This window comes from Sycon ciliatum, chromosome 3 (assembly GCF_964019385.1).
Source record: "Sycon ciliatum chromosome 3, ocSycCili1.1, whole genome shotgun sequence".
Taxonomy (NCBI): domain Eukaryota; kingdom Metazoa; phylum Porifera; class Calcarea; order Leucosolenida; family Sycettidae; genus Sycon; species Sycon ciliatum.
Genome location: NC_088645.1, coordinates 38,639,350 through 38,693,762, shown reverse-complemented (window position 1 = coordinate 38,693,762; position 54,413 = coordinate 38,639,350). Strand labels below are relative to the sequence as shown.

The following is a 54,413-nucleotide window of genomic DNA, read 5'->3' as shown; positions in this document are numbered from 1 at the left end:
CACGTTGAAATCACCGGCGATTATGAGGTTGGCACCAAGTGCACGAGCAGAGGGAAGGATGTCGTCAAGATGGTTAATGAGCAAAAGGTCACTGGGCCGCGTCGAACCTGGCCTGTAAGCAGCGCCCACCACTATATTTTGTCCTTGGGACAATTGAATGGATAGCCAAATGAGTTCGTGCTGTGGAGAAAAAAACTCATCAATCACCATGGCTGGGAGTGTAGATCTGATCCATACGGCTACTCCGCCACCGCGTGCTGTTTGATCCAGCTGGAAGGTGGTGTAGCCAGGGAATGTGGAGTCAGATGGTGGAACAGTGTCAGGGGCAAACTTTGTTTCCGTCACTGCTGCTATGTCGGGATTATGCTGGCGCAGTGTGTGCTGGAACTCAGGTAGCTTGTTAACTAAGCTAAATGCATTGGTGCAAAGTAGTCTGAGTGAACATTTAACAGTATTGTGATGAATGGCAGAACTAGGCATGGGTGCAAAAATGAAAGGTAAAATAATGTGTATCAAAGCGGTAAGTTTCTGAAGTGACTTACTCGAGGACTTGTTGGCCACTCTCAGGAGATTTTCTTTTCCGTTTTTTCCGTTGCTTGGATCCAGTGGTGGTGGCACTCGGGTCCCGGTCAGGTGTGATGCTATAGTGTGAGCGCTTGGATCGGTTGACTTCCCACCCGCCAGAATCAGGATCATCGTCGCTGTGGCCTCCCAGCTGTGGGCCTAGGGCTGTACATGCATCGCTGTCTGCCTTCTTGGCCTCTCTGTTGGAGTCGCAGGACAAGTTAGACGGCTGCTGGTTCTCTGGCTTGGATAAGCTTTCATTGTCGACCAATGATTCAGTATCAGCAGGAAAAGGCGGCTCTTCAGACTCAGAGGAGCTGGAGTCGCTCTTGTCAGCTGCTGGGAAACCAGCATGCTTAGACATGAATGTTGGGCTTTGTGATTGGGCTATACTTTGCTGGGCTGTCTGGGCTGGGTTTGCGACCACATCAGATAGGAGTCGACGTGTGTGTTCAGTGTCTGTACATGTAGGTATCGTTGAGTGATGTGACTGCTGTGTACTACCCGTACTGGCAGTGGTACTGCGGGCCTCAGGGCAGTCCTTGGCCAGGTGCTCTGGCTTGCTGCAAATTCGACACGTGGGCTTTTGGCCACTATAGTATACGCGGAAAGTGCCTTTCCCGTCTCTGGATTTCACGAACGAACTCGAAGGTACGGCTTTATTCTACCCCAGTACGAAGATTGCAAAACGGACTCCGGTTGCAATGACAATGTTGTCCCGTACCGTTTACGGTGGCGAATGGCGCCCTGCACGGTACAGTATGGAGCAAGTGCGGTTGTAATGGCGCCATCCGACACCCACACAGGAACATCGTGAATGTGCAACTGAACATGAGTGTTTTCTGTCAAGGATTTTGGAAGAATATGTTGTATTTTTATATGAAATCCGTTCTTCACGACTAACTGGGCAAGCTGGATATCTGTGAACGTTAATCTGCATTGGCCTACCGAACTGATCTGGATAGATAGGATGAGCTCGGCTTCAATTGCGTGTTGCTCATGGCAGCTCACGTGCTCGGCGAGTTTCACATCCTTTGGAGCTGGAAATATCACAGTTCGGGCTATCAGGTCCCTGGCGCTTACTTTCCGGCATGGGTCGATTTCAGCTGCTTCCCGACATACATCAGTGGCCTCCATGATCCCGGAACGGGCATATGTGGGGCTAAAATGCCCAACCAACGAGATTTTTCAGAGCCAAAAAAGCTTTACCCCACGTCACCGAACAAAAAAGTTTTATTAATTAACTGGCTTGTATACATTTACCTGACCACATCGCTACAATCATAACGTTTTTATGTAGCGATAGTTATGTAGCGTTTGTGCTAAAAGTATTACGTGTCTACACAATCACAAAATCATGCGCCTGTTCAATGCATAGTGCTCAAATGCCCGGAATGGGTGTAGCGTAGTACGCAAGAGGGACACAAAAGGAGTAAAATAGGGCTGTTTCGTTGTTACTCAGAGTTTCATGGCAAAAACCAATCATCATCAGACAACATCTCATGATAATGCTCGTAGCCGATTGTTGCCAAAAACCTGGGAGCAGAATTTAGTTTTATTCGCTTTCCTTTCAGATAATCCGATAACTTCATAAAATCACCGTTCAATTTGTCCACGACTTCTTCAATAGGGCTTGAAAGTGCTACGTCACAGCATAGCAACAATTTCAAAAATTCAAAAACTGGATCCACTTGGATCCAGTTTTTGTATGGATCCAAGCACATTTCAAGCGGTCTTACCCACAGCATGGTGATGTAGCCAGTGAAACTGACTGATTTGGCTACTGGGGGCGGGGTTACAACTGGTGGCGAAATCAAAGTCACACCTGCATGCGACATGAGTGGGTTGCTATGCACCCACATACTTAGGCAATAGCAAAGTCACACCTTAGTGGATCCAAAAATAGAAATCTGATGTCAACTTACTACTCCCTGGCCATTTTGACGTCATCACTTTCAAGCCCTATAGTGTCACCAGGTGCATACATGTTAACGTCTTCAGCAAACTGAAGTACAGATGAGTTTGGTAACCGTTCGTGATGTAGGCCTTGACAGATTATGCTAATATTTTCGTGAAATTATGCTTTTCGCATTGCTTAAAAAATTGCAGAATTATGCCATTTTATGCTAAAAGTTATCATACTATGCCGCATTATGCTCACATATGCTGCTAATGTATAATGGTTCTGTGCAAAATAACAGGGGAATTTTTTTGTAGAGGGCGTTGTACTGTAGTAGCAAAAGTTCAGGGGTGTCAACGCACCGTCCGACCTAGCTACGACCGTCACTGATTGTAGTGCACTGGACATGATATCAAGGGAGTCGTAAACCTACGAATTCCTGGTGCATCTACTTGTACTTGTACTTGTAGAACATGTACAACTGTATGGAATTTGATGCGAACAGGCGGGTTATTCCAATTTTATGCGATTCGTATGCAATTTGCCTCGAATAATGCGGTTATTCGATGTTGTTAGGAATTATGCTAGCATAATCTGTCAAGGCCTATCGTGATGCGCCTTGGGTCGTGTGTCGGAACGCCCAGGAGTATTTGTGGTAAGTGTGTGGTTGGCATCCGATAAATATTGTGTAGTTTTGTGTTGCAGATTGACAAAGAATGCCATCCGGATCCTCCGCTGGCAATGGGGATTTAGCCATTGCCATTTGCTTCTTGTGTCTGACTGCCACTTGTTTTAATTTTCGTATTCTACAGACCACTGATTCTACTAAGAATGTCATTGCATTGATCTCAAGTGTAAGTGATTCCACTTGGGCACGTTGTCTCTTTGTGAGTGCGGGCAATTGAGCATCACCATTTTGAAAATTGATCCAATTTGATTTCAAATTTTTCTAAGCACTCGCAGACTCCATTTCAGCCACTCACACATTACAGGGTACCTCACTTCAAACTCTCCAACTACGGTCTCTTCGCTGCATAAGTTCACTTCACTTCCAAAAATAATAATAATAAATAATAATAATAATAATAATAATAATAATAATAAGAAAGGGTTTGCTTTCTTACAAATCATCGCCGAAGTCGCAACCACTACTTAATAATAATAATATTAGATATAAATGGAATGGACCAATTTTTGGGCATGGCCCATCTTCAGGGTGAAAAACCATTCAACTAAAGCCACAAACACCTTTTTATGAAGAACATTGGAGAAAGGCGAAAGCGTAAGCGCTGGAGACGCCATTGGGAGAACACTATGCAGAACACCACCCACAACAAGCAATCACATCTTATTATTATTATTACTTGCATGTACGCGTTGGAGTCAACCATGCAAGCATGATCCACAACTTCGCTTATGCTGAACATGATAAACAGGACTATGACAGGGGAAAAAATGAGCTAGAACGATGATAATAATAATTATGATACTTATATCATATATATTATATACAATGTAGCTCATGGGTATTGAAGATATGTCATTTATGAATATGTCCATAATATGAATATTGCAGCCTGAGTGATAATGATAGTCAAACTCAGGAAATAGCACTATCATTATCACTCAGGCTGCAATATTCATATTATGGACATATTCATAAATGACATATCTTCAATCACATCTACACCCATCAATTCCCGCCAAACAGCCGTCCCTTGTGAATCGTCGAATACATGAAGCAATGTTCATTCGTGATAGACGTCCAAGTGTTAACGGGGATTGTGGTTGGAAACTGCTGGACACAGTGTGAAATTATTGTGTTAGATCTTGGTGTTGTAAATTGTGGTAGACTGTGATGTTGCGAATATATAGCACGATAATATTTTGATGTTTATGTGTGCTAGCTGATTATTATAGTGCTTAGCAAATATTTGTCGTCATCTTTGTCTTGGCTCCAGCTACATTGCATACTTTGCATTCTAATCTCCATATCGCACTAACACATATTCACACTTGCAGACACAGCTTTCCACTTGTCTCCTTCGCTCCTTCCCTTTCTACCAACACACTTCACCATTGCTGCTGGTAACCGCACTTCTCGTGCTTTCCCTTCCTTTCGCCCGACAGCTTTCGCCATTGCTGCTACCCTCCACACATACAAACATTTCCAGCACTACCGCAACACACAGCACATCTACTCGTTCCAGTTTTTGTTGGCTTTAGTTGAATGGTTTTTCACCCTGAAGATGGGCCATGACCGAAAATTTGGTGCATTCCATTTATATCTAATATTGTCATGCAGGTTCTCACACGCAACGGGAAAACTTCGTGGTAGTAAAATAGATTTGGCAAACAACAAAAGACAACCCTTTCTCTCTTCCTTTCGAAGAACCGAACTTGCCGAGCCTCATCGAGAGCAAACTCTGAAAAAGTCCTACACTAGTACGTGATTCAGCGCAGAGCAAAAAATAATTATGAGTCATTATACAATGCATGCAGTGTAGCCGTGAAAACTGGTGAATAAAGAATGCAGTAGGTTGGCAGCACGTGACCCGTCGTAACGCAGTACGCGACGGCGTCGCGGCTTAGAAATGAAAGGAAACACTGCGAGAAAAGACAAAACGAAAATAGATGTCCCTTTGTCAAAACTTAGAAGAAACAAACAAAATGCGACCGAGAATCATTTTGAGAGTCAACGTCAATACTCTTGTGCCGTTGTGCAAATTCTTGTCTTGCATTGTGCAACGCAAGAAACAAACAACCTACGAAATAACTCGTGAACTAACTGTAGGCTAAATCACTACATGTACGCGAAATTGCGTTCCAAAATAATCTGAATTTCTGAGACATTTCATATTTCACATCCTGAGGAAATTATTGAATAAATAGTAAATACATCATAAAAAACACATGGCCACGACGGCCTTCCCAACAAATATTATTTATTGTTATTATTTTTGGAAGTGAAGTGAACTTATGCAGCGAAGAGACCGTAGTTGGAGAGTTTGAAGTGAGGTACCCTGTATTGATTTCTAATCGTTCGACAATGCACTCGAAGCTTACCAGGAAGTCTTGTACCTCATTCAGGGGCATGTGCCAGGCAATAAACCGGTCCGCATCGTGCTGCTCATGTTGCAGATTTCGCAATATGCATTGAAGTTGTATTTCTCGCCGGCCGAGCGCAGCGAGGTAGGCAAGAAATGATTTCTCGCGAAACATTTTCAGCTGCAAATATGGCATCTGGTGTGTTCTTTATTGTCCCTTCTTTTCCTGACTTCTTCAGCAGATTTGAGTCTCACCAGTGTCCCTGCCCTCCCACCCTTCATTTCTGTGCATATTATCATTGCTGGCTTTTTTATCACTTTTTGCCGTGATGTGCTTGCCATGCCTAAATTATGCCCAATCGCCATTGGGGATATACACCCGTTTTTTTTCCCTCACAACTGCGTCCGTCTGCGCGAGGTGTATTTTCCAAGCTGGCTTGGTCCAGGAAAACTAATCTGACGTTCCCAAGTGGTTCTGTATCATGGCCTACGATATAAAACTCGTCATCGATGCTAGCTCAACTCGCTCCATCCCCGCAGCAAAGTTCGTCTCTCTATTGGGCAAGCTCTCTTTTGCTGCGCAGGCGATTGTTCCGGGCGGCACGTTTATGCGCAGATTATGGGACACCGCTAAGTTCAGCAAGGTACCTCGGCATTACCGCATTACCTTGAGCAGCGACTGTCGTAAGGACCTTCTGTGGTGGCAGGAGTTCTTAGCTAGTTGGAATGGCAAGTCGTTCTTCCTGTACCAAGCCGAGACTTCCAGTACCAACTGAGGTCTATACACTGATGCTAGTGGCACCCTTGGTTGGGGTGCCTATTATGCCAACGAGGGCAGGTGGATGTACAGCCGCTGGGAGCAAGACACCATAGACCTGTCCATTGAGTACAAGGAACTGTTTCCTATTCTCGTCGCGTGTGCCACGTGGGGACATATGTGGTGCCGGTTTCGCATAGCATTCCACTGCGACAATCAGGCTGTGGTTGATTGCATGGCTTCGGGCACGTCAAAGTCCCCACCTGTGATGGCCCTCATCCGCAAACTGTTCTTTGTGTGTGTAAGGCACAACTTCTGTGTCGTAGCCCGTCATGTGCTTGGCAAGTCTAATGCAATTGCAGATGCCCTCTCTCGTTTAAAAATGCAGGAATTTCGGATGCTCGCCCCGCGGGCTCGACAGGGCCCGGACACGCCAGTTCCCCTTCCCTCCTGGGACTAAGCAGCGAAACAGCCCGATACGCGTCCCTTGCCATTGCGCCATCTACCAGGGCAGCATACCGTTATGGAGAACAACGCTACCAGCTGTTCTGCCAGTTATGCCGATGGGATCCGTTGCCGGCGACAGACAGTATGTTATCGAGCTTTGCGGCCTACTTGGCGAGATCTGTGAAGCCAGGTACAGTGGCCAATCACATCTTGGCCGTTCGTAATCTGCATCTCGAGTGTGGCATGGATGATCCTACGACAGGCGCTAACCTGCTACCGCGCGTGCTTAAGGGCATTAAGAGATTGAAGGGCACTGCTCCGTCCATGACTCATCTTCCACTGACAAGTGATCTGATCCAGTCAGTTGTGGACCGGTTGCGGAATGACCCGACTTCTACTCCAGACGATCGCGTAATGCTGCAAGCCGCAATCCTGTTGATGTTCCACAGCTTCCTGCGGTGCGCTGAGTTTACTGCAAGCGATCACGCAACTTTCGACCCAAGATTTGATGCTGCCGGTGATAGTGTGAAGATCGCGTACCATGTTGATAAGCCCGCGTTACAGTTTGTTGTGAAGCGGTCCAAGACGGACCCGTTTGCCAGAGGCATGATCTTAAACATGGGGCCAGCAACGCCACAATATTGTCCCGTTGCTGCCATGGTCGAGTACTTGTCACGCAGTAAGCCGCCATTGTTGCAGCCATTGTTCCGGTTTAAGTCAGGCGCACCGCTGACTCGCCGTCGCTTCACTGCTAAACTGAGAGCCCTCCTGCAGTTGTCCGGGGTGAGTAATGTGGCTGATTATGGTGGCCACTCTTTCAGGATTAGTGCGGCGACAACGGCTTCTACAAACGGCGTTCCTGTGTGGAAAATCCGTCCTATGGGTAGGTGGCAAAGTGACTGTGTTCTGAGGTACATTTGCACAGATCCGTCGGACTTGCTGTCTGTTTCTATGACTCATCACATTGGGCCTATTTAATTGCGTGATGTTCCCTGTATTCATGTGTGTGTTGCATGGACTCTTGGCGATGGCCTCATTGATTCTATATTTCGTGCTGAGTCAATGCACGAACCATTATTGCCTCTACCTTACTTCTCACCTTCCACTCTGGGCGACCTCTCGCTCCCCTGCTGTTTGCACAACTGCGCTCGTGGCTTCTTCGGTGCGGGAATTGCCGGCCATTATGGGCAACGCTCATTTCCGGCTATTCAGGGCCCTCGGTCGCCGTCCCTCGGACGCAGACACTTGTAGATACTTGGCTCCGCCAACATTCTGCTTCGGCAGTGTCTACCTTGCCGACCCTGAATCCTCTCTCGTAGATACTTGGCTCCGCCAACATTCTGTTTCGGCAGTGTCTACGTATTTCTTTCCGTAGCCTCTCACTCCGCTGGCCGGCACTCTACCGTACCGCAAGTTGCTGTGTGTTGTAGTTAATGTAGCATTATGGTGATAATGCAGACTAATGGGTGCACGCAGCTTTGTGCTACCGCTCAATCTATGCTGCTATGTTTGATAGTGCTGCTACTGTATGCTCATGTTTTGCTGCTGGCTATGGTCTCTGTGCGGCTTGGCACTCTGCATGATATTGAATGCATCTCTCTACGTGACATTGAACGTGTCTCTTTACGTGGCGTTCATGCGTGTCGCTCGCCTCCGATGCGCGGCGTTATGATGACGCTTGCTTGTAGCTCAACGTGGATGGGTGTGGCGGCGTTATGATGACGCTTGCTTGTAGCTCAACGTGGGTGGCATGTATCGTTGCATGTCTTGCTAGAGTTTGCTCTGCTATATATCTTCGATCCGTTCTGTGCGACGATCATTCTTGCTTGCTCGTAGTGTTTCACCCTCCCACCTCCCATTTCTCATCACTAATTTGCTTTGATAAAGTGAATAAACGGGGTGTTGGCCACGCTCATTTCCGGCTACTCAGGGCCCTCGGTCGCCGTCCCTCGGACGCAGACTCTTGTAGATACTTGGCTCCGCCAACATTCTGCTTCGGCAGTGTCTACCCGGCCGACCCTGAATCCTCTCTCGTAGATACTTGGCTCTGCCAACATTCTGCTCCGGCAGTGTCTACGTATTTCTTTCCGCAGGCTCTCACTCCGCTGGCCGGCACTCCCCCGTACCGCAAGTTGCTGTGTGTTGTAGTTAATGCCAGTATATGTGGAGCGAGAAGCGAGCAGCTCACGGAAATCAGTTGCACCGGTAGGGTGACCGTATCCATTTTCAACTTACCAGTATCACTATTGGCGTCGGACTCTGCATTGACTGACCCAGACGTCCCTCGTTCCGTCGAGGCAATGGGGTTTTGGCACCAAATTTTCATGTCAGGACTCGCAACATCATCGCATCTCCAACCAACAGACATGAACGACATTAGAGAGGTTCCGGAGTACGATTTTTCGTGTTAAAATTCGTAGAGGCGATACGGAATTTTTATAAGTCGTCTTCGAGCAGTAAAATGCACCGCAGTACGGAACTTATGTGTTTGCCTGCATTGCCTAGATTACAATACCAAACACGTCATATCCCCACTCTTTGCATTTTAATTTTAAAATTTGTACCGAAATCAAAACTTCCCGCGGAAAATCGATGTTTCTCGTGCCCCATTTGTACACAAAAATCTTTCGGCATTCGATGACGCAAAATCTTCATACGAAACATGGTACCATGGTTCGTATGAAAGCCAGTCCACATGGATTCTCCGTGCCGATCGTCTTAAGTACGCGTGGAAAATATCCGTAGCGTCCATACGGAGTTTGGCACGGAAAATCATACCCGGAACCTATCTATTAATTTGTTGTTGTTGTTTATTTTACTTCGCAGATTCTAACGGGCAAGTTGCCCAATAACAAGAAAGCGAATGCAAAGAAAGTAATAATACTAATAAAAGAAATAACCGGGGGCAGCAGAAAATGAATAATAGCTTTAAGAACTCAGACGGTGAGCCAAGGAACAAATTTACAAACATTCATTAATGATTAGGAAAGTTTCTTTCTGAATAAAGACCCAAATGGAACGGAAACAGGGCAGGTGCATCTACAGGCATCTGTGCACAAAGATCATGCATTAAAATGGCGACCACAACTTTCATTGACGTGGAATGGTGGAAAAAGGAACTAGTGAAGCCACAAAATAGAAACGCAGAAGAAGTAGCAGTAAGGAGAGCGAATCGCTAAAGTGCACTAGCCTACAGCTAGCCTAGTACTGGCTGTAGTTAGTGATCACGTAGTCACGGAGGCAAGTGATCACGTGCACATATACATCATACCAATACGTTATCAGGGTCATGCATAACAAAAAAAGAAAGAAAGGAAAGTCCCGCTCGAGCAAAACAAATCAAGAGCGCGTGACTTTACTCACGGCACGAAAACATAACGAAGAATTTGTTTGAGAACGAAATGCAAAGACTAGAGAAACGAAGACTACCTCCGAAGCTACTTTGAAGTGGAATGGAGTCAATCCTTAGAAATGAAGATAGGGAACCAGAATTCTGCTAACCCAAGCGTGGAATCAGGCACAATGTAAGAGAGAGAGTAAGAGAGCACAATCATTGTCATGGTATACACGAAAACACTAATGTTAATCATCGTCATGTAATGCAAAATAGAAATGAGTTAGTCCGAATTTATTTTTATGTATTTTATTGCTACGTTCGCTCGCGACAAAGGTTCGTGGGAGATTGAGGGCCTGCTAACAAATCCGAGAGCGGCTCAAGAATGCATGCACAATCCGGGATGAAGCGTCGGTAGAGATTTACTAAACCCAGAAAGCGAGGTAGAGAGCAGAGTGAGTGTCTGGAGCAGGGTAGTCCACCATGGCCTTGACCTTCTCTGCCAGTGTCTCAATGCCACCGCGGGCAGTGGCTTTGACATTGTGACCCAGGAATGTCACGGAGGGCTGCATGAAGACACACTTGCTTGCAATGACCACCAGACCATACTCTGCCAAGTGATGGAAGATGGTCTTCAGATGCTTGAGGTGTTCTGCTGTCGAGCGACTCACTACCAGTAGAATATAGACAGTTGACAGTCAAGCCAGGAACGAATAGAGGCCACCGCTGGGCAGGGCAGCTTCAAGATGACGCCTCACCATGTTTCAACACTGTACCAGGGACAAATAACAAGAGAGAGAGAGAAAGAGAGAGAGAGAGGGGGGGGGGGGGGGAAGGGAGCAGAGAGGGTAAGAGATTGACACGCAGACACACCAGCAGGCCGACAGATATGGTATTCTGCAATAAAAAGACAGGCAGAGACAGAGGGGGAGGGGGGATTTTAGAAGGGAAAACGGTTTCATCTCCAAATTAGGTTCCCGCCCTCTATTCGAAATCTATAATTTTGCCAGTTCAAGTAATCCTTGGAAGCAGAAGAGTTTTTCCCAGCCGTGGTGCGACTCACTGTGAATTGGAAACTTGTGGTCTGGCTTGAGAAAACATGGTTGTGGCAAATGGGATTTTGGCTTTGACCTCTGGTGGCTCTCATCTATCCTCCCCCCTGTTGAGGAGCTGCATCTGACCGCTGATCATGGGTGTTGGGGTCCCGCGGAAGCGCAGGGTTGTAGTGAAAGGGGGGAGGGGTAGGGGGACACAGCCCCCCCCCTCCCCGCCTACTCTGTTTGCTCACGCTTCAGTGAAAAAGTGCTGCCCGTCCTCATTATCCGATTTCTGTGTTTCTTCATGCCATTCAATGAAAATGCAGCCGATAGTCAGTACTACATTTGTACAGGGTTCATAAAGGCACATCTGTCTGGGGTGAAGTCAGGCGTTCGATTCTTACGTTACATTTCGCGTTGCAAGACAGTTATTTGGAAAATGGGAAAATCGGTTACGGGGTAACTGTTTTCCCTGCCCCCCCCCTCCCCCCTCCCCCTCCTCCTCTCTACTATTTTGACCTGGCTATAACAAAAAGGCGGTTCAATGCTGAGACGACAAGCTAAGGTGCAGGCAGGATCCCAGCACAGACCGTTCATCACTTTCTCAAACAAACTTGACCACCGGTGACAACCCCCCCCCCCCCCATCACCCTATCCCTTCTCCCTAGCCCCGACCCGGACCATGTCACCAAAATACCGTATAACAATGATATGAGTCATTCTTGGTTAACTCACTGGAATGTTTTCTCAATCCTTTTCTTCTTTTCGGGATTCAGGTCTAGCGCAATCTTCTTCAACTCGGCCAGGGTGATTTCACGCGTTGCAGCTTGGTCCACGGCCCACCTGATAACACCTTGCATATTATCCGGTATGTTAGTGGTGCCAAGGTCGTTTCTCACGATAAAGTCTTGCATGTCGTCTTTGAAATCGTTGCTGTATTCTGGGTCAATCAGTATTGCAACGGCTTGGGCAAAGTCCTCTGGACACACAGGAGAACAAGGAGGGAAGAGAAAGAAATACAGCATTTCTCAGAGACATGTCGGTAGCCTATTCACGTTCCCAATTCATGGCCTCACACCACAGCAAGTCTAAGGACAGGGACTACAAGTTACGTTATAATGTATATAGTCCGGTTCCAAGTCTTTATTTGCTACAGTAAAGAGGTGATAGGAACTTAGCAAGTAGCAAGTAGGAACAACTAAAATAACAACAAACAATGTAATGTATTTAGAGACACAGATATCTGGATGCGGATTATACTCCGGAAAATATGGTGCGTGTTTTGTCTTCGATTCTACATAGATAGGCAGCAACATACTTACCACGTTTAAGGCGGCTGATGCACCGTTCCATGCTTCGGCTGAACCTTCGAAAGTCAGAAATTTCTGACAAAACTTTCAGTCTGAAAGAGGACAACATGAAAAGACAACATGAAAAGGCGTCAGATGCCGCTTCTTTACGGATGGAGAGGAAAACTCAGATTCACCAATTACAGTTTATGGGCAAAGTTGAAAACCCATTTTCTGCATCAGTGTTGCCCTGTTTTCCACAACTCGTGTTCCCAACTCACTGTGGTGTACAGCACAGTTGAAGCAATCCTCTTCAAGTCTGGACTTCATCATGATACATATACCTGTCATTGCACAATCATGGTCAGAGAACTCACTCACTGGGCCGGCCTGACTCATTATGTTCGAAATGGTGCAGTACATTTCACTGAACTTTACCTAGGACTGATTCAACGGTTCTATACTTCATTGTAGAGCAATGCATGAGTAGAACTTACAGTGGTGAAGTGGATAGGAAAGTACAACAACTTCCATCAGCAGCGTGATGCTCATGGCCTGATACATTCAACAGGAAAGAACAGAAAACAGAATATAAAAACTATCCATGTCTCTGTGCAGACAAATTTGATTATAGGAATGGGTATAAATTATAAACTCATTTCATAAAAGTTAAGCATAACACACATTCCCAACCAGTCATGTATTCACTATCCACAGAGACAATGACTCTTTTTTTTCGTACAGAATCTCCTGCAAACTGAAGTTCTCTTTGAGACCTGAGCAAGCTCATAAATCAAATGTGCCTCTAGATTCAAAAAGGCGGCTTATGTCATTTTTGAGCATTTTGAGTGATCTATACCATGGCATTGCTGTATCCCAGCAGATCACTTTGTAAAAACACCTAGGTCTAAAATTGTTATGTTTCACAGAGTTATAGATGTTTCACAAAGTGAGTTATACATGTACATCACTTTATGCGGAAAACACACACAACTTTTAAATGCCATTTTTCTCAGTACTGCGTGAAACGACATAAGCGTGGATGTTCCCAAGTTGTACTTATTGTAGTGTTGAGATACCCAATTCAAATAAACCAATACAATACAAAACAAGAATAGAAAAAACCTCTTTTTCCGATCTAGAGGCTCAAGTTGTGTTGCAAGATAGTTTGAAGTGGACATTTGCACACAAGTAAACTAACACTAGCATACAGGGAGCACACATGGTGTATTGAGCACATTCAATTTTACCAGCATCATCTTGGCGAGCGGCAGTGGACGGACTGGCTTGATCAGAGTGTGACTGGCTGGCGGAAGGAACGCTCTCTGCCGAGTCTGATTGAACAGTAGAGAAAGTGAATTAAGAAACTATCCATGTCTCTATGCAGAAATATTCGATTATAGGAATGTGTATCAAATCATAAAGGTTAGCATAACACACATACCCAACCAGTCATGTGTTCATTATCCACAAAGAAAAATATTCTTTTTTTCTTATAGTATCCCATGCAAACAGAAGTTCTCTTTGAGACCTGAGCAAGCCCATAGATCAAATTGTGTTGCAAGATAGTGTGAAGTAGACATTTGCACACAAGTAACTAGCAGTAGCATACAAGGAGCACACATGGTGTATTGAGCACATTCAACTTTAAATAAGCGACGAGGAGATAATAGCTTTCCCTGATGAGTGTGTCATGAAAAATGATTAGGAAATTTTGCATTTTGATTCATCATATTATTCTCTTTTTGTTTGTTTCGTAACGTCCGCCTTACTAATACTATTCTTGACTTGTTTTATCGGCTGAACGCGTCCTTATCGACATCAAGTTTTTAAGTTGTGCATTCGCCTCATAATGCATGCTGCCAGAACACTCTGGTTGACTTTGCTATGAATGAAGCCACAGTTTTCACATCTGACATTAACGAGATTGCTTCAATACTTCTACACCTAGATACCTGACAGTAACGAGATTGCTTCAACACGTCTACACCTAGATACCTGCCAACAACGAGATTTCTACAACTAGGTACCTGGCGTGGTATTTGCATTCACGGTGCTTGCAATGCTTTTCTTTTCTCCAGCATATTTCAAGACAAGATGATACAGTTTGTTTTACATCACCAGGCATACACATAATTATGGGATAGGTGTGCAATGAGATTGGTGATCTGTCTACTCATGATTAGTCACAGACTGTTAATCCACACAATTGTGATAAGTCACGCACTATTGACTCATCCACTCAACATAAGCCAAGCACTTTCGAAGCCCGGACGTTTAAAAAAATAATTTCTGGACAGGCAAGAGCAGCGAGGTAGGCAGGAAAATATTTCTCGGGCAATATTTTTCGGTTGCAACTATGGCATCTGATGACTTTTTTTATCGTTGTTTCTTTTCCTGGCTTCCTCAATCAGGTTTGAATCTCATCAGTGTCCCTGCCCTTCCAACCTTCATTTCTATGCACATAAATATTGCTTTCAAACTTTTCCTATGATGTGATTTGCCTGCTTACATGATGCCATACAATCACCATTGGGGACATGCACCTGGTTTTTACCCTCACTGTGCTTCGGCGCGAGGATTTTTTCCGCCTGGCGCGGTCCATGAAAATTAATCTGACCGTCCCACATGCTTCAAGAAGCAGTGCTGTTCTGCATTGTGACCCATCCTTGCAATCCTCGTGCATACTGTCTTCTTTCTATTTAAACAATTCTGTTCTCAGTCAGTATTTCTAGACTTCTCTCGTCATCCGGTTCACATCTATCTGCGGTCAACTGTCCTTCAATTAGTGTGCTGTTCCTATTTATGAATATGACTGTCTGTAAAACAGAGATGTTCCAGGCTGTCCAAGAGAGTGCTCAATACCGAGAGGCAGAGCCGGTTCAGACAATAAAAGGACAAAGATAGTATTTTAACTCTGAGTTTCACGCACTAAGCGATCATCAGAAAACAGTTACTATTGCCTGTATGTCTGTCTATATGTAATATCTATTATTAATAGACTTATGCCTCTCCATATTCACCGTATCATCCCTACAGCTCAACAAACGAGTCATGGTGGTCATACATGTACATGTACGCAGAACTAACGTAAGTCGTTGTACTTCACTACCGACTGGCATTGTCTTGAATGAATTGGAGAGCGATGACTGTGTTCTTGACAGAATCTTGTTCAAGTTTGTTAGGACAGATCGTGGACACGTACTGGTGCCTGTGGCGCGGGACGCGACGACCTTGGAGAACACGCTCGAGCCAATCACCTTGGAGAACACGCTCGAGCCAATCACCTTGGAGAACACGCTCGAGCCAATCACCTTGGAGAACACGCTCGAGCCAATCACCTTGGAGAGCACGCATGTGATTTACGTGAGCCAATCATCGTCCGTTTCGATGAGAAGATTTGACCAATCTGTAAGCATCATTTTCGGGAGTCGGTTAATAGACAGCAATCTAAGCGATTGTGCCCTCCCATATTTTCTTTTCAGGCAGCGCACCGGAGCTGTTGTGTGCCCTAGAAAAGTTCTACGCCAACGTCCATAATCAGAACATTTCTGAGAACAAACGAAATTCCTTTCCTGCCACTCAATCCGCAATCCATGGACATGCCGAGCGTAAAAAACATTGTATGTTCGCTGGCTGATGACTTGTCACCACCTGGTCACATGCCGATTTAATTTGTACTCAGAAAAGTCCTGTGTGCGGAAGTTAACGTAGAAATTTTCTACGGCACTCGCCATCTCCGGTGCGCTGACTGAAGAGAAATTAAGCTCAGCACCGAGTACTGCTCTCTTTACAGTACGTATCGAAAAGTGGTGAATATAAGCGGTGAATATCTAGCAATATCCACCACTTATGTAGATTGCCAAGTGCATGAGGGTGCGTATGGAATGAAGTATAAGCCAGTGTATGTAGAGCAAGAAGGTATGTATTTTTGTATGTTTTCGTGTATGTATATAGCATACAGACAGACTAAGACAACAATGGTAACAGCACACAAATTGAAGGGCAGTTGAGTGCAGATAGATGAGAACAGGATAAAGAGAGCAGTATTATGTTAAAAGGAATAACGCACCTGTTTGTTCAGAGAGCTCCGCTTCATTCTCCTCATACAGGTTTGCAATGCGTTCGTCTGTTGACCACATGCCATGGCTGTAGATACACACACACACACACACACACACACACACACACACACACACACACACACACACACACACACACACACACACACACACACACATACACACATACACACACACATACACACACACACACACATACAAACTCACGAACACATTCAAAACGAACAAACATGGAACATACTAACCATTTCATGACACAATTCGATACTTGCACACACACATGTAGATGCCCACATTACTGGCCGCACTCCTGCACGCATTCCTGCTCATACTCTTGCCTACGCCCAAACTCCTGCCCACACTCCTGTCTGCACACTTTGCCCACGTTGCCCCTGCCCACACTCCCAGCCCACACTCCCTGCTCACACTTCTCTGCCCACACTCCCCCACCCACACTCCCCCTGCCCACACCCCCTGCCCACACTCGCTGCCCACACTACTCTGCCCACACTCCCCCTGCCCACACTCCCTGCCACACTCCCTGCCCACCCTTCTCTGCTCACATTTCTCTGCCCACACTCCCCTGCCCACACTTCCCTGCCCACACTCCAGGCCCACACTCCCTGCCCACACTCCCCTGCCCACACTCCCCTTGCCCACACCCCCTGCCCACACTCACTGCCCACACTTCTCTGCCTACACTCCCCTGCCCACACTCCCCTGCCCACACTCCCCTGCCCACACCCCCCCCCCTGCCCACACTCCCTGCCCACATTATCCTGCCCACACACCCCTGCCCACACTCCCTGCCCACACTCCCCTGCCCACACTTCCCTGCCCACACTCCCTGCCCACACTCCCCTGCCCGCACTCCCCTGCCCACACTCCCCTGCCCACACTCCCTTGCCCACACTCCCTGCCCACACTCCCCTGCCCACATTTCTCTACCATGGCTCCAGGTTCACGGATATGTGTTTACTGGCTGACATTATGCCATCCGTGGTTAGTGCACCCACACAGTCACTGGCCATAGTGTGAGGGGACTTAGCTTCCCCAGGAAACCCCCTTTCAGAAGAACAGTGTACACTCTGCCCACACTCCCTACCCACAATTCCCTGCCAACACTTCTCTCCCCTCACTTCTCTGCGCACATTCCTGATCACACTCCTGCCCACACTCCTGCCAACACTCCTGCCAGCATTTTTGAACACGCTCATGCTCCTCCCCTCACTTCTCTGCTCGCATTCTTGATCACACTCCTGCCCACACTCCTGACGGCACTCCTTCCCACACTCCCTCCCACGCTGATCAGTCCAGCCCGCCCTCCTCAGTCCTGCCTGCACTACTGCCCACACTACTGCTTACACTTCTACCCGCACTACTGCCTGCACGTCTGCCTACACTTCTGCCTACACTTCTACCTACACTACTGCCAACCCTTCTGCCTACACTACTGCCTACACTACTGCCTACACTACTGCCTACACTACTGCCTACACTACTGCCTACACTACTGCCTACACTACTGCCTACACTACTGCCTGCACTTCTGCCTACACTACTGCCTACACTACTGCCTACACTACTGCCTACACTACTGCCTACACTACTGCCTACACTACTGCCTACACTACTGCCTACACTACTGCCTACACTACTGCCTACACTACTGCCTACACTACTGCCTACACTACTGCCTACACTACTGCCTACACTACTGCCTACACTACTGCCTACACTACTGCCTACACTTCTGCCCGCACTACTGCCTGCACTTCTACCTACACTACTGCCTACCCTTCTGCCTACACTACTGCCTACACTACTGCCTACACTACTGCCTACACTACTGCCTACACTACTGCCTGCACTTCTGCCTACACTACTGCCTACACTACTGCCTACACTACTGCCTACACTACTGCCTACACTACTGCCTACACTACTGCCTACACTACTGCCTACACTACTGCCTACACTACTGCCTACACTACTGCCTACACTACTGCCTACACTACTGCCTACACTACTGCCTACACTACTGCCTACACTTCTGCCCGCACTACTGCCTGCACTTCTACCTACACTACTGCCTACCCTTCTGCCTACACTACTGCCTACACTACTGCCTACACTACTGCCTACACTACTGCCTACACTACTGCCTACACTACTGCCTACACTACTGCCTACACTACTGCCTACACTACTGCCCACACTACTGCCTACACTACTGCCTACACTACTGCCTACACTTCTGCCTACACTACTGCCTACACTACTGCCTACACTACTGCCTACACTACTGCCTACACTACTGCCTACACTTCTGCCCGCACTACTGCCTGCACTTCTACCTACACTAATGCCTACCCTTCTGCCTACACTACTGCCTACACTACTGCCTACACTACTGCCTACACTACTGCCTACACTACTGCCTACACTACTGCCTACACTACTTCCTACACTACTGCCCACACTACTGCCTACACTACTGCCTACACTACTGCCGACACTTCTGCCTACACTACTGCCTACACTACTGCCTACACTACTGCCTACACTACTGCCTGCACTACTGCCTACACTACTGCCTACACGACTGCCTACACTACTGCCTACACTACTGCCTGCACTACTGCCTACACTACTGCCTACACTACTGCCTACACTACTGCCTACACTACTGCCTACACTATTGCCTACACTACTGCCTGCACTACTGCCTACACTACTGCCTACACTACTGCCTACACTACTGCCTACACTACTGCCTACACTACTGCCTACACTACTGCCTGCACTACTGCCTACACTACTGCCTGCACTACTGCCTACACTACTGCCTACACTACTGCCTACACTACTGCCTACACTACTGCCTACACTACTGCCTACACTACTGCCTACACTACTGCCTACACTACTGCCTGCACTACTGCCTACACTACTGCCTACACTACTGCCTACACTACTGCCTACACTACTGCCTACACTACTGCCTACACTACTGCCTACACTACTGCCTACACTACTGCCTACACTACTGCCTACACTACTGCCTACAGGCTACACTACTGCCTACACTACTGCCCGCACTACTGCCTACACTACTGCCTACACTACTGCCTACACTACTGCCTACACTTCTGCCTACACTACTGCCCGCACTACTGCGTACACTACTGCCTACACTATTGCCTGCACTACTGCCTACACTTCTGCCTACACTACTGCCCGCACTACTGCCTACACTACTGCCTACACTACTGCCTACACTACTGCCTGCACTACTGCCTACACTACTGCCTACACTACTGCCTACACTACTGCCTACACTACTGCGTACACTACTGCCTACACTTCTGCCTACACTTCTGCCCGCAGTTCTCTTCACACACTTTACCTTACACTAGGCTTTAGGCTGGACGCCCGTTCATGCACTCAACGGAGTGGTTGTGGGCTTTCCTGCGAATCCCAAGGTTCTGAGTTCAAGACCAGTGCTGACACCAGTGAGCGTGTACTGTGTTAAAGGGGAAGTCCGGTGAAAAATTTAAATTTCACAGTCCGTAGGGTTCGGGGCGCTGAGTCGAATGGTCTTTGTCCGAGGAGGCTGCGGCTTATGGTTCGTCAGATACGCCCAATCGAACATGTGCGAATTTGAGCGCGCATCACCCAGATCCAGGTGATGACGTCACAGCGTGCAGCCAGGTAGCCACACCATCTAGTTGTGTACAAAAATGGCCATATTCGGAGCGCGTTCGATTGGGGAACCGTTTATCGCAGCTTCTTCGGACCAAGACCATTCGATTCAGTGTTACAAACACTACGTACCCTGTGATTTTCAGCTCGGTAAACCTGGAGGTTATACCGTATTTTAGCCGTTTCCGAGTTGGACTTTTCCGTTGGCCCGTCTACCATGGTCTACATCATGGTCTATGCGCTCTGCACTGCGTGCATGCAGTGCGTGCAGTGTCTTATCTAGCTAGCTGTACTGTAGTGCATGCAGTCAACAAACTCATGTCACAACTGACACAAGACTCAGAAAACTAGTCAACACACGGACTTGTCATGTACTACGTATCAGTCGTATTGTACAGTCATGTAGGCAGAGAACGTGCGTTTCTCCTTGCCGGTGCGGGTGGTTGTGCTTTGAGTTTGAGAAAGAAAATTTTAGTTTTCCGCACCCGCGGCGCCTCATTATTTTATGCTACAGCGATGAGTGCACAACCGTGACAAGTGACAAAACAGCGAACAGCTCTCGGGCCTAGAACTTTCAGATTCCATAGCGTTGCGAGCGAAGAGTCGTGCCCGTGGTTCAAAGAGCCTGCACTGTTCTCCAATTGAGTAGTCCGAAATATTCCAAGTTCGCACCAAAACATCACCATGTGGCAGGCTACTGGAGTCTAAGCGAATCTAATCGGTATGGAACAACATTTAGAGCACTCGCATCACTCTTCTCCATTTTGGCGACCCTGCTCTCCAGCGATCTGATAATTACATCAGCCTCGTCTGCAATAGCTGCTGCTTCTTCATCAGTCGGAAACTCAGTAGCGCTCACTCTTGACCGGCCCGCGCGGCCTTCAGCTGACTACCGAGGTTCTCAGCCCCAGACCGAACTCATGAAGGTCAGCCATGGCTGTATCCTCACTCTCACAAGGAGTTACATGTCTTCGGGGTCGCTTGCACCACCTAATATCAGTCGCCAAATCATTTGAAATAGCACTGACACTATTGCTTTCACGCACTCCTTTTGACCTAGCTGCACGCTATGACGTTGCAGAGGGTGTGGCGCGGCCGCATGACGTCATGGCGCAGCCCCCGAAACTCAGTTTTTCAAACGGAAATATCTCGAGAACGCTTTGTCGGAGACACGTGGGACCAACACCATTCGACTCAGCGGCCGAAACTCTACCGACCCTGAAATTTAAATTTTTCACCGGACTTCCCCTTTAACAAATGCTGTGATGCAAGCGTGAACCGCTTTACATGCAGTTAACTGCTCTGACAACCACTGTCAACTGGCTACTCACTACACTGTATTCGGAGTGAAGGTAAAATAGATGCAGCTAACGAGGTTTGCACTTTGTGGGGCATTCGTAGTGAGAGTTACTAAATTACCCTCGCTGTCATGTGCTGCATCTGCCACCCTGGTATCTCAGGCATGGTGGTGGCCTTGTACAAGCAAAACTTCCTAAACTGGTTGTGTTTATCAACACAATAGCATAGCCAGTTGTGTTGCACATCTGCAATCTTTACTTTCATTTGATTATGTACTTCAAATAGGGAAATGTGTTTTTAAAGGGGAAGTCAGGTGAAAAATTTAAATTTCACAGTCCGTAGAGTTCGGGGCGCTGAGTCGAGTGGTCTTTGTCCTAGGAGGCTGCGGCCTATGGTTCGTCAGATACGCCCAATCGAACATGTGCGAATTTGAGCGCGCATCACCCAGATCCAGGTGATGACGTCACAGCGTGCAAGCAGATAGCCACACCATCTAGTTGTGTACAAAATGGCCATATTCGGAGCGCGTTTGATTGGGGAACCGTTTGTCGCAGCTTCTTCGGACCAAGACCATTCGATTCAGTGTTACAAACACTACGTACCCTGTGATTTACAGCTCGGTAAACCTCGAGGTTATACCGTATTTTAGCCGTTTCCGAGTTGGACTTTTTCCGTCGGCGCAGCATGCAATGGCATGGCCTCTACGGCTCTAGCAATGCGCTGCGTGCATGCTAGCTGTAGAGCACACACGGAACTACTCCCGCACTGCCGTGCTGGGGTAACTACAAGACTCGAGTCACAAGACTCAGAAAACTAGTAGCTAGCTGTAGAGCACACACGGAACTACTCCCGCACTGCCGTGCTGGGGTGACTACAAGACTCGAGTCACAAGACTCAGAAAACTAGTCAACACACGGACTTGTCATGTACTACTACTACTACACTCGTATCAGTCGTATGTAGTCAGAGAACGTGCGTTTTTCCTTGCCGGTGCCGGTGGTTGTGCTTTGAGAAAGAAAATTTTAGTTTTCCGCTTCCGCCTCATTATTTAATGCTACAGCGATGAGTGCACAACCGTGACAAGTGACAAAACAGCGAACAGCTCCCGGACCTAGAACTTTCAGATCCCGTAGCGTAGCGAGCGAAGAGTCGTGCCAGTGGGTCAAGGAGCCTGCACTGTTCTCCAATTGAGTAGTCCGAAATATGCCAAGTACCGTATTATCTCTAATATAAGCACAGTCTCCAATAATAGCACGTCTCCAATAATAGAACACCTTGGGGCGGCATTCAAAAAATAAAGTGCTCAGTCTCCATTATAAGCACACTGTGTAAATTCATTATCTGTATCGACGAAAAAAACCCTGAAATGGGTGCGTCATACATGAATTTGGCATGGCAACATGCCTCTGAAATGAGGTTGATATAATAATGGAACAGTCTCCAATAAAGGAACGTCTCCATTATTGGCATTAATAGCACGGGGCGGAGGTACATTGAAAAAATAAAGGACCGTGCTTATATTAGAGATAATACGGTATTAATTTGTTCGCACCAAAACATCACCATGTGGCAGGCTACTGGAGTCTAAGCGAATCGGTATGGAACAACATTTAGAGCACTCGCATCGCTCTTCTCCATTTTTGCGACTCTGCTCTACAGCGATCTGATAATTATATCAGCCTCGTCTGCTGCTGCTTCTTCATCAGTCGGAAACTCAGTAGCGCTCACTCTTGACCGGCCCGAGCGGCCATTTCTTCAGCTGAATACCGATGTTCTCAGCCCCAGGCCGAACTCATGAAGGTCAGCCACGGCTGCATCCTCACTGACACTGTCACAAGGATTTACGTCTTCGGGGTCACTTGCACCACCTACTCTCGGTCGCCAAATCATTTGAAATACTACTGACACTATTGCTCTCACGCACTCCTTTTGACCTAGCTGCACGCTATGACGATGCGGAGGGTGTGGCTTGGCCGCATGACGTCATGGCGCAGCCCCCGAAACGCAGTTTTTCAAACGGAAAAATCTCGAGAACGCTTTGTCGGAGACACGTGGGACCAACACCATTCGACTTAGCGCCCGAAACTCTACCGACCCTGAAATTTAAATTTTTCACCGGACTTCCCCTTTAAAAGGATCTGGGAACTACACAGCTCAATAAGACCTTTCTGGTTTCTAGGGATGACACCGCCACATGAAAAGACCACATGAAAATACCACATGAAAAGACAACATGAAAAGACAACATGAAAGACCACATGAAAAGACCACATGAAAAGACCACATGAAAGACGTCAGATGCCGCTTCTTTACGGATGGAGAGGAAAATTCAGATCAACCAATTACAGTACATGTAATACAGTAAAACCTGTAAGTAAAGACCGGCACCGTGACTAGCGACCAGCCTGGTACTACAGACCACCGTGACTAGCGACCAGCCTGGTACTACAGACCACCGTGACTAGCGACCAGCCTGGTACTACAGACCACCGTGACTAGCGACCAGCCTGGTACTACAGACCACCGTGACTAGCGACCAGCCTGCTACTACCGACCACCGTGACTAGCGACCAGCCTGGTACTACCGACCACTTCGCCAGGCACGGATGGTCTCACATTCAAAATTCACTGTGACTAGCGACTACCTGCTGAACTCGACCAACGACCGCCTTTTCTTGTCCCAAAGACGATTTTTGACCCGTAACTAGCGACCGCGATGTATGAAATCAAATGTTGCTCGAAGCACCTTCTTGAAATTTTGATGATTTTCCGTTGTCCTGAAAGGAATCTTTCGATACCACAGCTGAAGAAATGAACGCAGGTCATTTTGACTGTGAAGTCGGTGTGGACTGCACTACACCTGTCAGAATTTCAAGCGATGTCAAGAATAAACATGATAGGAAACCCGCATCGAAAGCGCTCTCTGATCGATGTTATGCTACTCGGAGGAGAAAGGAAGACTGAGCGGCTCTGTCACCCTAGTCATACAGACGAATCGACGATAGCATCAAGGAATCCAGAAACAAAGTAGCACCACAAGGTCCTGATGCTGAAGGATCGCGTTCAAGCAATCGAGAAGTCGCAACAAGGACAGTCGGTACGATTGATCGCATGAACAAATTTGAAGCCCAGCGCAAAACGAAACTTCCACAGGGAACGTTTGACTCCTGGCTTCAGAAGTAGGAGCTGAATTTGATGTCCGCAAAAAAATAATCTTCTCTCTTTCTGTCTCTCTCTCTGTCTCTCTCCGTCTTTCTATCCAAGTGTTGGTTGACCTGAAATAAGAATGGTATTGCGCACGTCTTGGGGAATTGTATTAGCTGCATTTTGATATACATATCATAAAATAGGATCCATATATGGTCACCCTGTGCAAACTAAAGACCACCTGTTACTAAAGACCGCTTTTGCTGGCACCAAGGGGTGGTCGGTAGTCACAGGTTTTACTGTATATGGGCAAAGGTGAAAACCCATTTTCTGCATCAATGTTGCCCTGTTTTCCACACATCGTGTTCCGAACTCGATGTGGTGTACAGCACAGTTGAAGCAATTCTCTTCAAGTCAGGACTTGACCATGATACATATACCTGTCATTGCACAATCATGGTCTGAGAACTCACTCACTGGGCCGGCCTGACTCATTATGTTGTAAATGGTGCAGTACTTTTCACTGAATGTTACCTAGGACTTTTCAACTGTTCTATACTTCATTGTTGAGTAATGCATGAGTAGAACTTACAGTGGTGAAGTGGATAGGAAAATTCCACAGCTTCCATGACCAGCGTGATGCTCAGCATGGCCTGATACATTCAACAGGAAAGAACAGAAAACATAATTTGAAAGGTATCCATGTCTCTGTGCAGAAATATTCGATTATAGGAATGGGTATAAACTCATAAAGGTTAGCATAACACACATACCCAACCAGTCATGTGTTCATTATCCACAGAGAAAAATATTCTCTTTTTTCGTATAGAATCCCATGCAAACAGGAGTTCTCTTTGAGACCTGAGCAAGCCCATAGATCAAATTGTGTTGCAAGATAGTGTGAAGTAGACATTTGCACACAAGTATTCTAGCACTAGCATACAAGGAGCACACATGGTGTATTTAGCACATTCAGCTTTACCAGCATCATCTTGGCGAGGGGCAGTGGAATGACTGGCTTGATCAGAGTGTGACTGGCTGCCCGAAGGAACGCTGTCTGCAGAGTCTGATTGAACAGTGGATGCAGTAGCTCCGGTGGAGACCGGCTGGATGGCTTGCACTCGACGCTTCCGGAATATGTCCGGGAAATCGGTGGCCAGCTGCAGTGCGGAGAGTAACGAATATACAAACAAGCGACAAACATGGCCCTCACATCAACATCAGCTAGTGTCCATATCATCCACACTACTGAGAATCAAATCAACGAGAGGCACACAACCAGCACACGACCAGTACACGACCAGCACAAGACCAGCACACGACCAGCACACGACCAGCACACGACCAGCACACGGCCAGCACACGCCAGCACACGACCAGCACACGACCAGCACACGACCAGCACACGACCAGCACTCGACCAGAACACGACCGAGAATGCATTGTGAAATGTGTAATGGTAAGTGATAGATATTTTAAGAAAGGGTTTGCTCCCCACACTGGAGCTCGCGCTATTCCGCCGACTTTACTTGACACTTGACTGACTCACGACTGCCATCCAGAGCACACGAGAAGTCCATCGAACCTTCGACTCGGCAAACCTGCAAGAAAGCACCACTCCCTGCTCAATACACAGTGTCGGCGGAATAGAGCGAGCTCCGGTGTGGGGAGCAAACTCTTTCTCACAAATCATCACCGAAGTCGCAACCACTACTTTGATAGATATTTTGTTAGTAAAATTGTAAACCAACTTGCATACTTCAACAGAGACAGTCAGAGAGACAGACAGAGACAGAGAGAGACTGAGAGAGACTGAGACGGGGGGGGGGGGTACAGAGAGACATAGAGAGTCAGATAGAGACTGAGACGGGGGGGGGGATACAGAAAGACCGAGAGAGAGACAGAGATAGAGAGAGAGAGAGATAGAAAGAGAGAGAGAGAGAGAGAGAGAGAGAGAGAGAGAGAGAGAGAGAGAGAGAGAGGCAGAGAGAGACAGAGAGACTGAGTGACTGAGACAGAGAGAGAGAAAGAGAGAGAGAAAAAGAGAGATAGAGAGAGAGAGAGAGTGAGAGAGGGAGAGACTGAGGGAGACTGAGAGAGAGACTGAGAGAGAGGGGTGTACGCAACAGGCGATCATACTCACCAGTTCTTCATGCTGCTGTAGCACCTTGCAGATCTTTTCAAAGCGCTGGGCGTTCGGTGATTTCACTAGCAGCTGGTGAAGCTTGGTCGAGGTGTGATGGTAGTCGGTAACTGCCCAGCTGTGGACCAATGCTGCTGCAGCGTGTAGATGATTACTGTGCCCACATGATGAAGATGATGATGTAAGGCCCAGGCAGGTGGCTAGTGCAGGCAGGTCGGACTCACCAAGGCTTCCTCGGACGGACTCGAAGGACTGTGCAGAGAGCAGTGAAGCATGGTTGACCGGCCATTCGAGAAGAAGTGAGGCACGATCAACGTAAGTGTAGGTGTTGGAGAGATGACCCTGTGTTGCTACGGACGATCTGACTTGCGCTGCATCATACACAGCGAAATCAAACTTGGTGCTTGGCTCGTGGAGGTGCTGACGAATGGAAGCAGAGCTGAGGATGCTCGTGGAGTAATTAGTGCCCGGGCTATACTGTGCTGCTAGCCTATCAAACACCTTTCGCAACAGAGCCAGCAGACAATAGCCATCTAGCGTATCTTCAACAGGCGCATGGACAACAGCGACAGCTTGGCGCAGGCTGTCCGTGACGGAGATGCAACCACGGGCTGTGGAATGGACTGGAGTCACTACCACCAGATTCTTCCAGAGCTCAGCAGGAATGCCGTGAAGCTCGTGGAAATAGGCGTACAGCTCTGTCTGCAGCCTGATAACTAGAGCAGTGGAGAAGCAGTGCTGAGTCGTGAAAGAGACTCCTGCGCACGCCGACCGAGGTGATGAATCTTTCTTGGCCAGTGGGCCGAGGCAGTTGTCAGCGGTCGGAAGACGGCTGGGTGCCAGGATCCTTCCTTTCTCCTGCAGCAACACACCTAGTTGTATCACCATCTGCAGCAGCAGAGGGCCCTGACCTTCTGCTCCCTCGCAGCTGTTAAGCTTGCCAAGGACTTCCTGGACCTTCGCAACACCATCTATGAAGTGCAGCATATCTTCATCGTCAAGGCCAGGTTCTGCGAAAATGAGACCAATGACCGTGGAGAGCAACCAGTTGGGTCGGTTAACAATGATGTCGTCCAGCTCAGGGGATGAGAAAGAAACAATCTAGAAACAAAAGCACGATATGCAAACCCATACACACAGCAACACACATAGTTGTAAGCCGACGCACGGTACATGCCTAAAACATGGATGCACACACATTCCACACGCATGTGCAGGCAGAAGGATATTAAAAAGGCCAAATACCTCCAAAATAAAACAAAACAAAGCAAGTCAACCAGCCAATCCTCGACGCGTCATGACAGCACACTTCGCCTGACCCCACATTGAGAGACAATGCGAAACTGTTAAATGAACCATCCTAAGTTTTAAAGAAATGGATTGTATGGGAAACGGGTAGAGATGCCCTGGCTTGAGTTGCGCGGAAATCAGTGCCGTATCTTCTCATGGACACATATACAACCCTCTGGTGCCACCCAAAGCAGGACTATGCAGCACATCCTCATAGAAACTCACTGTTGAAGATCAATCCATCAAAGGTGCAAAGCACAATGCACCCGTTGTCAATAATTTCTTTATCAGCCTAAAGCCAGCAATCTGTAGGTGATGTCCCCTGCTGTCAAGCCCCAGCTAGCCATATTGTGCACAGCAACACACTAAACCTGTTCCACAATTTTCAGTTCATCTTGAATTTCCTGCAGCCTTACACCTACTAGTATCGGTGTATAGCTGGTCTACCAATGAATAATAGATAATAAACTACAGCTAATGGCAGGATGGGCATCGTAATGTTCTAGATATGGACTTTAAAAGAAGTAGGAACAAATCAAACCGGTTGCATCTTTCCTTCAAACCAACGGATAAGAACAAATCCACTTTAGGGGGTCGTTGCAAAAGTTGTTTTTGTCGACCCTGAAACGAGCATCGTTCGTTGGAGGGGGGTGGGGGGGGGGGCAAAAATCGCAAGTCGACCGACACTACAGTCCATTCATTGGAGACTGTCCCACTGGCTTTTGAAAGTTCGATTTGGGCCGAATTGAGGATGAAAAATCCAATTTAAATTTCAAGAATATGTGTCAGGGATCTGTTTCTCCACATACTTTGCCATGCATACCCCTCCAAAATTTGTAAACCTGGCCGAATTTCTATTTCCCTGTTCTTGGGCTTTTCTGCCCTCAAATGTGGCAAGGAGTTATTGCACGGGTCACACAATGCAGGATGTACTGTTGTTTTCACGATATCTACAACTATGTGCGGGAGACACCAAAAATGTAGGGTGCCAGTTTCCAATATATCGGGAAAAAATCACAAGTCGACCGATACTATACATAATTATGTACATGGCTACATATACATGCATGCAATTTTCATCATCCAGCATAGCAAGCTGTGTTTGTTTCATAGGGACTGGAGGGTGTCCGAGTAAGAAATGAGCGATGTTCATTTCAGGGACGATAAAACACTTTTGCCTTAGAGATGTACATGACACACATGACATACATCATAACATGAAATACATCTACTGCAAGTAAATTGAAATTACTCAATCTGCAGAGTATGTACATACCAGCCCATACGCATTGAGGATCTTGCGATATCGACGGATTTGTGCGGTGTTGATGCTGTCTGCATCGTCATCATACTCTACGTGGCTAGCAGCACACAACTGTCGACAGAACTCCATATTTGTTGAGAATGGCTCTCGGATGTTGTCATGCAGTTGTGCCAGTACTTCCTCTGCCTGCCCGAGCACTTTGGGTTGCTTGCAAGATTTCTGAACATGCACATCAACACAGTGGGTAAAGTACTCTCTGTTCACAAACATGATTAAACCTTTTATCGTTAATGATGTATGTATACGTCACTGAGAACGAACCCAATCCACTAATGACGTACTTCCTCCGTAAGCAAAACTTCATTGCATATTTACAGTTCAGTCAAAAGCATTCCATGGCTACAAACACACTTTTAAAAGTGGAAAACACAGCAGCATATGAGAGATTGATTATTTACAGACGTCACACAGCTCGTTTCAAAGCAGTCCAGCTTCACTCTTCGTCTTAATCTCATGACGACTCAGTCCATGTTGATATCGAGTCTACATCCTCGCTGACTTTCGTTTTTTGTTCCGCAGCCTTTACAAGTTGCCAATACACAAATTGATCGTGGAGATCGCCAAGTTCTTTGCGAGAACTGAGAGCTTGAAGACCTCCACAGTGACAAGTCTGCCTACAGGCTGTGGAAGAATACCAAGTCATCGACGTTGAGATTAGGACTTTGAGCCGGCTGAATGACAACCCGAATGTCAAACCCTTTTGCTTTCCCCTGCGCTGCTAACACACGTGCATTGATTTTGGCTGTGTGTGGACCCCTCACCATCGTGCTGGTACAGCATGCAGTCGCTGGCCGGCTTCTTCGAGCAACGCATATTTTTAACTATTTCTCTTTGTCACACTTCGGTGTCATGCGCCTGGTCCTGGGCCTGGCTGGGGTTGTGTTCTGGTGCCTATTTTCGAAAGGACTCCACCCGTTTCGGAGGTTCAAAAGCCTGTCAGAACAATAAACGACACTGCGGGTACCCTATGTAAGGGATAGGTCACTGAAATGTTTTTCTAATGCCGACTTGCCACTTTCTATGCCACACATAATTTTGTGAAGGTCATTCTTGGAACATTGTATAAGGTTGCTTCCAGTTTGAATAGTTCTTTCATAACCAAATCCACAATTCACGGGAGAGGTGCAAGTGCGGATCACCACAAATGAATATAAACTCTGTCTAATGCACTGTTGGGCATTGCAGTTCTATCTCCGTCTCTCTTTAACTCCCACTCTAACTCTCTGTCTCCCTTACTCTTTCTCTGTATCGTTCTGTCAATCTTTCTCTTCGTCTCTTTCTGCCTCTCTTTCTCTCATTCTCTTCTCTCTTGCTCTTTTCTCTTTCTCTTTCTCGTTCTCATTATCTATCTCTTTATCTTTCTCCCTCTTTCTCTCCATCTTCCCATCTTTGCCTTTCTCTATCACACTTTATCTTTCCTGATCCCTTTACTATCCCCTAGTTTCTCCACTAGTAGTAATTGAAATCTGGTTTACAGTTTTACTTACGCTCAGGATATCTCTGCAGACCTCAGAAAGTTTGACTCTCAGGCGATCGAAGTCTGCGTCATTGACGGTGGCATTGATAGCAAAGCGTCCTCGAAAGTGGAGTTTATCACCAAACTCCTTCTCGACACTACTATAGCTTGTGGCAAGCTTTGCAGCAAGTTTTCCATGATCCTCTCTCTTGATCTCGTCGCGGAAGGTCGCAATGATCATGACATTGAACGGCTGGTCTGTATTTGCAACAACAAGAGATGGGAAACGCAAACAAAAAAATATAATTTGTGGTGAGGAGATTTGAGGAAAGGTGATTTTAAGCAACACACTCTCTGCAATATCATAGCATGCAGCTAAAAATGGTCAAAAGAGTGTTTTTTAAAAAGCAATTGTGCTAATGCTACTTCAAATGAATTGGCGACCGATAGTACGTACGAGGGTGTTATGAGCGGCCTCGAAGATATATCTCGTGAGTGAGGATGGAACCATGCCTGACCTCCATGTGTTCGGTCTCGGGCTGAGAACCTTGGTAATCTACTGGAGAAGTGGCGGCACAGGCCAGTCAGAAGTGAGCGCTGCTGTTTCTGCGACAAACAAAGAAGAAGCAGCTAATGCCGACCAGGCTGATTCTATTATCAGATCTCTGGAGAGAAAAGTCTGGAGATGGAGAAGACAGATGCGAGTTCTCTGAATGTTTCCGAAAATCTTGGCCTCCATCGGGCATAGACAATTATTGTATGGACATTTCGGACGTTGCTCAATTGGAGAAGAGAGCAGAATATTTGAACCAAGGGCACGGCTCATCCATTCAAGGCTCTCAACAATAAAGGATCTGAACGTTTTCGATCCAGAAGCTGTTTGCTGTTTTCTCACTTGTCAGTTGTGGACTCATTGTTGCAGCAAAGATGAGGCGGTCTATTCCATGCCCAAAAATAAAATAATTAATTTCCTTCTCAAACACAAAGCTCACTTTCCCTGACGGCATGTATGTGCACGTGGCAAGTCTGTGGACTTGTACCGCGTGATTCATGTAGCATGATAGTGCGGGTATCCAGTAGACTGGTAGTGGTACATAACTGTATGCACAGACCATAGTGCTCTGTGTGGTTAAACTGTTAACCACTGCACACACACACAGCATGAAAAGTCCAACTCTGGAAAGTTCGGAATAACTTGAAGATTTGTATAATGTCCACTATCCGTGTACTCGCCCATGTACCATGTGTCGACACTCTTATCTCATTTTCTAGACCGCCTCCGTGTGAACACGCATGGACAAAAGGAAAGACCCAGTACATGGGGCAGTGCATGTTCAGCTTGATGTGCAGTAACAATTCATTAGTACAGTGTACAGTGTAGTGCACAGCACTTGTGAATAAAACTGTTTGTTCATGTGAAAATCAGTCTGATTTAATGTATCCAAAATAACGCCGGGACCACATACGCTCCCGGGCCCATATTGACGCACATGTTCTGGACCTTCACCAACGTTTCTACCCAGGGACTTATCACAGGCTTTTACCATGGACCGAGAGATATCTAGGGTTGAGTCAGGTAGCCTTTTCTTCAGGTATCGGGTTTGGGTAGCTTTACACGGGTAGCACGGACACCATATTGGGTAATGTTTCCATCGTAACACCACAATGCACATCTTCCCTTACACACTGGATAGACATGGGGAGTACTACATAAATTTGTACATGTGCACTGTACATGATGTCATCTGCGACTTCGGGTTTTCAGGTACTATTCCGTACCTGTCTACCCGAGGTCCTCACGGGTTGCATGGGTATATCCGACTACCCGTGCACACCACTATAAATAACACACACATAACACGCACACACACACACGCGCACACACACACACACATACCTGCATGCACACGCACACACACACAAATACACACACACACATACCTGCATGCACACACACACACACACAGTGCCCTCCCTGCACCAGTATACAGAATCAAACACATACCCCAATCATTCATTCATGCATGTACTGTCGTGGACATGGAAATCCGGTCACACATCTAGCGGCCCCAGGGCACTCGCCATGCAGCCATGGACAAGCGGTACACACATGCATTTATGCGCTGCAGCGCGCTGGTCGCATCGGATCAATATGTGCACTGCACGCAGCGTTCTGTACGCGCTGAGGGCGCCGCCCTGGTCAATCAACTGAATTTCCATGCCTGCTACAGTACATGCCGACATACGGATCAACAGACACTTTTTTTTTAACAAAAACGCAATTGATAACATATCTCACTTACCTGATGTTACTGATGGTGGCATCCGGCTCAAAAACCGACCAGCTGTGGTGGTTATGCTTGTTGTAATCAGTTTCTCGTCCCATTTGCTATTGACAACAGCAAGACCGAGGCTTGGTACTGATGTGGATAGGCAGAAAATGTCGTGTGTCGCTGAAAACGCATCCTGCCCAGCGAGATCTTTGATACGCAAATGCTGACCACGCTCATCAGTGAAGTTGGACATCTGGATGCCTCGGGTTCGTTTCGAGTCGTTTGATGTGCCATTGTTTCCTTCTTTTCTCAATGTCTTGATCAGTGTGGACTTCCCAACAAGTTGTTCCCCGCTAACTAGAACAACTAGAGTGTTTGCGTCCACTTGGCCTTCGGAATAAAATTCCTCCAGCTGAAGGTAAGTCTGCGTACACAAGAACAACAATTTTAAAGAAAAGGGTTTTTTCAATTGACAACCGCTCTATGCAGTGGCTATTCACACTCGGGACGTGCGCTGGATGAAAAAATCCGAAGTTTATTAGTGAAGTCGAAAAATTATGACGTTTTGGGCCACTCATTGTGAATAGCAACTGAATAGAGTGGTTGTCAGTTGATAAGCCCCCTTTCCTTTATAATGCGGTTGTGTGATGTCCACCATTTTCTTAGTGAAGAATAACAATTATTGGATATAAGTGTTGAAGGCAACTTTTCTTTTAAAAGCTGTGAAGATGGTAAAGCTCCATAGTTGGCAGTGTTCATCTGTTTGACAGTAAAGTATGTGAGGAGCATATTTCTTAAGTGGGGATGAATTTTTTTATAAGTCGGACAATGTGAATGAGAAGACCAGCTTGTCCACATGCTATATGGTTCTTTCGGCAAGCGGCATGCAGTGCGCACATGCACTTGCCTGAATTAAACACAAGCAGGAAATGAATCTATGAAGATTCCTGCTACTTTCAACACTAAGGAGGTGGACATCGAAAAAATGAGTCGGTGATAGCTTTGTGAAACGTATTGAAAGTACAGACGAATTTTTACCATATGCACGGATTGAAAACGAAACTTCATCCTTTTTAACAATTATTAGGTACGGGAGCGAGGTACCTAACACATCAGTGAATGACTTCAATTGTCACGATACTCTCCATAGCAATGGGATACTTGGAATTATTATTATTATTATTATTATAATGCATTCCCGCGGCACCATCAACAATGCAAGTGCAAGTCACCCATGCACAAACACAGTCCACATGTTTGCTTATGCTGGCCATGGTAAGAGAAGCAGTTGATATAGGAGACATAAAGACAACAAGCACAAACGTAGCTGTAAATCCTTTGTGTATAGAATGCTTGGAATACTCAGTATACTGTTTAGCCAATGTAATCATGTAAAAATAAAGAAAGGGCAAATGTTACAAGTTATGACCAACTGTCCCACAGTGCAACCAGATAATACACTGGCAGCAAGTGAGACAACAGGGCACAAAACTGACAAGGAGTACTCAGACATTCAACGACCTAACACCTCACTCCAACACATCTAAGATGTGTAAACCAACAACATTCCAATTTGGGAGGCTCAGGTAAGGAAATATCTAAAGAGGGGAAGGAAAGCGCAGCGAAGATGAGCACGGGCTCTGTCCCACAGCAACAAAGAATGCCGAACGTTACTGGATGAAGACCAGACTAGTAAGATAATTGGACGTACCGGTTTTACTACAACCCAACGACGCAAATTAATAGACCACCCAAATTGGGAGGTTCAAGTTTATATTGTAAACATGGAAGGAGAAGCTGAGCATTCCTTGTCAGGTTTTCAGCTAAGTACTCCTGGTCAGTTGTGTGCTCTTTTGTCACACTTGCTGACGACATAACTATCTGGTTACATCGGTGGACAGTTAGTCATAACTCGTAACTTGTGATTTCTCTAATTACCTGAAGAAAGCGACGGTTGCGAGAATTAGCAGTCTTCTTGTCAGCGGCATGTCGAACAATTTCCATTACCTACATTGCCAATAGAACACACAGGAAACACAATGACATAATTATGTGAAAGTAGGAATAGGGAAGAGGACATGTGGTTGGTAGAGAATCGTCCGTAGAGAAACATGGTTGAAGTGAAGTGAGGTGCCAGGAAAGACGGTCACGGAGAGGGTAGCATGAGCAGAAAAAATACTTTTCTTTGTGGCTATTCACTTAGGGCTTGTTCGACTTGTCATTCATTTTTCCGACAAGTTCGTGGAGATGGTCGATCTTATCGGACGTCATCGACAATTCCAATGAAATTTCTAAAATGATAGAAACCGTTCAAATGGGACGCTTCAACTAATCTCTTTAAAAAAATGTTCGAACAGTTGATGAAGACAATTCGAACGCCCCCTTAACTTAATATACGTGTATACGTAGTAAGGAAGGGTTTGCTCCCCACACCGGAGCTGGCGCTATTCCGCCGAATTTACATGACACTTGACTGACTCACGACTCAGTCAGTCAAGTCAGTCAAGTGTCAAGTAAAGTCGGCGGAATAGCGCGAGCTCCGGTGTGGGAAGCAAACCTTTTCTTACAATTATCGCCGAAGTTGCAACCACTACTTTATACGTAGTACATACAAAAAAAGTGTCTGGGGTCTTTGCTGCAAATAGTGCTCAATACCTGAAAAAGGGCAGAACTTATACCACACGAGGCAGAACAACAGAGACCAAAAACCTTTCTCGCAACTTCGAGTTTTGTGTTTCAAAAAACACTCATCAGACGATAAAACATAATAATGCTATTCGCTAGTTATATAGGGTAATTGTAATGTAGGCTAAGGCAGTGCTGCAACCACGAAGCTTGAGGAGGTAACATCAGCGCTGGAATACACTGTGCGTAATATGAATGCAAGTGTCATGGCTGAGGTATATTGCTATAACCAAGATGGGAGATACATGTAGAACCGACGTAGGAAGTTAAAAGTATGTTTCAGTGGTAGGTGTGTCACGCCAAAGGGCTGGGTAGTATGTGTTACATAGCAGATACCTGTGTGGGTAATGGCGTGCAATATGTGGTTTGGTGTGAGTGTGAAAGAGTGAGTGTGTACATGTGGGTGCATGAGAGAGAGATATTGTGTGTGTGTGTGTGTATGTGTGTGTGTGTGTGTGTGTGTGTGTGTGTGTGTGTATGTGTGTGTGTGTGTAACTCGGAGTTGCGAGAAAGATTTTTGGTCTCTGTTGCTATAACCAAGATGGGAGAAACATGTAGAACCGACGCAGGAATTAAGTATGTTTTACTGGTAGCTGTGTCACGCCAACGAGCTGGGTAGTATGTGTTACATTGCAGATACCAGTGTTTGGTGTGAGTGTGAAAGAGTGAGTGTGCACATGTGTGTGCATGAGAGAGAGAGTTAGAGATGTGTGTGTGTGTGGTTGTGTGTGTGTGTGTGTGCGGGCGTGCGTGTGTGCGTGCGTGCGTGTGTGTGTGTGTGTGTGTGTGTGAAAACACCGCATATCTCATCATGTGACCCCAGTGTAGTTTGCGAGCGAGAATTTGTTGGAATGTCTACACTTCGAGATGAGCTCGCTTCTCTTGTTGAGGCATGTTTCTCTATCCGCGATTATGATCGGAACTTCTTCGAGAGGCAAAGTTGGCACCTCTTGCTGATGTTGCTGTAGGCTTGTGCTCGTTCTGAAAGACTCCACTGGATCGAGTAGTCTTCCTGTCTCTCCGTCAATTTCCAGACATACTTGGATAGTTCGGTGCTTTTCCGTCTCTGCTCGTGGTTGAATGTGTCCTTGTGGTTTCCGTACTGGGTCTTGAACGTTGGCTCTGTCGCTCCGAAGTACACACGTGCTGGGTTAGGCCCTCTGCAGACTACGTACATAGAACATCCAGTACAAAATAACATAAAACCTAAAAGGCAACATTTTTCCAAGCCTGCATTCAGACTACACATTTTACATGCAATATTTAGGCAACCTTTGATCCTATGCTATTGCGCAATGGACCTGGGATGTGTGAAAGCAGCCGGCATTCTTACCCGGGTGCAAAGTCTGTACGTTTGTTCAGCTACCTAGTGAGACAGTATGATAAATGCATGAAAGTTGCCTTCTACAAGTGTTCCCACCCTGCCTGAAACGAGTAGGCAGCTTTTTAGGCTTCACGCCAGATTCTTGTTGTTGTCTTGGAAACTTCTATGTAAATGTGACTTATAGGCTGTTTTGTACTTAGTCTGAAGAGGGCCTTAGTGTAGAAAGGCGTATCACTTCGGCTTTGTAGACTAGCTGCAAAACAAAGTGTATTGTTGACTCTGACAAGGAAAGTAGTGGTGATAACTTGTCACTCGAAACAACAAGCTTCTCCTTGCGCCACCAACATTTTTCGGTGCAACATTTGATGCAAAAAGTGACTATTTGGCGTGTTGTTTTTGAATTCTACGGCAAGAGGAATGATGAAATCACATGCTTCATGATGTAGAATAATGCTTTCCAGTTCACGACAAAATGCACACGATCGCGATCGTTCCTGATGTGCTATTCGGAACGGACCATAATGGAGGAGGTAAGACACATCATATTTCCTGCATGCTCTGATCAGAACCCGCAGACACTATCATTACAGCGCTAGCAGTATTGTATTGGCAAGACTTCTTTGAGATATGTCCTCTTGCAGTAAGAACAAGTACGCATATTTCACACTAACCTCGCACACCCCGAACATGGCTCAACAGGAACCGTTGCTAGTTCACATGCTGATGCTCGATGTAGATCTGCAACAGCAGGGAATGACCATCGAGCATGCCATGAAGGTCGCTTGGAATTGACCAGCACAGGCTACACTGGTTCCATGTGGTACGTGACGTGCCCATATCACAGATTTCTTACGTCATTAACAACGCGATTTGACCCCTACTCACCCTATTCTTTGTCCTGCATGTTGAGGGATAGTCCCAGTTGGAAGGCCTACAACGCGACCAGCGTGCTCTTAAGCTGGGCATCAAAACTGCAAGTGATCCAATCTAAATATCAACAGGCGATCCTTGTAAGTGCACATACACTTGATCAAGGTGACTCAGAACAACTGCTGGACCGTGATCTACGAGACCTGGCATTCTGGCGTCACGGGGTACGTGATTTGCACAGTCGATCTACACCCCAAAGGAAACTTACCTGCAAAATTGGAGCAAAATTGGAGAGATCGACTTGCACAAATTTTCTGGTTTTCTCAGATATGCTCTCTTTTAACTTAATGAATGTTGTTGCTGGAGTGAGCGATTCTGTATGTCCTCGAACGTCACTGCCCGTAACTCAGGTTTGCCGTTATCTCAGGACAGCTCGTCAACCATGTATTATACCACTTTTTGAAGAAGTGTTTTGGCACATATTACACGTATTCAGGACACTCAAGTCTGTGGACAGCAACTGTTTCGCTCTGTTAGAGCTCATCAGCACAGCTCAGAGGACCGAAGCGCAGCTCTTCGCAATGAAATACGTTTCCGTGAAGCATTCCGTATTCAGGATAAAAAATATAATGTCTTGATGAAATAAGTGAATTACACAGGTGGGCAGTGATAAACCGACACTATAGCCTGCTTCAAAAAGATTTACAATCAGGTTTTGGTCTTAAAAAGTATGAAGATAAGGGAAAATTTGGACAACTAAGTACATAAAAGGGCTTGTTAGGGCACGGCAAATTGTTCTGTGAAGGTTTCGGAACAATTGGACCAGCGGTTAAGGAGTTTGAATTTCGGCCAGGTTTCGGGCCTTTTCCCATGGTTTACAATTTGCCCTGGAAGCCAATATCGATTTTGTTATCAAAAACCACGATTTATCCATTCCTTTTTGGCCTTGTGGTTATGAATGCTGTCTGCTGACCATGAAGTTGTGAGTTCAAATCCCAACAAATCTTCAAGTAATACATTTTTTCATTGTTTTTTGGTGATCACACTGGTTGGTACAATACAAAGAAGGTGGGTGCGCCAAACGACTTGTTGCTGGAGCTCGCGTTTCCTGCAGAACTGACTGACACTTGACTGTTGCTACATGTACAATGTCATGTACGTGTTGAATACACCGGCACATCGATCGATCGATCGATTTCTTTTTGAGAATTATTTTAGTATTTCAACATCGCCAATTTATTTGAATTTAGCAGTCAACGCCGTCTTCTATCAGCTTTCACAGGCGTCTGCTTTTCTCAAAATGTCGTCGAAGTCACACGGATAGCTTTGGCAAGTCATGGCGTTGGGAATGAGTCTATTATGACTATGTCGATGTCGTTTTCGTCACATGGTTAGAGTAAATAATTGCATCGCAGCTCAAAGAAACGATTTGGTGACCCATGCCGCTCATCAACATTTACCACACTTTCGACATGTCCTCTCTGACTCCAAATCGAAACGAGGAAGAACTCGTTTGTTGTAAACCAGAGTATCGACCAGAGTATCGACATGAGTTGTCATTTTTCGTGCTTTCGCGCGGAATATTTCTTCGTTCACAGTGAGTTTTTCCAGGCAGCGCTCGAGCGCTCATACGGTAAGACGGCAAACTCCCAAGGGCGATCGCCAGGATTGTAAATCTTTTTTAAACGGACTGTAGTTTACACGAAAAATAATTCAAACCCCCAAATTCGAAGCAGTTTTGCCATATAAACTCAAGCTAAAGGTGCCCGGTAGAGAGGTGTGCCAGTATCTGAGGCGTCCGGATAAGAGAAGTTTGAGTGTACTCATTGCTATTAATATTTGCAACTATTGCATCCTTTCCGCAGTCTTAGTAAACTGCATTGCAGCCATTCATACTTTATTGCACAGGAATGTTTCTGCTGCGAACGCCACATTTGGGTCACTAAATGGTTGGGCATAACCCATCATTAGTTTGAACCGGTAACCTGATACTGAGCCAAGCCTGAATATTTGGTGAATCAAAAGCGGTGTTTGCAGCAGGGAGACAATGTGTAAGTGTCTGGAGGGAAAGATAGTGATATTGGTACCTCATTGGTTATGCAAGTTTTCGAATGGGAAATTCACTTTGATGTATTTTCTTTTCTTCTAAGTTGCGCTTACCTTCTCCTGCTCCTCTGGGTACTTGCTCTCAAGATGGCGGATAATAGCCCTTAAGCTAGGTATAGTTTGGCCGTTGAGATAATTTGCTACTGCAGAGTCCAGGCATGTCCTGTTGTTCTGGTAGAATGAACAATGATAAATCAACAAGAAAGTAAAACAGACCTCTTAATAAACATTGTACATAGCTCTGTAAACCAGAACAGCAGTTGATTTTGAATACTTTACAGGTTCAAGAATTTTTCTGGTACAAAAGAGAACGACCAAGGAACTACAAGTTACGCCATACTGTCCACTATCACCACCAGTTACTAAACAATCAGCTCATGCGATAACGTTGCACAACACTGACAGACGGTACTGACGCTCTACAACTAACTGGCTAAAAGCTCTAGCACATCTTGGATGCGCACACCAACAGCCTTCCAACTTGGAAGGTTCTAAGTTATAAACATAACATAAGGAGGGGAAGGTGAGCACAACCAAGATAAGCATGAGCTGAAAGTCTTAGCTGTGAAGGACGTTGGCGGATGTTCATGCATGTCGATGACGATACTGGCAAGACCACTGGACAATACGGTCAAACCACGATTCGAGAACGCGAAGCAACATTCTACACAACTTGTGTGGCTCAAAAGATGCAAAGATCAATAAAAAGGGAAGCTATGCGAACAAGAATCATGAAAAACCGAATGCCTCAGTAAAACAACACTGTACTTCGACTATGACAATTTAGATGGACAAAAAGCAGCGGTAACAAGCAGCATCCAAGATGTTCTAGAGCTGTTAGCCAGTTAGTTGTAGAACGTCAGTACCGTCTGTCAGTGTTGTGCAACGTTATCGCATGAGCTGATTGTTTAGTGACTGGTGGTGTTTGTGCACAGTATGGCGTAACTTGTACTTCCTTGGTCTTTCTCTTTTGTAGAAAATTAATTAAACCTTGGCTCTCCATCTGAGTCCATTCAAGAAATTATTGACTTTTCTCATGCCCGTTTTGAGAATTATCCCAACTCCCATTAACACATTATAATAGTGGAGCCAAGCTATGGCTTGTGATCAGAAAATTGTACAATTTATTTAATGCATACTTCAAGTATGTACACCATAGCAACCACTGCCCTGGATAACCCCTGTGCCACTGCCTGCCTCCATTGGCCTTGTTTTCTCTGCCAGTAAAGAGTGGTTTGCAAGTTTTTTCTCTCTCTTTGTTGGTGACTCTGACGTGTCTTTTCCTTTTGTGATTCAGTTTCCCCTAGAGTAGCTTTCACGATGAGGGCCCCCCTCGGATTTTATTTCTTCGTTGGCTCACCCTGAGGTGCGTTTGGCTTTAGAAGCTGCATCCGCCCCCCCCCCCTCCCCCCCGGCGGGATACGAAATGGTCCCTCCGCCCAAACCAGCGGAATACAAGTCGGTCCATCCGCCTACGCCAGCAGCATACAAAATGGTCCACCCGCTCACTCCGGCGGTATACAAACAGGTCCTTCCGCCACTGCTGGCGGCTCACAAATTGGCACACGGCAGACACCACCTTCAAGACCCTGAAGGTTAGATTCACACAGGGTTGCCACTGAGAGCCCCCGGGCCTCAGATGACGAATCTGTGGGTTAGGATGGCCATGCACGTTTTGAAAGGGACAAATCCCCAGGTTTGCACGTCCTTGTTTCCGACAAAGAGTTGGGCCACGGTCGTTCCCATTCTTGATCGCCATTTTCCCATCAAGAACACCGTCGAGGACTGGAAAGGGCTGCTAGCAGGCAGTCCGCACATGCGCCCTTAACGGGATTTCCGCATAAAGCCCCGCTCACAGAGCTTGGGGTATCGTTACCGATCTCCAACGGCTTCACCGGAACCCCATAGGGCTCCCTCTGCACGAGGGCATGGAACTGGGACTGGGGATGGATCTCAACGACGACGTCGTCGTTCGTCGAGTGAGTCCGGGTCGGGACCCGGCGATGTCGTCCCCTCCCGGGCCTTGGCCGAGAGAGCTAGGCGGAGAGTTTCCATCTCTCCTTGTCCTCGACGCTCGCTGGGCAGATGCCCCCGGTCCTCATCCACGGACTCCGGATCTAGTAGTGGGTCGTGCTCCTGGTGCGAGGTTTTCTCCTATAGTTGGACGGGCTCCTCACCTGACCGTGACCATGAGGATGAGGTCTTTGACCCGTCGCGCTTAGGTGCAAAGGACTCTTGGCACCCACCAGCGCATATTGAGGCTTTCCTCCGTGCTAATGCCCAGCGGTCTCTCATCTCCAAGCAGAAGGCAGAATTGAAAAAAACTCTGTCCATTTCCGGAGATGGAGGAGGCTCAGTGTCCTCGCCTGGATAATTTTGTACGCGACCTCCCGTCGCTGGGCTTTCGCGGGAAGACCGATTTTATTACAGCAATGCCGGCAGTCCAAGCTAGGGTGTGTGCCGCGTTTGCGCCCGTTTCGGCGGCTTGGGCCGCAGTGGATGCTGGGCGACCAGCCAAGGAGATCACGCAGCTCCTGCAGGTCGCAGTGTCTTTTGTGGGTGATAACGCTAATAGCATCTCGGTCATGCGGCGGCAAAGACTGACTGGGAAGCTCTCCAACAAGTGCCCGTCCAGCCGCTTCCGGGAAATGGCCCGTCTGGGAACTTGTTGTTCGGCGAGGACTTTACCAGCCAACACAAGAAGCGGACTCAAGAAATTGACGTCGTCCGTAATTTTCGAAAAATTAAAAAATCCGTCCTCGTGCAAAATTGCTTCTGACCCACCCACCCACCCCCCATTTTTTCCCATTAATTTTTTGATTTTTACCGATGCCGGCATGCCCAGCTCGAAAAATAAGAACTCCAGACCCCATGTTTTCTAACTGCACCTGTGTCAAGTACCAGAAGCTAAGTACAGTGAGTATTAGGTCTACCGACGTCCCGGCCATGCACCGTCCTACAACTACATGGTGTGCGCCCTGCTTACCTTCGAAAGATTGGAGATACGCACTGCACGTCAGATCTGATCTTCTGCAAGACGAGAGTCGCGCCTATGAAAGCAGTCACAATTCCCCGCTTGGAACTTCTAGCCACTCAGCTGGGAGTCCGGATTGTCGAGTTCATTCAGCGTCAGCTCACGGTTGAGTTCACATATCTGCGTCCACTCCGACTCCTCCTGCGTCCTCGGATGGATACGTAGTAAGAAGAAACAGCCACAGTTCGTTGAGAATTGACTCACCGAAATTCGAAAGAACCCTGCCATTGAGTTCTTTCACACTCCGACTGCCCTCAACCCAGCCGACCTTCCTTCTAGAGGTCAATCGCCATGTCCTGGAAACGTCGACCTGTGGTGGCATGGGTCAACTTGGCTTTGCGAGTTGCAGGGGTCCCCACCTTCCTTTCCGGGGGGGGGGGGGGGGATCCTGTACGGTTGACCACACCCACTCCTGATGAGTTTGCAAAATGTGTTACAGCAGATGAAACTTTGACTGCTGATGTTCAGCCAGAATACACACCCTTTTTCATCGATCCATCCAGATTCTTATCATGGAGCAAATTGACCCGAGTGACAGCTTGGTCGGCACGATTCATTGCGAAATTGCAAGGACGAACTACTCAGAGTGACACCACACTATCCGCAACCGAATTGCAAGAAGCCATAACACTGTGGCTGAAATATGCCCAGCGCCACCAGTTCTCTGATGTTCTAATGGCTCTCGAAAGCGGCAACAAGCACGACCTCGTGCATAAGTTAGACCTCTTCATAGATCAGAAGGGAGTCCTCAGGTGCGGAGGTCGCCTGAAGCATGGCGAATTGAACATCGAGACTCGGCTTCCAGCTCTTCTTCGGCATCGAGGACCACTAACGGCACTAATCGTGACCCACTTCCAGAAGATGATACTTCATTCTGGAGTAAGTCACACATTGAGCAGAATCCGCCGGGAGTACTGGATCACACAAGGAAGAAGCACTGTGAAGTCAATCCTGAGAAAGTGCCACACGTGCAAGAGAGTCGAAGGATACCACTATGCCACTCCTCCGTTTGCGCCTCTTCCACCAGAGCTCCTTAACCCTTTCTGCGGAGTCGACTACTTCGGTCTAATGTACACCAAGGAACAGTCCGTATCCAAGAAGGTTTGGTGTGTGCTGTACACATGCCCAGTCACGCGTGCAGTCCACCTGGAACTTGTGCCAACTATGTCCACCGTCGACTTTATTGATTCATTTGGAAGATTTGTTGCGCGTCGTGGTTTGCCGGAACGCATCTGGTCCGATAACGCTCCCCAATTTAAGCACGCGGACAAATCACTTACTGAGGCTTGGCGAGGAATGGTGAAGGATCCGGAACTAATGAATTACATGGGAGAGCAAGGCGTCGACTGGAGATTCATCGGTGAGCATGCACCGTGGATGGGTGGCTGCTATGAACGTATGGTTGGCATTGTTAAGCGCTCCCTACGCAAGTCCCTCGGCATGCAAGTCCTGACAAGCGACCAACTATACACCGTGCTGACGGAAGAAGAAGCTGTTGTGAACACCAGGCCACTGGTTGCTCATGCTGACGAGTTCCGGGGGTTGGGGGGTCCTCTAACATCGGCTCATTTCTTATCTATGATGATGTGCTGATCAGGGAGTACCGGGAGCTTGAAGCAATTGAGCTGGAGCCATGTGAGAGCGATGCCGGGTACTATGTACCGCATCATGGTGTATTCCGCGAGCACGCTGCAACCACGAAGTTAAGAGTGGTGTTCAATGCCTCGGCGACGGCTCCAGATGGCAAGTCGTTGAACGATATGGTTGACCCTGGACTGTCGCTATTGCCGAGTCTCGCAGGTATGCTATTACGGTTCCGTGAATATAAGAGCGCGCTGCAAGCGGACATCCGCAAGGCTTTCTTCATGGTCGCGGGTAATCCCGAAGACCGTCCGTACCTGCGTTTCTTGTGGCCCGGTCGAAGCGACAGCGATGAACTGTTAACCTGGAGGCTAACGAAACTGCCATTTGGCGTAAATTGCTCGCCATACATGCTTACTGCGGTGATTCAGCATCACTTGAAGGAGCTACGGGCGTTGTCTGCACCCAAAGAGCGAGATCGTATTGATCTCTTGCTCACGAGTTTCTACGTTGACGATTTGGTCTCTAGTGTCTCAAATGCCTCGGAAGCTAAGGAGATGCAAGAGTTCAGCGTGCGTGTGCTTACGGATGCTGGCATGGAGTTACGCAAGTGGCGAGGCAACGAAATCCCGTGCGATCCAGAGGCCGGAGATAAAGTTCTCGGTCTGAAATGGAAAACCAGTGATGACTTGCTCAGCATAGCAGCGCTAGGCGAGTCCGATAGGCCGTCTGTTTGGACCCGGCGATCCCTCCTCAAGTGTGTTGCGTCAGTGTTTGATCCGCTAGGTCTAGCAGCACCGGCAGTTGTGCCGGGAAAGATACTGCTACAGCAAGCCTGGAAAGTCGGAGGCGACTGGGATGATAAGTTGCCTGATGGCATCGCAGCCGCATGCGCGCAATGGTGGGGAGAGTTGGCCGAAGTGGTGAGCATTGACATACCACGTTGGATTTGCTGCAATCTTGACACGCCGATTGCGCTTCATGCCTTCGCCGATGCCAGTGAGAAAGCGTTTGGATGTTGTTTGTATGCAGTCGTCAATGGACAGTCGCACTTGGTATTTGCCAAGGCCAAAGTGGTACCCGTGTCTCCACCCACGTTAGCCCGCCTTGAGTTACAAGCAGTATGTCTAGCGGCTCGCTACGCTGAGTTTGTGGTGAAGGAGCTGCGTGTGACCGTCACGCAAGTCTATGGCTGGACTGACAGTCTCACTACCGTTCATTGGATCAGTAATCCATCGTACAAATGGAAAACATTTGTGGCTAACCGCGTCAGTCAAGTCCAAGAGATATCGAAGAAGGTCGGCATTGTGCGGAGCCATTGCCCGGGCCTTCACAACCCAGCAGATTTACCGTCGCGTGGGAGTAGTGCACAGCAGATCTGTAGTCCGTTCTGGAGGGGCGGACCAACCTGGATCACGGAGCCCAATGACTGGCCCACTGCATCCTCAACCGCAGCTACAGATGAGTCCAGTGTAGAAGTACGAGTGTCAGCCACCACCTGTAGTCGAGAATCTGATAAGGAATGGTGGCTCCGATTCAGTAAATGGTCGAGGGCACAGGGCATGGTGACTCGGATGTTGCAGTGGAAGCACACTGAGCCTCGTGCTGAACTCTATTTTGCAGCAGACAACGTATTGTACCGCATCGTTCAAGCCGCATGTTTCGCTGAGGATCTTGAGCTGATCAAGCAAGGTCAACCAGTGAAGCCTGGGTCGAAGGTGTATCAGCTTGCACCGTTTCTGGATGAGCATGGAGTGCTCAGAGCCGGGGGACGACTTCAGCACAGCGAGTAGGCGTATGGAGCCAAGCACCCAGTCCTGTTAGGCAAACATCATCTGACTGAGTTGCTGTTGGAGAAAATGCATGTTGAAAGGATGCACCAAGGTGTAGAAGGAGTCTTGTCGTTCATCCGTCAGAAATTCTGGATTATCGGTGGTCGACGGGCGCTACGCAACATTACTCAGCGATGTGTTACATGCCGCCGCTACAAGGCTAAGGCTGCCTCAGAAGTCTGCCCGCCGCTGCCAGAAGACCGAGTTGTCTTCGTGCCGTGTGGGGTCGTACGTTCCTGACACTTTAGAGAACCAGAGGGTTCACAACACAATAATCTAATCAACTCCTTATTTGCTCATCGTGCGCCTAAATCTGCTATGCGTACTGTACTGTTGTACTCTGTATTTTCTCTTCGGGGTGCAAGTGCCGAATTGGGCCAGCACCGTACTCACCTTTTTTCTGTAGTATTCATATTTGGTTACAGTGTGCTCGTAATGGTGTTGCTGCTGTTTCCACCCGAAACAAAGAGCTCTTTCCGGTTGGTGAAAGAGCTGCCGAATTTCTTCTTATCATCGACTTCATTACTTGAAATGATCTTACTCGTAGCTTTGACCAGAGTCAAGCTATAACAACCGAAGCTCTTGTTGTGTGTTATGGACTGACATAGATAATCGGCCAGTGATACACAACAACTGCAACCTCCAAGTCACCATGCCCTGTGCCCTCGATCACTTGCTGCATTGGAGTCACCATTCATTATCAGATTCTCGACTACAGGTGGTGGCTAACACTCGCACGTCTACACTGGACTCATCTGTAGCTGCGGTTGAGGATGCGGTGGGCCAGTCATTGGGCTCCGTGATCCAGGTTGGTCCGCCCATCCAGAACGGACTACGGATCTGCTGTGCACTACTCCCACGCGACGGTAAATCTGCTGGGTTGTGAAGACCCGGGCAATGGTTCCACACAATGCCGACCTTCTTCGATATCTCTTGTACTTGACTCACGCGGTTAGCCACAAATGTTTTTCATTTGTACGATGGATTACTGATCCAATAAACGGTAGGGAGACTGTCAGTCCAGCCATAGACTTCCGTGACGGTCACACATAGCTGCTTCACCACAAACTCAGTGTAGCGAGTCGCTATGCATAGTGCTTGTAACTCAAGGCGGGATAACATGGGCGGAGACACCGGTGCCACTTTGGCCTTGGCAAATACCAAGTGCGACTGTCCATTGACGACTGCATACAAAGAACATCCAAACGCTTTCTCACTGGCATCCGTGAAGGCATGAAGCGCAATCGGCGTGTCAAGATTGCAGCAAATCCAACGTGGTATGTCAATGCTCACCACTTCGGCCAACTCTCGCCACCATTGCGCACATGCGGCTGCGATGGCATCAGGAAACTTATCATCCCAGTCACCTCCGACTTTCCAGGCTAGCTGTAGCAGTATCTTTCCCGGCACAACTGCCGGTGCTGCTAGACCTAGCGGATCAAACACTGACGCAGCACACTTAAGGAGGGATCGCCGGGTCCAAACAGGCGTGATATCGGACTCGCCTAGCGCTGCTATAATGAGCAAGTCATCACTGGTTTTCCATTTCAGACGGAGGACTTTATCTCGGCCTCTGGATCAAACGGTGTTTCGTTGCCTCGCCACTTGCGCAACTCCATGCCAGCATCTGTAAACACACGCACGCCGAGCTCTTGCATCTTCTTGGCTTGCGGGGCATTTGAGACACTAGAGACCAAATCGTCAACGTAAAAAATCGTGAGCAAGAGATCAATACAGTCTCGCTCTTTGGGTGCAGACAGCGCACGTAGCTCCTTCAAGTGATGCTGAATCACCGCAGTAAGCATGTTTGGCGAGCAATTTACGCCGAATGGCAGTTTCGTTAGCCTCCAGGTTAACAGTTCGTCGCTGTCGCTTCGACCGGGCAACAAGAAACGCAGGTACGGTCGTCGGGATTAACCTTGACCCTGAAGAAAGCCTTGCGGATGTCCGCTTGCAGCGCGCTCTTATATTCACGGAACCTTAAAAGCATACCCGCGAGACTCGGCAATAGCGACGGTCGAGGGTCAACCATGTTGTTCAACGACTTGCCATCTGGAGCCGTCGCCGAGGCATTGAACACCACTCTTAACGTTGTGGTTGCAGCGTGCTTGCGGAATACACCATGATGCGGTACATAGTACCCGGCATCGCTCTCACATGGCTCCAGCTCAATTGCTCCAAGCTCGTGGTACTCCCTGATCAGCACATCATCATAGAGCGCACGCTTCCCATTCTTGTTCAGCTTTTCAAGAAGCCGCGTTGCGATGACTCTAGCTTGAGCAAAGTCATCCATTGGGCGACGCTCATTTCGCCACAAGAGACCCACTTGGTACCCGCCGCCCTGGCGACATAGCAGGAAAGATGGCAAGTGCTGATGTGGTTCTGGAGGTTGATCCAACTGCCATAGTTTGTCGATATGGGCTGTGACACATGACACAGTCACCGGCTGACTGTTTCGACTGGGTGCAGACGCTGGACCAGATACTACATTACCGATCTCTGTGTTCCACACAGTCTCGCCATTAACTTCTTTCTTGCTGTACAGTATCGCGTTGATATAGTCTGCACCGATCAGCATGTGTATTTCGTCTGATGTTTCTTGATGAGGCTCATTTTACTCATTTTACTCATTAGGATGTATCAAGGAGGGGGTATGTTGGGAAGGGGTTGGACTAAAGGGACAAGCTTATCTATTTTTGCGGATTTTCTTTCATAAAAAAATAAACGTCACAGGCTGCTTTACGGTGGTGTCCGCGTCCCAGCGGTCCGGGCAAGCGACCGCATCTCAGTGGGACACTTGTCTGTGGCCTTTGACTTTGTACTGGAATCTGTGGGAGAGCCTTTCCAGGGACTACACAGCTGGGTACACTGTACCGGGTATGGACAAATCCCTGGTGTTGCTCCTTTGTTGTTCCTTTCCTTTTTATTTGTTTTTGCTGAGAAAGAAACGTTGCTGCATGAAAAGCTTTCTGTTCACGCCAGCGCCTTTGGCATTTGCTCTAGTAACATTGCTGGCTGATAATGGTCATTGCTCGTGATGCCAATGGTGAAGAGAAGCTGGGTTTCTTGCCATTTGAAACTTCCTGATTCTGAAAATGCAGCTTGAACTAAGAGCTCCAAATATCAAGTTTAGTTTTTCGTTGTGCCAGACCTATTGTTAGAAGCTGCAGAGATGAGGAGCAAGGGCCTAGCCTAGGGAGGCGTTGGATTAATGCCAATAATGGTGTTTATGGCCCTGAAGACGCCAGCAGTTTTCACTTGTCAGGAGGACAGCCAAGTTGGAGCAGGTAGATGACAGATTATTTGAGCATTTATAGCAGATCGTCTCAGCACCTCCTGCCAGTATGCGCTCTCCCAGAATCGCATCCAGAAGTTACATGCCTGTCACAGTGTGCAATGGACAACGCGTTTGCATTGCTTATGGATGCAAGCGGATGTAGTGTAGACCAGATGAGAGAAAGTGATCTGGATATTCAACTAGCTTGGACTGCCATAATTAATTGGCCAGGTGCCTGGACCATCTGAACATTCCTCAGAACCAATCCACAGAAACAGTACCCACACAGGAAGCCAAATGATAAACACATTCATCAGCTATCGAACCTTTCATCAAAATGTAATGCAGTGCATGCCTACTACTACTACTCGAACGAGATCAACGGATGCCACATGTCTTTAACAGATACAACGTGGAGGCTCAGTATTTTCAAGAACACCGTGCAGTCTAGACAACTAGAACAACGGGTCTTGCACCTAAAGTCCCTGATTTGCTTGCCGTATTTAGGTCCTTGCAATTCTCCGAGGGTTATGTACCACAGTATGAGATATATGAGGGATCCCGGCAGCATGATAGATCCATCGGTACGTGAAATTCTCCTGGACGTTTGTGTGTGGTTATAGTGGTACAGGACATGTGATGTACGCCTCTTTGGTCGCTCACATTAATTTATCCTATAGTTTGACTCTCTAAAAAGTATCCCTACTACATGTATTGTATAATAATTTATATTTCCAATGCTCTAGACAGCAAGCTGTTTTACAATAATTATCCTTCTACGTGAAATTGTATATCTTCTTGATACCATGACTTTCTTTGAAGGTCTTGTAGCTATGACATGTTATTTGCTGCAGGTCATGTGTGTGTGTGTGTGTGCGTGTGTGCATGCGTGAATGTCCCACACGTGGGTAAATATACAGTCATGTACGTGTTCTGTGCCACACAATTTCAATATCTGCATGACAGCACAGCGGCAGGCATAGCGAGAGAGAGAGAGAGAGAGAGTTTTTTTTAATTATATCTCTGATGTGACTTCTGCAGTACTACATGTACTTGTATGATCGAGCGTACGTGTGTGCGTGTATGTTTGGGTGTGTGTGTGTGTGCGTGCGTGTGTGGGTGTATGAATGTCCCACGCATAGGTAAACATACAGCCAAGTCTGTGGTGCCACACAATTTCATTATGTGCAGAAGAGTGGCCGGCACAGAGATAGAGACAGACAGACACAGAAAGACAGAGACAAAAACAATGGGATGCGCATAAAGAGCGACAGACAGAGACACGAACTCAGAGAGAAAGAGACAGACAGACAGACAAAGACGATCAGACCCAGAAAGAAAGAAAGAGAGGGACAAACATTAAGAAAAAACAGGAGAGAACGACAGACACACAGACTCAGGAGAATAACAGAGATAGATAATGTGTGTGTGTATATATATATATTATATATTAACTGCTTTTGAGGAAAAGAGACAAACGGGAAAAGTCTGAAGAAAAAATTGACTGTCACCACCAGGACTCGAACCAGGGACCCTCGCTTGTAGCCAGCGATGCTCTAACCACTGAGCTATGGTGTAGTCGTCATCCAAGCAGAGACAATTCAACGTTTTCCTCAGACTTCGTAACTCACACTTCCTGTGAATCCACACAGGCGGGTGGGACGCAGCCCTCACTGTACCCACACACTTCACGTACAAACTAGCACGCGGGGAGCCCCAAGTCATAAAATATTAACTGCTTTTGAGGGAAAGAGACAAACGGGAAAAGTCTGAAGAAAAAATTGATATATATATATATAAAGTTGGTTGCTCCAACGAGGAGCACACGCTTCTTGCTGAACTTGACACTTGACTGACTCACGACTGCCATCCGGAGCACACCAGGAGCACGTCGCACCTTCCGCTCGGCAAACCTGAAAGAAAGCACCACTCCCTGCTCAATACACAGTGTTTCGGGGAATTCACCCCTCATCAGTCGAGCTTGAGTAGGCTGAGGAAGATTGTGCCTGAAAAGCACCACTTATATACTGCTCTCCAGGCCAAACCATCACCAGGGATACAAACTTACAGAGACGCTTTGTTTCCAGCGCGACAAACACCTCGTGAAGCCCCAGGTAGCAGCGTGAGTCAGAGTCGCTCATGATGAGGGGTGAATTCCCTGAAACACTGTGTATTGAGCAGGGAGTGGTGCTTTCTTTCAGGTTTGCCGAGCGGAAGGTGCGACGTGCTCCTGGTGTGCTCCGGATGGCAGTCGTGAGTCAGTCAAGTGTCAAGTTCGGCAAGAAGCGTGTGCTCCTCGTTGGAGCAACCAACTTCATGACATTACCGCCGAAGTCGCAACTTCTAAGTTCGTATATATATATATATATATACAGGGGGAAGTGGTCCCGTCCACCGCAAAGAGGGCTCAACAGCGCTGGGGTGCACTGGAGCTAGTACTCAAGAAACTCGGAGTAGCAACGGATTGTGTTTTCTTGGTGAGGACCGCTTCCATTGTATATATATATATATATATTTAAATAGAGACGTAGGCGAACAAAATTTATATACACACAACAACAAGGTTGTCAATTTCATAATACTAAAAGCTTTTCACCCATTTTCATCAGTAGTTACATGGGAATGAGCAAGAACGAAAACGAAGCCAGAATTTATACTGGGGGTAGAGAATCAGCAAGAATATTCTTACGCGCCTCAAGTTCACACTACACTACCATAAGAATGTATGGAGCGGTGGAAAAATGCGGGAAACAACACATGAGGGGAATGCAGTACCAGAACAAACACGTGATAAAGCTGTCAGTCCGGTTGCAGCTTGAACAGCCGCAGCACCTTGATGTGCTTCTTTTGTCGACGAGTGAGTGATGCCAAGAGGGATACGTGCCAAGCAGCGTTGGCGAATCTTGCAGAAGAGTTTAGTAACAGTAAAGCAGATAAAACCGATTATCCCCTCAACGACAAGCATAATATTATGGCAGCCATCAGGAAAATAAAGAACGACACAGATATAATAATCAGCAGGCCGGACAAAGGGAATGGAGTGGTGATAATGCAACGAAGTGATTACAATGACAAGATGAATGCTATTCTGGCTGATGCATCGAAGTTTCAACTCTTGGGATCGACGGAAACGCATGACCGCACTTACCTGGATGAACGCGCCTTGCAGGCATACCTATTGCGATACAAAAAGGCTGGAAAAATACTCAATATAGATTACGACCGGATCCGACCCGTTGGCTCGTGCCGACTTGTGCTGTATGGCGTACCGAAAATACATAAGAAAGACGTGCCACTTAGACCAATCCTGTCCATGATCAATGCTCCCCAACACGAAATGGCCAAGTGGCTAGCTGAATTACTAAAGCCAGTCCTGATTAAATATTCCGCCCACGCAACTAAGGATACTTTCGAGTTCGTGCATGACGTAAAGGACTTTGGCCAGCAGCAGGCAGAGAACTCTGGATCGCTGTTCCTGTGCTCTTTCGATGTCGTCAGCCTCTTTACAAACGTGCCTCTCAAGGAAACAATAGATATCTGCATACAGTCGCTATACCATGATGATGAAATATCAGCCCCGCAAATACCCCAAGATCTTTTCAAGAAGCTGCTTTTCAAAGCCACATCAGACGTGCAGTTCAGTTTCAATGGCAATATGTACGCACAGAGGGACGGAGTAGCCATGGGTTCACCCTTGGGCCCCGTGCTAGCCAATATCTTTGTTGGATATTTTGAGAACACAATTCCAGACAGTCATTGGCCACAATTCTATAGGCGTTATGTGGATGACACATTCGCAGCATTTCACAACCGGAAACTGGCATTGGAATTCTCTGAGCGTTTAAATAATCTTCACCCAGCTCTCCAGTTTACAATGGAGGAGGAGAATAATGGAGAATTGCCGTTTCTTGATGTATTGATTAAGCATTCTTCCACTGAATTGCTCACCACAGTATATAGAAAGCCGACGTTCACAGGTCTTTACACCCGCTGGGACTCGTTTTGCGACACTAGAAACAAAATCAATTTGATCAGATCATTAACTTTCAGAGCTAAAAACATCTGCTCACCATCACTATTATCAGCTGAAATTGCTAAGCTAGAGGATATTCTGTGTTCTAACGGTTACCCACTCAAAGTACTCAAGCGAGTCATGACAAGCGTTCTTGAACCTAGCCCAGGTGTAGCTTCTGCACAACTTGAATCTGCAACGCGTATTATCACAAAATTGCCGTGGAAAGGGCAAAATTGCATTGCCTTCCGCAAAAAGATTAAAGCTGCAATTTTGAACTGCTATCCTACAGTATCCCCCATTGTAATTTATACAACCAGGCCCGCATTCAGGTCTATCGCGAAGGATGTTTCACCAACTCTTGAAAATAGTAATTTTGTTTATAAGTATGCGTGTCGCTGTGAGCGAACGTACGTTGGTGAGACATGTCAGCGATTCTCGGAAAGGATCAAGCAGCATATCCCAGACAAGCTGTACAAGAAGCCGCCTGACAAACGTGTGGCAACAAGTGATAGCGCCATCACAAAGCATTTGCAGGCGCAACCTGAATGCATCCCGCAAGAACGCAACAGCAGCTTCAGTGTCATCACACCAGCCC

The 54,413-nt window shown here is 47.1% G+C and overlaps 2 protein-coding genes across 2 annotated transcripts; one reads left to right on the top strand and one right to left on the bottom strand.

Annotated features, from left to right (window-relative positions):
- The first annotated feature begins 6,859 nt into the window (after positions 1 to 6,859).
- LOC135813075 (uncharacterized) lies at positions 6,860 to 7,693 on the top strand. Its single transcript, XM_065326293.1, has one exon. It carries the CDS (start codon positions 6,860 to 6,862, stop codon positions 7,691 to 7,693), a length of 834 nt encoding a protein of 277 aa, XP_065182365.1.
- Positions 7,694 to 9,507: 1,814 nt separating this feature from the next.
- On the bottom strand, positions 9,508 to 49,104 carry LOC135813074 (uncharacterized). Its single transcript, XM_065326291.1, has 16 exons — positions 48,853 to 49,104; positions 48,080 to 48,310; positions 40,134 to 40,250; positions 35,033 to 35,101; positions 33,125 to 33,518; positions 30,853 to 31,079; positions 29,318 to 29,524; positions 26,752 to 27,852; positions 25,591 to 25,768; positions 25,201 to 25,261; positions 16,448 to 16,524; positions 13,626 to 13,709; positions 12,873 to 12,930; positions 12,409 to 12,488; positions 11,822 to 12,065; positions 9,508 to 10,819 (listed from the first exon to the last, which is right to left on the bottom strand). The coding sequence occupies exons 1-16, from the start codon at positions 49,102 to 49,104 to the stop codon at positions 10,804 to 10,806; spliced, it is 3,396 nt and encodes a 1,131-aa protein (XP_065182363.1). The 3' UTR covers positions 9,508 to 10,803.
- Between the last annotated feature and the right edge of the window lie 5,309 nt (positions 49,105 to 54,413).

What these genes read in the sequence shown, in the direction of transcription:
- LOC135813075 (XM_065326293.1), top strand. Translation starts at nt 6,860, where the DNA reads ATGTTATCGAGCTTTGCGGCCTACTTGGCGAGATCTGTGAAGCCAGGT.
- LOC135813074 (XM_065326291.1), bottom strand. Translation starts at nt 49,104, where the DNA reads ATGCTGATCGGTGCAGACTATATCAACGCGATACTGTACAGCAAGAAA. An exon ending in GCCAGGGCGGCGGGTACCAA is followed by an intron (nt 48,311 to 48,852) that starts GTGGGTCTCTTG and finishes GCGGTGATTCAG; the next exon opens with CATCACTTGAAGGAGCTACG. An exon ending in TACAGCAGCATGAAGAACTG is followed by an intron (nt 25,769 to 26,751) that starts GTGAGTATGATC and finishes TCCGCACTGCAG; the next exon opens with CTGGCCACCGATTTCCCGGA.